Here is a 72089-nt window from a genome sequence, read left to right as displayed (position 1 = left end):
TGCTCATTTTTGTCAGGGTCTAAATAAACCTTTAAGTACCCGACTGGAAGCTATGAGACCCATATCTATTCAAGATGATCTTCTAAGAGCTAAACCACTTGCAGTTGAAGGAAACCCCCCTGCAAGTAGCTATTACAACTACCATAACTTTAGAGGAAGATCAAGGGGAAATTACAACCAAGGAAATCAACAAAGGGCAGTGTCAGCTATAGCCACTATAGAGCATACTTTTCCAAACATCAGATGCTATGGATGCAGCAGAATGGGACACTACAGGAGTCAATGTCCCGAGGGGCAAAATCTCGGAGTTGCTGTCGGAACCATTCCTCAGACTCATATAGGACAAGGAAATAATCAAAGAGGTAGAGGAAATAGAGGGCGAGGCAGAGGAAGAGGTAGAGGAGCTAGAGGTTATGCTGTAGTAGGAGAGCCTACCTTGCTAGATGAGGAAGATAAAAGAGCTACTCTTTTTGCCGCCATTGATAACCCTGGAGCTCGGCAACAATATGCTGTCATCCAAACCACTGCAAGCAGAGAAGGTAAAAAATTTGAACTACTTATAGATTGTGGTAGCAGACACTCTTTTCTCTCCCCTAAATGTTTAAGGAAACTTAAATTGAACCAATATCCCACCAAGAAATTAGTGGTAGAACTAGCAAATGGGAAAGAGGTTCTATCTCAATTTATAGCTGGGGAAGTTGAGTTTGAACTAGGAGGAACCCTTACTTCATCTTACTTTTGGACTCTACCAGTAGGAATCTATGATGGTATTCTAGGAATGGATTGGTTAATCAAAAATCAAGCCCAAATTCACTGTGCTCAAGGGAACTTAACCTTCAAAAATCACTTAGGTGAAGAAACATTAGTACAAGGATCAAATGGGAAGCCTAAGGCTCATTTAGTTAAGGCTAGTCGACTTCTGAAGGGGTTACGCAAGGGGCAAAAGATCTTTGTAGTAAAATTTAATAAGGTAGATGATTCAAGGGACAACAAAACTCCAGAATGGCTTAAGGAAATTTTGGATATATTTCCGGAAGATCTCTCAAATTTACCTCCTCCAAGGGATATAGACCACGAAATAGAAACCTTTCTAGGTAGTGAACCAATTTCAGAAAGACCCTACAAAATGTCCCTGCCTGAAGCTATTGAATTAAAAGAACAGCTTCGCCAGCTTATTGAACAAGGATTCATAAGACCAAGCATTTCACCTTGGGGAGCGCCTGTTCTAGTCCAAAAGAAGAAGGATGGATCTTTACATCTCTGCATTGATTATAGGGGACTTAACCAAGTATCGGTAAAGAATAAGTATCCTATTCCTCGCATCGATGAATTGCTTGATAGATTACATGGAGCCAAGGTATTCACAAAAATTGATCTTAGATCAGGTTACCATCAAATCCAGATTAAGGAGGCAGATATTTACAAAACTGCTTTCAACACCTGGTATGGGCATTATGAGTTCATCATGATGTCTTTTGGTCTTACGAATGCTCCGGCTACTTTTAACCGTCTCATGCAGGATATATTCAGAGAATATCAGGATGATTTTGTATTGGTGTTTTTCGATGATATCTTGGTATATTCCAAGGATGAAAAAGAGCATGAAGGCCATGTACGTAAAGTAGTTCATCTTCTACGCCAACATCAGTTATATGCCAAGATGAGTAAATGTGTGTTTTTCACACCTGAAGTTAGTTATCTTGGTAGACCCCGCTAAGATTAAGGATATACTAGATTGGCCACAACCCAAAACGGTCAGTGAGTTTCAAGGATTTTTGGGTATTACAGGATGGTATAGAATCTTTGTCAAGATTATGCAGTCATTGCTGCACCCTTGATGCAGCTACTTAAAATAATAGCCAAACTTACATGGAAAAAGAACAGGAGGATTGTTTCCTCAAACTAAAACAAAATCTCACATTAGCCCCTGTACTCAAACTTCCTAACTTCACTCAAGAGTTGAAGTAGTAACAGATGCCAGCGGTCTTGCTATAGGAGGAGTCTTAAACCAATAAGGTAGACCAGTCACCTTTAATTCTCAAAAATTAAGAATCCACGAGCTGAATTATCCAACTCATGATCTGGAACTCCTAGCTGTCATTCATGCTCTAAAACTCTGGAGGCACTATCTTCTAGGAGGGAAGTTCCAGTTAATCACCGATCAATTAGATTTTAAAATGGATTTTTTCACAAGCAACACTCAATAAGAGGCAAAGAAGATGGATAGAACTCTTACAAGAATATGAATTTGAAATAAAATATAAACCAGGGAAGGAGAATGTGGTTGCTAACACTCTTAGCCGTAAGGTTTTTCTTGGGGCTATTTCCACAGTCGACAATCCAATCCTAAACAAGGTTAAGGAAGCTTTCCTGGAAGATAAGGATTATCAAAAACTTCTACAGACTATTAATCAATAGGACCTAAAAGAAAAAGAGAAAGACATAATCAAGGATTATTCACTTGAGGATGGGCTTCTTTATTATAAGTATCGGCTTTACATCCCTAAGAATCCAACATTAAAGGAGTTAATCCTTTATGAAGGACACAACGCTCCAGTTGCCGGCCATTCTGGTTATGCAAAGACCCTTAATGCCATAAGGAAAAGCTATTTCTGGCCAAGAATGAAAGGAGATATACTTCGCTACATCAGATAATTTCTTTCATGTCAAAGGATTAAGACTGAACTAGTAATGATGCCAGGAAAACTTCAACCTCTGGACATTCCTCAAATGAAGTGGGAACTCATTAGCATGGACTTTGTAACAGGCCTTCCCACTGTTCAAGGTGGGTACGACTCCATTATGGTGGTAGTGGATATGCTTACTAAAGTATCCCATTCGATGCCTGTAAAAACAACTTACATTGCATCAGACATAAGCCGTCTATTTATCAAAGAGATCTTCAGATTACACGGACTTCCTAAGAGAATAGTTAGTGACAGAGATGCAAAATTCACTTCAAAATTTTGGAAAGCTTTATTTGAATCCTTAGGTATCCAGCTATGTTTCAGTACATCCTATCACCCTCAGACAGACGGCCAGATGAAAAAAGTGAATCAAGTTATTGAAGACATCTTTACAGCCTACTGTAGTAGAGAACCCCGAAAATGGATATAATTTCTTCCTCTGGTGGAATTCGCCTATAACTCATCCTTTCATAAAAGCATTGGGATATCGCCATTTAAAGCTCTTTATGGACATGAATGTATATCACCCCTAAAATTTTCTGACCCTACTACAAGAGTAGAAGCTTCAAAGAAAATGTTGGAGGAGATGGATGCCCAAACTAAAGCCATAAGACAAGACATTCAGGCATCCAAGGACCGCCAAAAACAATATGCTGATAAAAAACGGTATGATCGGTTTTTCAAACAAGGGGATAAAGTCTTCCTTAGGGTACGGCCAAAGAGAAGCACTTTATCCTTGGAAAAATACAAAAAACTAAGCCCCAGATATTGTGGACCTTATGAAGTGATTAAAGTAATCAGTGATCAAGCTTACAAACTAAAACTATTGTGATGCAGATGTAGGGAATTCTTAAACTCCAACCAGATTGTATTCTCGACACTAGGGAAAGGAGTCTAAGAAACAGAGTTATCAGAGAACATGTAGTAAAATGGAAGGACTACCCCACTGAAGACGCCACCTAGGAGGATGAAGTATCATTTCGCAAAGATTTTCCCAATTTCGGTTGAGATGAGGACATCTCAAATCCTTAAGTTGGGGTGATTGTGAGGTTTCCAGTTTCTAAAACCTTAAAAATTGTACAAAGCTTGTAAGATTAACTTGAAAACCAATGTTGAATGATTCAATCATGGTTGATATTGGTATTTTTGGAATCATAATCAGAGCTTTACTATGGTTAGTAATTTTCAAAATCAGAATCCGATAAAATTTGGAAAAGTTACGAGCCTTGAAAGGTTACACTAGGAATTCAATTAGTTAATAAAAATTGGATGGTTTTAGTAATTATTATTAACAAAGACTTTCTTATCCTCAGGTTCTAGAATTAACTGATATTCCAAATTTCATCATTAAAAATTAATAAAATCAATCAAAATTGATTCTGGAAGCTGAAGGGGCAGTGTGGAGCTGTGGGGAACCTGCTAGAGATAAAAATAGCAGCAATTGGCGCTACCTTGATGCTGGGGGCCTGCTTGAGGTGTCAAAACCTGCCAGGATTAGCCCAGGGTCCAGAAAAACTATAAAAAGACCCCCTTTTCTTCATAAAAATTTAGACTTGGAGCCTTGACACACTCTCTCATCTAGAGAGACTGCTACGTAGAAATCACTAGAGATTAAGCTCTAGTTGGTTAAATTAAACGGTATTTAGTTTAATCCTTCTTAATTAACAAAGCTATGTTAACCTATTTTCTTAATAAATTAATGATTAAGCCTATGTATACTAAAAAATCCTCTCTTAATTAAATATTCTCTGATGATTGTTGTAATTAAGCTTAGGGATATTAAGCTAATTAATTATTATATCATATTAGGGCTGAAATTATCCCTATTAACCATAAATTAATGGGAATTATATTAATTAAGTTTAGATTAAGTTGAGATAATTATCAGAGCTGTGTTAGACTGTCATTAAGCTAGGAAAATTATCTTTGAGTTATTTATCAGAGGTTAATTACATCTTAGGGAACCCATGATAATTATGTTAACCTCAGATAATTAATTTACTTAATTATCTTAACAGAATTACATTGTTTTTAGGAAAAATTAAAAGGGGGAAATTAGCAAAAATTACTATAAAAAAATTTAACAAATTACTATTAATTTTTTTTTGCCTAAATTAAACCATAAGTATAGGAGGTAAAGGTTATAAATCAAATTTATGAAAATTCTTAGAAATAGAACATATCAAATTACATTGTAGGGTGAGTAATCCATTAGCCGATAGGAATTATAATTTACTAAGGTTAAAAATAAAATATTCTTGGAATATAGACTAAGGAGAAACCTAGTCAATTGGCTTCCCTAATTAAATGGTAATTATGGGAAATTACTTATAGTACAAGGAAGTTACAGGAGGAATATCTCATCCAATTAACTATCAAGGATACCTACTTCCTCCAAAAATCCTTATTTTTGGGTAAAAAGAAAAAAAAGAGATTATTCAATTAAACTTCTAATCGATTAAGTCTTTTCATAAGGCTGTCGACATGGCTCCAAAGAGAACCAGAGGAAATCCTCTTACCCAGGAAGAGGATATTAGCAACAAAAGAAATAAAGCCACTAATGACCATGAGGCTGGTCCTAGCCATAGGCCAACGAAGGAAAGTCTGCACTCTCCAGCCCATCAGCACATGGACGGCACTCCCAGGTGGATTTCTATTTTGTTCACTTAAAATCTTTTAAAGTTCATTTTTAAGTTAGCATTGCATACGTAAAGTTAGGAAGGGTAAACTCGCTATAAATGGAAGGTAACTTCCGCCATGGATAAGTTGGTTTCCTCAGCGCGCGTGGAGTCTTTACCCTGTGCTTGTTTGTGTTTGTGGATATTACTTAAGATTTCAAGTTTATCCTAGAGGAACCGGCCAGTTGTATGTGCAACCAGTTGGCATATGGGCCCCCGGACTTTGGGTGATAGCTTTTTCCACCCCAGTTTTTATAAATAAGGAGTGTGTGCCGTTTTTTCACGCCTGTATAGGTGGTCTTGAGACAAGCCAATACTGGTTAGAGATACTTCAGAATGACAGTACCTTGTCTTAAGTCTAAAGATATTTGTTTGCTGAAAGAATGTCTTCAATACTGTTTTCAAAGGTTGTCTTAATAAAATTCAGTTGTGAAAGTTAAAAGGAATCAGTGTTTTAATTGTGAAAAGAATGTGGTAGTAATTAAACAACACAGAAATCATGTGTGAGGGCGGGGTGGTAAGTGGGGATTGACTAAAGTTTTCAATCATGGACGGGTGTACCTGATTAGTCAGGTAACTATCCATTCCTGCGCACTAAAACATTTAGAGACTTCTTGAATTGGAAGAGGAATCCACCAACGGCTGTGCCCTCACATAAGTTTGGGGGAAAAAAGCGTTGGCTAAGGAACCATAATTTGATTGATGAAGTTATAGGGCCGGAATAAGAATTTTTTTTTAGTCCCGTTTCCACTGCGAGGCAGGACGAGGTCTCTTTCTAGGGCTATAAACCTAAACCATTGTCAATGGTAAGGGTGAAGTCCCTGGAATTTTTCCTGTTTAAGGACTCTGACTTTAGTAGGCCTAGAGACCTGTCAAGGGTCCCATCCCATTTTTGGTGTCGGCGGTTTGGGAATCTTACATTAGATCTTGGAGGAGGTTTTCCACCGCATGTTTTGCATTTGAAACAAGATGCTCCAGTTATGTTGCTCCGCAATTTGAATCCAAGAAGTGGTCTTTGTAATGGGACATGCTTGATTTGTAAGCAATTCCACGGCAAAGTGATTGAAGCAAAAATCATTACAGGGTCACATGTAGGAAATGCAGTGTTCATCCCAAGGATTGATTTTCTCATGGGAGCTAGAGAAGGCATCCCTTTTGAGTTGAAATGTTGACAATTTCCCCTAAGATGTGCTTTTGGGATGACGATCAACAAGGAGCAAGGCCAAACATTGGGAGTGCTTGGATTATATCTCCCAACACCTGTTTTCACCCATGGCAATGTCTCATGTGAGATCGCCTTCTGCCATCAAGGTTGTGGTTGGTGATGGTCACCCCACAAGTGTGAGGAAAGGGGGAGACCAAAGGACATACACTTTTAACATTGTCTACAAGGAAGTGCTGCAATTGACCTCATTATGAAATGAAATGCAAGTGTAAAGATCCATTCAACCTTGCAAGATTTGAATTATACAGTATTTTGTAGATATAATTCATAAGGTCACCCATGTCATTTATCATTAGGTGAACTTTGCACTCACAAAGGGGCCCTTTCAGGAGTTTGACTTTACCTCTCTCTACCAAAACGGACGCATGGATAAATTTTTGCAAACAAACTCCAAAGTTGGCGGATATTTGACAGTTAGAATGTCCTCTTCAAGCTCTACTGATATATAGCACGCCATGAGATTCCTCATATTTTAGAAGATTATTTTTTTGATTCACCTATGATGTGACAACTTTAGAATAAAAAAAGAATCTTCTAAAATATGAGAAATCTCATGGCGTACTATATATCAGTAGATAGAGTTTGAAGAGAACATTCTAACTGTCAAACCTCTGCCAACTTTGGAGTTTGTTTGCAAAAAATTATCCATGCATCCGTTTTGGTAGGGAGAGGTAAAGTCAAAGTGCTTAAAAGGCCCCTTTGTGAATCCAAATTTCACCTAATGAAGCTTTGTAAGCCTACATTTATGGTCTACCAATTTGCTCATGAATTTCAGAGAGGTGTCTTCTTTGGATATTACATTTTGAGGCCTTATATAATGATATGATAGGGGATCTCCATAATTGTGCTATGTATTTTCTCTCTCTCTCTCTCTCTCTCTCTCTCTGTCTCTCTCTCTCTCTCTCTCTCTCTCTCTCTCTCTCTCTCTCTCCAAAATACATAGCACCAATCTTTGAGCTTCATTTATTTATTTTTTATGAATGAAGATGGATCCTAACGCCTCCGTGACCTACACGCTAGGAAGGCGGCCTCAGCACATCCAAGATAAAAGATTCTACTCTCTCTCTCTCTCTCTCTCTCTCTCAAGAATTTGAAACTCACAATCACCAACTATGTTTTAGATCCACTACTATGGAGGGCCCCTATAAGAGCCATGGAGGTTATTCATCTGCTCGAGGTTTTGGATGTAGTAAGGTAATAATGTTGATGTAGTAAAGTAATCAGGTTTTATTTTGTCTCTATTTTGTTTATACTAATAGATTTTTGATTGAATATAGATTACAAAACTATCCATATTCCTTGCTGGTGGGATTTTTTGAGGCCTCATATGATCCAAGTTTTCTCTGCTACGTCCAAGTTTCTATCCAGAGAGGATTCAGAGCACGTATCACCATTGCAGAGCTAGGAAGAACCTCCCAATGAATGCTATGTTTTCTCAAAGTCTAACCCATGGTAGTTGGTCTTTATGCATTTTTGTTCTAGGGTCTATCCCCCTAGTGATTGATCGATGTATCTTACATCGTGGACCATGGGTGGTTCGATACCGTGGTAGAGCATGTCGTAGGCTGTGCTTTAGGATGTAGAAAGCTTGCATCTCTATGTACTATGCATAAATATTATTTTGGACATTTGGACATTTTGATTGCGTATTTAGAGACCTTCAACAATATCTTGCCATATGCAAACTTTTCAAGGATGCTATAAATAATTTGGTATAGCAACAATTTGCAATATGTCAATGCATACTTAGTGTGTAAATCACATTGTGATTAGCATTGTATGTTTTGCACTTGAAACATAATGCTGCAGTTATATAGCTCTGTAATTTAAACCCAAGAAGTGGTCTTTGTAATGCTATATTTTTGGACATAAGTCATTGCATAAAGGGTTGAACAAAATATTTTCAAATGTTCATTTCCAATTACATGAAAGTTCCTTTGAAAGTTTTTTTACATGGGTCATACCGCCACCGGGGGCGCAATTGTAAAGTCATATACTCTTTAAAATTTTTGTGATGAAGAAAAATAAAATAAAAGTTGAAGAACTATTAGAGTAGCTGGAACTATGTGGGGTAGCTGAAAAATGACTTGAGGGACCAAACCGTTATAAACTGGTGAAATGGAGATATAGATAGAGAGAGAGAGGGGGAGAAATTGACAAATGAGAGCAAAAAGGTAATGAGAGGGAAATACAGAGAAGAGGGGGGATTATATATAAAAGTAGAGAGAGAGAGGGGGGAAGAGAGAGAGATTGAGTGAGAGAGAGACTACACTTTGTACTCACCATCAACTGAAATTGTCAAGATTTGTAGGCTTTTTCACCATCAACTTTATAAGAAAAGGGGATTTAAAGTTATCAAGGTGGGATTACACTAAACCTATGGCAAGGGGGGAGAGAGAGAGAAAGAGAGAGAGAGAGAGAGAGAGAGAGAGAGAGAGAGAGAGAGAGAGAGAGTACTTTTCTTCATCTACTTTTATGAAATTTTTCAAGAGCGAGGGGTTTGAGGGTAAGAGGGGCCATGCCGCTGCCGAAGGCGGCGCCGTTTTACTAGTGAGATCTTATGCTTAATTACTTGTTTCGCTTATTATTATAGCATGTTCTTTATTTTTTCTTGATAAAGAAATTTCTTATCCTTTTTATAATGGTAAGTTTATAATATTTGAATCATTTCTTTTTGAAATAATTTATCCAATGCAACTTACAGCTTTAGATGGAGTGATCAAAGTTGGTGATATTGAGATGACTCTGCCTCTTGAAAGGACGCTCAATAATTTGGGTGAAATCATCTATGTACTGGATGAACAACTTTCACGTAAATACAAAGTCAATGTGTCCCATCAAGCACACTATGCAGGCTCACCTAGCACGACTCCCATTGCCATTGTGGATAGTTCGCCAGAGGTGCACTTCTCTCAGAAGGAGATAGTAGATCTTTGCACCCCGCCTCAAGTTTTTGCTTCCAAATAGCTTCAAAAGAAGTACAAGACAAAAACTTCTACAGGCCGAAAAGATGGTTACATTGGCAAAGCTTTTAATGCAAATACAACAAGTTAGAGAGATTCCAAGGGCTTACAATGGTGATCTTATTTTAGAATTTCTACCTACCATGGGGGGTTGCACCATATGGATGCAATGGAGCATAAGTATGATCCTTTGTGGTCAAAGCCACAAACGTCCAATATAGTTTTCCCGGGTGTAGTGTGTCTTAGTCATTTCCTAGGATCTCTGAAGTGCATGAATGAACAATATACCCGATTGGTTGATTATCATATTCCCAATACAAGTCATTTCAATGGGTACATACAAAAGGCACCTGCACCCGTATAATATTGTAAGATTGAAGATAAGATCCTTACATGTCACTTTTGTAAGGAAATTGCTTTTTGTACTACAACATGTGATTGTGTAGTATACTATGTCATGCCATCAAACTCAGATAGCCATCAAAGTCATGATTCATCATTGCATACATAGACACGATGTGTGCAGCGACACATCCAAAACACTAACGGACAACACCAAGGTGATGGTGCAAAGGATTTTGAACGTTGATCCACATGATGCAGGAGCCAGGAAGGTTCAAATGTGTTTGGCAAAAGAAATTATAAGTACAACACTTCTTCGCAGCAACATCAACGAGGGAATTTTAGGTGAGCAACAACTATTTGCAATCGCTGAGGAGTTGGGACCATTGGTGCAAGATAATTGGTATGTGCATTTCTCAGATTCTTATTTCAATGCAAAACTCTATAGTGAATTATTTTTGCTCTAAACACTAAGAACGTTGCTAGGTTTTGAAGGTCAGTATCTAGTTTATGGAGAGGTGGTGACAAAGAATCTTTTGGTATTGTTGCGATCCTAAAGTTGAAGCGAGACTGCACATATGACTTTTTCCATGGAAGCAGGCTTCTTGGTCAAGGTACGGAGGGAGAGAAATGTTATGTCGTCAAAATGTCTACAATTGGTCTAGCATCCGATGTGGACCTAGTGAACCAAATGAGACAAGACGGGGATGGCGATCTTCGACATGCGTGGATCCAGTTTGAGCACACTAGACGCGTGAACGATTGGGTGACTATGGCATGTCATGTCTATGATCCAAGGTACATTGTGCACCTTGACAACAATGTGGGTTGCCTTTGACTCCCTCTCTAACAATTTGTTTACAGTATGTAGGACATTCTGACTATTGCAACTTGTGAAATGAAAGAGAAAGACACAGAAACGCAATGTCAGTTTTGGGAGTGCCTAAATGATGTAATGCTATCATGTGGGTGTGAAAGAGCTAATTTCTTTGGCTTCATGGTAGACGAAGCTCAAGAAAATTGGAATGCAATTAGAATTGTTTTCAATGGTGGCAACAAGACTAATACAATGAGCGGTCGAGAGCCTTCTTGTCTTTTCAATTGGAAGCAAAGCTTGAACCAACACACAATGAAGTATGTGGCATAAGCTTCTCAACACATACACAAAGAAATGTGTGAGTACAGCCATGGAAAACACATTGGGAAGGGTCCAACAATACAGAAGCTTGCAGAGCACCATGAAAAATGTCCCAGTCAAGTAATAAGAGTAGTGAATGAGGCTACCGAGGGCACTCCAATGTATAAACAACCGACTCCATTGACAGGAGATAAGGAGACATCAAGGCAAAAACACAAGCCAAATGAGGTTATCAATGTGGAAGATGATGCATCACATAGGCTTGAGTATAACTCGGTCACCAAAGGTCGCAAGAAGTGTGGAAGACACCGTAAGATCAACTTTGCACAAGAAGGGATGTCACAAACCCCAAAACAAAGTATAGGTTTGGGTGGGCAGTATGTAGTGGAACGCAAGGTCAATGAGGCAATGTGGGCCATATGACAAACTCCACAAGGTAGTAGAGTCACATGTAGTGGCACTCCAAGAGGAGGACAAAGGGGTGGAAGTAGTATTGCAGGTTCAAGGCTTGGTATACCGGCCCCACCTTTTGAAGGATATTGAAAGCATCTGAATGGTGTGGTGCACCAATGGTTTTGGTTTTGTCCAGATGATGTCTTGCATTGCCACATAGTAGACCAGAACATTGATCCGCAGCCTCAGCAAATACCACACATTTGGCCCGTGCACCAAGGAGTGGTAAGCGAAGCTCCTCCAAATCAGGTTCCTCGCTCACCAAGAAGATAAATGTTGCAAGCCGAGAAAGGTACTCCACCCCCAACTTGCGCTTCTTGAGCGTTGACACCCTTGGGGCTTGCTTGTCCAAGTAATGGCCTGCATCGGTTGCAATTTCTTGGAATCGTTGCAACCGCTTGTAGAATGGGTGATCACCTTTGTGTATATAGCGCAAAAGATCGCAAGGCACCCAGATCCCTACATGTGGGGGGATAGATACAGAATATTTTATGATGTGCTCCTCCATGAATGCAAAAATCTCGGCAAATGCATCCATGTGAAGGGCAACTGTGGCATCAAGGTCAGGGAGACGAGTAAAAAAGGTGTGGAGGTCCAACTTCCCTTTGTATTTGGTGTCCTCGAGGAAGAGGATGAAGCGTGACAAAGGGGTGGATGTGCCTGCAGATGCACAGGCTGTGGAAGCATCCATGTTTAGCCTGGGGTGTAGACAGAGAGTGGAGGAGCTCAAGAGTTGCAAAAGTGAAAATAGTGAATGAGTTAGGTGGCCCCCCTTTTATAATGTACCCTTTTTTTAAGACATTAAAAAAAAAAGGCACTTTCACCAAAAAAATGATTTCTCATCCCAATGCAAAAAATTATATTCAAAGGCATGATTTACCGAAGCAAATCATGTTGATTACAACGGGGATCAGTTTGAAAATTGCAAGAGTACAAAGTTATAAGATCGATAGCATAGTTCCATCCATCCCCCAGCCCTCCTTGACCTTCAATTTGTCTTCCATTCTCTTCCCGATTTGCGGACATTCATTACAATAAGCATCTAATGATCGACAAACCATGATGTATTGAAAATGTGGTGGAAGGATTCTCACCTTGTGACCTTGTAAACAAAATTGTGCTTGTTGAAGGGCCTCAAAACCCATAATAACCAAATGTTCTCGAACATTACTGAGAGTCCAATGCTTGTTCACTTGGAGTGTCTCCAAAGCATTGTTGGGCATCTTCACTGCAATGTCAAAGCTTGCAATAGCGCCGTCTACACTCTGTAAGGGAGTCCACAGTCCAAGCTTGCACATCCAACGATCATAGTGAAATCCTATGTACAAGGAGGTGCGGGATTTCAAATAGCGCATTCCAATACCTGAAGCTCCAACCTTACAACGGTACCGGTCCTCGTTGTGCATGCCCTCCACAAAACCCCAGTCCTCTTTTAAAAGCCTTCCTAATTCCTCGTAATGCGCATCTTTACATACAAGCATTGTGGTAGTCTCCACAAATCCAAACTCTTTAAAAATGTGCACAAAACAATGAATAGGCAAACACCAGCTCAAGCCCACAGACCTAGAAGCTTTAGAGTACTTCAAAGAGTTTTGGACATCCATTATCATCTTTTGCTTGAAAGATGCTACCGACCACAAATCTGGGACCGGCCACTCCATACTTAATAAGGAAGTTACTTTGATGGGTTCAAGCGTTCCAAATGCTTGTGTAGAAGTAGGGACAATATAGGAGTGAGAATAGAAGAAAATCCTTCTTTGAACCAGTTTGGTTGGGCAAAGATGTGGGAACATTATTGCTCCAATATCTGCATGTATAGCATTGAATGTGCCAAAGAGACTATGTAGTGGCTGCTCCTCCACCAACGTGGATGGAAATATGACTATAGATGCATGACAAATGTTAAGTATGAATCCATAATAACATTACACTGTGATTTCACACCTAGCTTTGTATTCTCAAAACATGTACTTACAATGTGGTTGAAATCGAGGTGGTTGTTGCAAATGCATGGTTGACATTGAGAAAACATGTTGCACAATGGCTACGATTCCCTTGTCTTTGCGGTTCTTGAAGCCAAGGAGCTTTCCTTTCCAATGAAGATCCAAGTTTGCACGATTCCGCACACGATGAGGGCCAATAGCAGATGGTTGCATGTATACCCAAGCACCTTTGGTGAACTCTTGTGGCACCCACTCATCATCTACACCTCTAGTGTTGTGGCATGCAAGTGCTGTGACCTCATCCTTTGGCCGCCTTTGCGAAGTAGAGTTGGCCATGGTTGAGCAAAGAAAACTAGGAGGAGGAGAAGGACCTTGCTTGTTGCTACAAAGTACAGAGGATAAAGTGATATGAGAAGGTGGATAACCCTTGCTTGGTGTGGCAATGGGAGGAGAAGGTGGATAACCTTTGCTTGGTGTGGCAATGGAAGGTGGTAGGGGAGGAGAGAGGAGCTTCCTTGCTGCAGCAATGGAGATGGTGTAGAGAGAGAGAGTGTTGGAGTAGAGGATGAGTGTGATGGTTGCAACCAAGGAGGGGTTGGAAAAGGGGGGTTCTAGAGAGAGAAAATCACTTTTTGCCTAAGAACTACTTCTGGGGGAGCTCTGGATAGCAAAAAAGATTTTTCAAAAGTTTTTTTAAAATTTTGAATTTTAGGGTTTTTGGGTGCACGTTTTGACTTTTTGAGGTCAAAAAATTCTTTTTTGACCATAAAATAGATTTAGGGGGGTTTTAAGAAGATGAAATTTGAGTTTTGAAAATTTTGAAAAATTTCAAATTTTTGGGATTTTTTCAGAACCGGATCAAAAAGGAGGGAAGTTGGAGGTTCCATATGCCCCCCCCCCCCCCCCCCCCCCCCCCCCCCCCCCCACCTTCTCACTAGGTAAGAGCCCATTTAAGAAGTGTAAGACTACTTTGTCTCCCTACATTTTTGAGGACATAGAGTGTGTCCACCACCCTCTTCTCATTGACTGGCCTCCAATTAACCTTAATCCCAAAGGGCCCCTAGAGGGTTCATATTTTTCCTAATGGGATGGCCTAAACCAAAGAATCTTCATGAACTAAGAAGCTTTATAGGTATGTGTGCATACTATAGATGCTTCATAGAAAAGTCCTCACAAATTGCCGGACCATTACATGACCTAACAAAGAAAAGCGTTAGGTACACATGGTCTGCTAAGGAGAACAATGCTTTCGAAAAGCTTATCTCTCAACCTGTGCTTACACTACCGGATCTCTCAAAACCATTTGAGGTCCAATGTGATGCTTGTGGTGATTGCCTTGGAGTTGTTTTGCTCCAAGAAGGGCACGCCATAGGCTATGAAAGTCGAAGGCTTGACCCTGTTGAGCAAGCTCTAGGCATATATGAAAAGGAACTCCTCGCAGTTCTACATGCCTTAGACTCATGGAAGCACTATTTATTGGGGACTCCTTTCATTCTGCGAACGGATCACCAAAGTCTTAAGTACTTCATGATGCAGACCAAGCTTTCCGACAAACAAATGAGGTGGGAAAATTTCCTTTCGCAATTTTATTTTCATATTGCTCACATTGCTGGCAAGCATAATCAAGTAGCTGATGCACTCTCAAGACGGCCGAGAGTGAATGCGGTTTCCATAGCAACTCACAATGATCTATCTTCAATGATAGATGAGTACGCTATTGATCCCGATTTTAGAGATGTGATTTCAGCCCTTGCATTAGGGAAGAAAGAAGAACCATTTAGTTTACAAGATGGTTATCTTCTCTATGGCAATAGACTATGTGTTACTAACTCACTACGTGAGAAAGTAATTTATGAATCTCATGCTCCACCTTATGCGGGGCATAGAGGGATTCAGTCTACCTTAAAGGGAATTGAAACATATTTCTATTGGCCTACCATGAAAGTGAACATACAAGAGTATGTTTCTAAATGTGTGGTATGCCAAAAGACAAAATTTGATAGAGGGAAGCAAGTTGGATTGCTTCAACCCTTGTCAATCCCTAATTCACCATGGGAGAGCATATCCATGGATTTTATCGTTGGATTGCCTAAGTCTATCCATGGGAATACGGGAATATGGACGATAGTAGACAGGTTCAGTAAACAAGGTCATTTTATACGGGTTAATTTTATTTGTGAGTTAATCAATTCGTGTTTTTTTGCTACAGGTGATGCTTTTTCGAGTTTATAGAAGCATGGATTCCACTCATATGTATGCTCTCTAAGGTGGCGTTGTGGTATGTTAAATAAGTACCGAGGGAAGGAGAGAGAAGAAGGATTAGACGGAGAGAGAAAAACATACTTGTGAAATAGAGATAGGATCGGGGTGTGAGAGTACCGACAACGAGAGAGAGAGAGAGAGAGAGAGAGAGAGAGAGAGAGAGAGAGAGAGAGAGAGAGTCTGAGAGTGGGAGATGAGGGGGAGAGAGGAAAGATAGGTTCAAAATGAAAAAAGTCCGGCTAAAGTTTGGGCAAGAAGGTTCTCAAGCCGGTTCAAATTATTTCATTTAGTAACTTGGTATAGAATTGTTTATGTGTTGGTTTAATGTATATATTTTAAAAATATCCTACATTTTAATTGAGATGAAAGTGGAGTTTTGTTGTGAAGAAGGAGGTTGTGTGCACGTTTTCTACTCACATGTGTGTGTTTGTGTGTGTGTGTGTGTGTGTGTGAGAGAGAGAGAGAGAGAGAGAGAGTGGGAGATGAGGGGGAGAGAGGAAAGATAGGTTCAAAATGAAAAAAGTCCGGCTCAAGTTTGGGCAAGAAGGTTCTCAAGCCGGTTCAAATTATTTCATTTAGTATCTTGGTATAGAATTGTTTATGTGTTGGTTTAATTTATATATTTTATAAATATCCCACATTTTAATTGAGATGAAAGTGGAGTTTTGTTGTGAAGAAGGAGGTTTTGTGCACGTTTTCTACTCATGTGTGTGTGTGTGTGTGTGTGTGTGTGTGTGTGTGTGTGAGAGAGAGAGAGAGAGAGAGAGAGAGAGAGAGAGAGAGAGAGTTTTCCTGTTCATATGCGTGTGAAAAGGTTCCAAAGCCGGGTCCACAAATAATGTTTTCCGAGCCCTTAGAGAGGCAGTTTGTGGTGGTTACTCATTGCACTATTATATGCCTATAGTATTCATAGAAGAATAATAATCATAGTGTTTCCTGAGCCCTTAGAGAGGCAGTTAGTGTTGTCTACTCATTGCACTTTTAGATGCTTATAAATCTTATAGGGGAATAATAATCGTAGTGACAAATCATGCATATTTTATTGCACACCCCACTTTAAAAGTTAGTGGTGGAGTAGTAGACGATTGTAATATTCATATTGACAAATCATGCATATATTATTGCACGCTCCAATTAAGCAGTTAGCATATGCTGCGTGGGACCCCTCATGTCACTAACACATGCCACTCTTCGATCACTATCAATGCTTTTTGAGAGCATGGTGCTTTAGCCTATATAAATGTTACAAGGCAAGCACCATATGCTACACAAGTGAATCGGAGGTGCTAATCAAGAGAGATTTTTTCATTTTCCTGTTACTTATACAATGCCTATAGGATATGCTAGTACTGGTAATGAGGTAGTTGCAAAAATCCATGAAGAGCTTCACAAACTCCCCCCCAACGCACCCCTTGAAGAAAAGAAGACGTTTACACAAAGAGAGCGTGACACAAACAAGGCAATCCGGATGTTCAACCACCTTAATCGCGCTCGCAACACCGGAGACGAGGAACTCAATGATGGCTTTGAGACAATGCGAGAAGCTCTGGGCAAGTGGGAGACATGGGGGTACATAGATAGCTCTCGAAGGGCCGCTTTACAGGCGGAGATTGACCATTTGCTTGTCTGCAAACGCACAATCAACCTAGTCGACATCTCTGGCTCTAATGTGGTAGAAGATTGAGGCAAGATTTAAATAATGATGCACTAAATAATATAGTTAAATAAATATGCACTAGCACATGATAAATTGTACTAGTGTGATGCAAGTTGTACTGTGTGTGTGTGTGCAGGTTTGATTCCCTACGTAATCATGTAAACAACTTATTTTAATTATATGATGCTTATTTCAACTATATGATGGTGTTCCACTCTTCAGTGCCTTGGCGAGAATAATTCATATGTCTCTGTCTGACTTATTATTATTGAAGTAGCTGTGATACTTTTAATCGGCCTGGTCTACTAACACATCTTCAAGATCTGTCATAATTTAGGGTATTGTTGATATCTTGTAGCTAAACTGAACCGTCAAATGTAACTACAAGCTGTTTGAAAGCCAAAAATGTAAAGAAAATCTATGTGAGTTTTTTATATAATGCAAGAAAAAGATGAGCATGTCTTTAGTATTTACCCTACTTTTAGTCACAATATACTTTCCTGTCCATGTAGGTGTTGTTGCAAACAAGGATGAATGCCTAATAAGCCAATTTGAAACTAGGAATCTAAAAAATATTGATGGTTGTACTTGTTTGGGCGAAGACCTCAAAGTAATGAAACACGCATAGACTCTTGCATATAAAATAGTAATTAAGAACACTTTATTGAGTTGAAGAACTGCATACGTACATAAACACACACGTATAAATAACTATATATATTGTATAAACAAGTACTTAAAAACACTTTACCGAGTTGATGATCTCCTTACGTACATAAACACACACATATAAATAAATAAATAAAAAGATATTATATATATAATATAAATATTATATATAAAACTATATATATTCTTAGACCGACAGTGTAAAGAAATAATGACAAGCAAATGAAATTTTGACAGCATAACAACGTGAAAAATAAAAATAAAACCATTCCATACTTGCTTCTGTGAAAGCTTGCCTAACTTTTGTTAAGCTTTCTTATTCTATACTTGCTTCCGTGAAGCTTGCCTAACTTTTGTGTATACATGAAACCATGATTATGTTTCTAAACATGAACAAAAAGCATGATTATATTCACAAGCAATCAAAATTTCGACAGCATAACGGTACGAAAATACAAACAATTTTATTCCATACTTGCTTCCGTGAAGCTTGACTAACTTTTCTGTATACGTGAAATCATGATTATGTTTTCAAACATGAACAAAAAGCATGATGATATTGATAAGCAATCAAAATTTCGGTAGCATAACGGTATGAAAATTCAAACTAAAAAAATTCCCATTCCATACTTGCTTCCGTGCAGCAGCGAATGCTCACGGGAAGAAGAAATTACATAAGCAAAAAAGCATATGTTGGTATATTACTTTGGTAAATCCAAAGCTCTCAACAAACTTCTATCTAGTATAATAAATATGAAATCATGGCTGAATTGATAAGGACGATCAACACCAACAACATGTCTTCAGTAATACCAAAAAAGTGGCACCCAAACACCATGGTCACACGTCGTTCCATAAAAATCACAAACTAGAAAAAATGATAGATAATACCAATGTTGATGTCAATCAAGGGCAATGTGATCCGGGCTCATATTGTTACCAATCAGTCTCCTCATCGCTATCTGCATCAACTGCTGAAATAGCACGTACACATGGAGCCTTGAAGCGTGAAAGATGTTGATGGAAGATCTCTGGATCACTATCTATGCAGAGACAGTGTCTAGACAACTCAACGCAAACATTGCCCAAGCCACCACATCTAGAAAACATATCAACAATGTAGGTGTGCTCCGTAGTAAATGTCCGCACAAGCCAGCTAAAAAAAGCAAAAAATATGCGTATTTTTACTTTATGTAACATAATCCAATAACGCATAGTAGGAAGCATATATTCTTACCGAAAGAAGTCAAGGCTACGCTCGGCGGCACCTCTAAGAGCGTGTCCTCCAATGTACTCTCCGTCGACGCGCTCCACCAGTATTCCGGACTTGGCATCGAAAGAGTTGTTGTCCACGCTCTCTCCATCTCGTCGATCGTAGATAGGACGTTGATCCTTACGATAAAACAATCCTAGCAATAGTGTTTCCACCTACAAATTACAACTAGAATGTGATCTAATTGAAGAAAACTACAAGCATGCTTTTCAATCAACAAATAAATTGACTTACTCTCTCAATCTCAATGGTCTTTCGCACATAACCATCAGGGATCAAAATAAGGATGGTGTGCATCATTTTGAATCCCATCTCGATGGCATGGCTAGACACAATGCCAAAGTGATCAGTGGAGCTTAGGGTGATGTACCACCCATTGTCTGCCACATACTTTGAAGCTATTACGGCCACTTTCTTACTTAATTTTCGAGAGAATTGATTCCATGGAGGGACCTGCATAATACGCATTGTTAATTTAATTAAAGTTCCAAAACTATCATAGACTGTCCATTGTGGTTTTGAAAAATGCATACCTCGTTCTCTGAAAAATTTTCAACTTTAAAGTTTGTTGGAAAATCCGCAAACAAAAGAGAGGCCACTTCATTGCTCTTTTCCCCATCAACATGGACTGAATGAAGAAAATCCAAGATCCTGCATACGATCAAATAAATGTATTTCAAACATTCACAACACACACCACACATAGTTAGTCTTTCTTTTCACATGTGTTTACCATTTCTCATCATTGAGAGAAATTTTGTAAACATCTAGCATGTTCCCAATAACGTTCACATCACAATCTATGGAAGGCACTGCATAATCAGAAAATAAAATATTTCATCAAGAATTGTTGAGTAGAAAGAAAGTGATAGCTAGATATCTACACAAGCAAGTTTACCTGTGGAGCCTTGAGCACCTTTTTGGTTCTTTTTGGGAGACTTCTTGGGCTTCTTGGATCTAACAAAATCCAATCGTTTCTTTATAGAGGAGATTGTACTATTGTTTACTCTTTTCGAAGAGGTGGCTTTCTTGGAAGCTGAGCCAATCTCCTCAATACCATTTTCATTTCTTTCAAGAACGTGCTCTAAAGCAAACAAAAATATATTTCTCACAAACATAATCTAAATAGTATGAGCACTTTAACAATTTTGTAGTTTTTATAAATGCCAAAAATAACCTTTATATAAGTTCCCTTCATCACATGGGTAGGTGCCTCGAGTGTAATCTAGCAACCAAGGGCAATACTCAATTTCCCAAGCAATCAAACCATAATCTCTCATCCATAGTGGATACATACACTCCTCACAAGAGAGGTCCCTCCAACTTTCAACAGCAATTGGTAACTTCTCCAACAAAGTTTGATCGTAAAGCTGAATTAGCCATCTACATAAAATGCAGTTAACTTTATTTGAGCTCCTTTCCTAAGTGACTTATTTATTATACAAACTCTAAGTAAAAAATAGAATAACAACCATAAAGATATCAATTGTATTACCTGAATAATACTCTCCTTGAAGATTCCATAAGCTCTAGAATTTTTTCATCCGACTCTTTTGTGTTGAGCTTACTCCAAAGCTCCACAAAAGCTTTATCAATGTGGTCCCTCAATTGGTAATGAAACCATGCTTCAAAGCCCTCCGGCATTTCTTCAATCATTTTCCCTTTGATCCTCAAGCATTGCTTCAAGATACTTCCCCAATACCACTCTTTACGCAAGTACATTCTAAATTTCATTGCACTAATATAACGCTCAAAAGTAACATCATCTACATGGCAATGCATCAAAGAGTGCAATATTTCCTTTTTCCTATAGAGCAAACAATAAACAAACCATAAATGCATTGATTCATTTGATGATTTCATGTGTATTTTTTATCCAAAAATTATTACCTCTCTGGTGATATTTTAGAAGTTGCCAAAGAGTGGACTTTGTCTCTTGTAAGGCCCACTTGATCCTTTTCTCTTATCCAATTGAAGTTAAATAATAAAGAGAAGAACCCTTGGCCATTGGCGGGGTTGGCAATGGCCAACATCTATGTTACATTAGCACGAGATCAAATCAAATCAATTTTTCAATCAAATATATCAAATTCAAATGACATGTCAACTTACAATTTTGTAGAAATTCAAACACAAACGGGGAGAAGAGAAAGTGTTTACCTTATAAGCTCTTTCTTTGAATATTTTTTCTACTCTTCCTCGAGCAACCATTTCCTTTTCTGGCAGTGAAATCGAGGGATCATTGATCTCTTGCATCTCTTTGATAAGAGACAAGTCAAAGTCTTCCTTTTGTAAAGCAAATGAAAAAAAAAGTAAGATTTTACAAAATAATGTCAAGCTTTATAAATTACATAAAAAGTGTACTTTAAGGCAAAAAAATATACCTTCCATATGAGCATTGCTAATAAAAGAGCAGGAGCGTTGTACCAACTCCCTTTAGATGCCTTCTTCTCACAAGCAAGCTCTACCTCTATCCATCGAATCCAATCTTGGGGAAAGTCTTTCATTAAAGAATCTTTGCTTGCCACAGCCAGTTTTTGGAACAAGAAGATCTCCTGCCCAAAATTTATGCTCACAGTGGTTCTACCAATCCTAAACCACAATATCTTAAATTAAATGGCAGTAGAATGACATCGATAAAGTAATAGCAATAACGTTCAAAACAACAAATGTGCTTACTCATTTTGAGAGCACAAAGCTAGCATAAGCTCCCCCTCTGCACTTCTATCAACAAAGACAAATTGACATTTCACAGAACAATGTCTCCACTTTATCATTGAAAATTCTACAACAACAAAAAAGAAAATTAGAAAGCATAGAGTAATACAAGTCAACTTTACATTAAACAAAAAAAGAAATCACTTACGTGTTTTTATTAAGCGCATCCAAGTTTTCAAATGGTGATTACCATCCCAAACGATAAATTTTTTTCCCCTTAAGTCTTCCCACTCAAGGGGAAGGGAATTATCAAAATCATCGCTTATTTCTTGCCAAATAGGCCCCCATTCATGTTTGTCTAAGTCGGAAACATAATGTTGATCATGGCCTGGCTTCTTAAATGACACAAGAAATGGAGCTCCAAGCACACTGTATCCAGACATCTCAAACCTTTTCACCAAGCCCTCAGTGCCTGGGCCCACCGCTCTAATGGCTTCATTTTCCATCAATCTACAAAGAGGAATTCGAAGAGGTTCCCCACCTCTCTTTACAATAAAACCCTCTACAATCTCCTCTAATATTCGACCATGAACATCCTTTCCAAATACTGTTGGATGATCGGGAGGTTTAGCAACAATTTTTGTTGCTTCAGACACGCTGTGAGCCACCAATTCACCTTGTAAAGCATGAATATCTAGGAACACCTCTTCTTCATGCACATCACTCAATATATCCTCTTCTTCATGCACATCACCCAAAATATCCTCCTTTCGATGGACATTGGAAGAAGCAATGGAAGATCGTGCATTGGCCCTATGCCCTGTAGTGCCAGACCTTAATGTGTATCCTACTCCTACAAACAAAAAACAATAAGAACACAAATAGTTTAGTGAGTATGATGAGACAAAAGAAAAGAAAACAAATAGCTTAATGTATTTGAACTTACTTTGAGAGATACCTGTCCTGCCACGTTTAGATGGTGTACGAGCCATAATCTATTAACCACAAACAACAAAAATATTCTTAGCAATGACAATACAAATATAAAATTTTAAATTTCGGCAGCATAACGGCGTAAAATGCAAACTAAAAAAAAAAACCATTCTCAACTTGCTCATGGCAAGGAAAAATACAAATCCACTTTGACATTTGTATACCTCTTCTCTACAACGACCTGTTCTTACATCATTGTAATTGTTACTCTAAGTGTGTTTAATATGTGTGTATGCAAGTGTGTTGATGTGTGTGAATGCAAGTGTTTATATGTGTGTGTGTGTGGATGTATGCATGATTGTGTGTGTGTGTGAATGTAAGTGTAATATGTGTGTGTCTGTATGCATGATTGTGTGTGTGTTTGTGCTATGTATGCAAGTGTGTTGATGTTGTGAATGCAAGTGTTTATATGTGTATGTGTGTATGTATGCAAGTGTGTTGATGTTGTGAATGCAAGTGTTTATATATGTGGGTGTATGCATGTATGTATGTGTGTGTATGCAAGTGTAATGTGTGTGCGTATACATGACTGTGTGTGTGTTTGTGCTATGTGTGCAAGTGTTTTGATGTGTGTATCACTGTGTGTGTGTGAGTGTGTGTGTGTGCTTACCTGGACACGCTCGCCTGATCCACCGGAGGAGGTCCAATGGAGCTCCTCTGGTGGATCGAGCGAGCGTGCGTAGGTAAGCACACACACACACACACACACACACACACACACACACTCACACCCACACACACACACACACGTGAGTAGAAAATCTACACACACACACACACACACACAGTACCTTGTCTTCTCTTACTCCTTCTTCTTCACAGCAAAACTCCACTTTCTCTTCACTCCACTTTCATCTCCTTCTTCACAGAAAAACTTCACTTTCACTTCACTCCACTTTAATCTCAATTAAAACTCCATTTAAACTTCACTCCACTTTCATCTCAACTACTACTTTTTTCACACACACCATATATTACAAAAATGATATTGTGGTATAAACACTCACACACACATATTCATTTATATATATATATATATATATATATATATATATATATATATATATATATGTATATACACACACAAAGATATACACAAAATGGATTCATATATATAGTTTTACTAAAAAAATACTATGTTTTTTACACACACACAACCATATATTTAAAAAAATGATTGTATGTGTTTGTGTGTATAAAAAATGTAGCATTCTTAAAGTTAAGTCATGCACACACACACACACACACACACACACACACACACACACACACAAAATGTAAAAACTATGTGCACAGTTAAATATCTTATGTGCACATACACTCAACTTAAAAAAATGCACATACACTCAACTTAAAAATATCTTAACTTGAACTATGTGCACATACACTTAACTTAAATATCTTAACTTAATAAAATGCTATGTTGTTTACACACACCCACAAAATCATTTATACACACACACACAATAATGTATATAACTTAACTAAAATAATTATATATACACACTACGAAAAACACACACACATATATATAAAACGGCAAGATGGAATCATATATATAACTTAACTAAAAAAATTGCTACGTTTTTAATACAAAGTCAGTCATATAGAATGTTACATTTTTTATACACACACTCACACAATCATATATATATATATATATATATATATATATATATATATATATATATATATATATACACACACACACACACACACACACACACACACACACACACACATACACAAAAGATGAAGACACTATTAGACTGCATTAAATGCAGTCCTTGAACCACCATTTAGAAATTAAATGGCCCCTCAAATTTGATGACATATTCCACTGCACATACATTCAGAACCGTCATATATTAAATGCACTTCTTCAATTATGATTTTCATTATTCTTTGAGCCGTCACAAGATCTTATGCAACTGTCTTTTCGTCTACCTACCAATCTTTCACTTTCATTAACCTTCACATCTTTCATTAACTTTCACCAATTTCATTAACCTTCACTTTATCTTTAACTTTCATTAACCTTCACCACCTTCACTTAATCCACCACAGTTTTCTCGCATCTCCACCCTGTAATCTGTTGCTTGAGAGAATATGTCCAACATGAAAGTAACAATAACTTGGAAGGTTGGTGGTCAGATAGTCAACCGCGACATTCAGTTGAAGGGAAACTCATTGTTGCTTAGTGCTTACTATTTGCAGATTTTGCTGCCTCCATCTTGCCATTTTCAGTCACTATCTGCTCTTATTGAAAGTGATTGTGGCCTAACAAAAGTCTTGCTGCAACCACAGTGGGATATAGAAGGTCATCAGCATTTCTTAATAGATGGTTCTTTTTCGAGCTTGTTTGAGATGCTTCATTCAGACACATTTATACAGGTATCTGACAATGAGAAAGGAAATGACAAAGAGATATCTGAAGATGTTTTAAGCATTGTGCATCTTGAAAGTAGTGGTGATGATATAGGACAACTCAAAACTCAGTCAATCGTCATTTGGATTCAACAAAATCCAGGGGCAAAAAAGTTAAATGATCTGTTAACATTATGTGGAGCTCCTTTGCAAGTTGCTGAACTTCCACAACATTATGATGGAAATTTGTGTTTTGAGTTACCTGCGACTCAGGATAAAACAAAACGAATGACAGGGATGGAACAACGCTTTGATGGTCACTTGTGGACTCGCCCATCTGTGACAACCATGGCAATAGCATGCACAATTCGTCTAAGCCACTGTTTTGGATTCATGCAGTGTAATTATTCAACGTGTCCTCATTATATTAAGGAACAAGAATTCAATAGTAGAGATTTTCATGGATATTTGGACAGACAGGTGAAAAAGGACTACCTTGCAATGGAAGAGAATACAACAATAACTTGTCATTATTGTCAGAAGGTTGTTACTTGTGTTGCTGCTTGTCCCTGCAAAATCTATTATGTTTTGCCTAGAGATGGTACAATGTCGCGACTGGCAATACATGTTGGTAAACATTGTCATAATGTTAAGGCAGGAACCTCTAGGGCTGCTATTTCAAGAGTGCGGAAACTGTAGGTGCAATACTAAAAATAGAAAAGGGTGGCCCAAGAAAAATTCAAATGTTGGTGGCTCAACAACTTGTTCTTCACTCCTTGATTGGTGAGGAAGCTGAAGCTACATCTGATGTACAATTCAATGATTTTTTGGAAGAAATGATGCCACTGGTTCAAACCAAAGGGTAAGAAAACTCAATTTGGTTCCTTGAATTTGTTAATTTTTTAACTATTATAAATTTAGCCTTCTTGTGATGCATCATGTAGGTTTTCTTCAATTGTTTCAAAGGAGAGAAAGAGTCAAGGTGCTGTTATTGGGGATGGATATGATAATATTTTATTGCTTCAAAAAAAGTGCATGTTTCCTTTTTTTCATGGGAGTAGATTTCCTGGACAGGGTGAAGAGAATGACAAGTGCTTCCTATTTAAAATGTCCACTAAAGGACCAGGTTCTGGGATTGATCTAGTAAATCGGATGAAAAGAACTGAAACTGGTAACTTGAGAAATGCGTGGGTACATTTTGATTTTACCCATAGAATAGATGGATGGGCAACAATGTCATGCTCAGTTTATGATCCAAGGTAATCTTTAAGTATTTAAATATCTCGTATTTTTTTATCATTAAATAAAAGAAGATGTGTGAAAATGTTTATGTTGAATATCTTGCAGCATACGATCACTACAAATAATTGCTATATGTGAAACTAAAGAGGAGGATGCAAAGACTCAAGTTATTTTTTGGGAGAGCCTTAATTCAACAATGGAAAAGTATGGACATGGTGCAACTGACTTTGCAGGTTTTATGTCTGATGAAGCTGGTGCAAATTGGAATGCTATTCGAACAGTCTTCAATGGCGGGCCAGATAATATCATGGAGGGACGTGAACGATCATGCCTATTTCATTGGGAGCAGAGTCTCCACAAATATGCTAAAAAGTGGATACCTCAACATCTAACAAATCAACACATTGATATGTGTGAGGACTGGAGAGCTTGTAAGACCATTGTGCTTGCATCTCAAAAGGCGCTTTCAATTCAAAAGTGGTGGAGACAACATCTATCTACAGAGAGCATCACAAGAGTGATCAGATGGTTTAAATGGTGGGAGCAACGAATTTCTCACTGGGGAGGAATTGGAACAGATGTAAGTACCTTTATGAAAATCTATATTTTTAAAAAAATTTCTTTTCATACATGAAATTTATAAATTTTAATTCATGTTTTTTTGCATTTCATAGGGTGGTCTAAGTCCGTGGGAGCGGGCACAAATTCCCAATGTTAATTTATCAGAAAGTGTACATGCCAGTTGGTTAGCAGGTGAAGGTGGAAAGGGAAAAATATCCTTGTATGATGCATGTGTAACAGATGTTATAAACTCATATATTCAATGTGCAAAGCGTTTGGGATATACTACTGGGCGTTATATAGGAATGGGTCCCACAATGGAGACCTTGCTTTCTCGAGTTGAATCTCAGCAAACTCCAACTCCAACCAACGTGGCCCATCTATTACATGAGGCTGTTGCAGGGACTCCCATGTATGCACAGCCAATTTTGCATGGAGACAAAGAAACAGTACAACGCAAAAAGAGGGGCAGAACAGGAACAAGTAGCTCCCATCGGCCAGAATATGTCATGGAATCTAAGCAACGAAAACATCGCGGTCGACCAAAAAAAATCAAGTTTGATACCCAAGGACCAGGTATTTCTAACATTCCGCTGCAAATTAGTGACAGTGATGATGATATTGAATCTCAAAAAGAAACAAACTCACCTTTGTCATCTAAAACAAACAATGTGTTTGAGAGTGATGTGCCACGCACTCAGTGGGCCCTCAGGAGAATGCCCATTCAAAGTCAAAGAAAATGTTTTGGAACAGTAGGGAGAAAAAATTGTGACAATATCTTGCATAGTCGCTCAATTGGTCTTGTTGCTCCATGTATATGGTCTGAAAGAATGTTCAAGGGTAAAACAATCGAGCAATGGTTATGGTTTTGTAATCATGATATTTTGCATACCCAATCAATCAAAAGACAAGTCAACGATTTACCTCCTTCTCCAAATGTTTGGCCAGTAGCAAGAGAGACAGATATCTCCACACAGGAACTTGCTGCGCTGCATCAGAGTGGATTTCGGACAGAGAATTCAATGGTAAATCCACAACCTCTTGCTGGCGACTGCAAAGAAGGTGGTGGCAGCTCCAGGAAGAAAAAGTGGAGGCATGGAATCTCTAAAGAGGCCATGAAGAAATTGGAAGCATGTAATAGTATGACAATTATATTTTTGGATGAAGTGAAAAGGTCTCAAGAGCATGTAATTTTTCGAGTTCTCACTGAAAATAGTTATGAGATTCATATAAAACAGAGTCCAGCATGCACGTGTCCGGATTTTCAGAAGCGAGAGAATACCAACAAATCCTTTTTGGTATGCAAACATATGTACTATGTGTACACAAAAGTGCTCGGACTTGAACCTAAGGAGCACATGATTATTCATCAGCCAACCCTCTCACCAATGGACATCGCTTTTATTCTTGGACAACCAAGGATGATTTCTCCCTCCATTTAATTACAACTGGTTTGGTATGCTTCTTTCACTCAACTAGAATATTGATCTATGATATGAAAGTGTTTTTCTGTATTTATTTTGGTTTATTATACTTGTGATTATTTATCTTGCAAAAACATTGTTTATGCAGCAAAGGATTTCAAATTTCAAGCAAAAGATATGAAGCATCTTGCAAGCTATTTGGGAGAAAATTACTTGCCTTTTAGAGTGACCATTACATTTATCGAGACTATCCTTTTTTGTACTCTAATTTTGATCTTATCCTGTGGTAGTTTTGCGAATGTACTTACATCCTCAAACTTATGTTGTTTCAAAAAGCAATTGCTTGGGAAAAATAGTATTGTCTCTATCTGGCATTATTTTTGACTTCATCACATTTATATATGCTGTGGATTATATTTAACTCTGAAATTAGTGTTGTCTCTATTCTGCATGATTTTTTACTTTATCGCATGTTTATATGCTGTGGATTATTTGACTCTGATCGCATGCGTTGCGAGCATATTTGACTCTAATGGAATGAGTTGTGAAATGGTGATTTTATTTGTTTACATTTTTTCCGTTGTTATGCCCTCTCGGTCTCTCTCTCTCTCTCTCTCTCTCTCTCTCTCTCTGCGTAGTGATATACAACTCTATGATTTTACTTTCTCTCTCTAGAAGAGAGTCACTCCCTCTCTCTCTCTCTCAAGGATTTATGATCTCTTCTTCCAATGGTAACTCGCATAAATACTATCTCTCTAGAATTTATACTTTCTCTCTCCGTCAACCACACATATATGGAGTCTTATGACGATTGAAAATTGCATTAAATAGATACTTTATGCTATGACACATATTTGGTTAAAAAAACTCTAAAGATTGCTAAAATTGTCAAAAAAACTTGAAATGAAAAACTCGCAAATGTTAAATCCCCATTTTATACTTGTCAAAAAGACTATCAAAGCCCATCAAATGGCAACCCTCTTCATTTCACAAATTTTCAAGTGCCATGGCTTGCCAATGTCCAGAGTGTCGGATAGAGATCCTAGAATGACCAGTAATTTTTGGAAGGGTCTCTTTGAGAATTTAGGGACAAGGCTAAACTTCTCTTCGGCCTATCATCCACAAATGGATGGCCAAAGTGAAATAGCTAACCTAACAATTCTCGATCTACTAAAAGCTTATGTAACGGAAGTAGATCAAAGATCCCAATGGGAGAAGTACTTACCCTTAGTGGAGTATGCTTACAATAACACTGTACATACTTCCACGGGAAAAGCACCTTTCGAGGTAATTGATGGAAGATAAAAAAGTCCCTTGCTACTTAAGGTACATGGGAAGATCTTCGCTGCAGATGAGTATAGGCGGGACCTACAAGAATATTTTCAAAAGATTAAGGATGCTATCTCTATCTCACAGCAAAGGCAAAAGGCTACTGCTGACAAGCACAGAAGAGCCCAAACCTTTAAAGAAAATGATTGGGTCTTATTAAACTTTCCCAAGGCTCGATTAAGGCACACGACGAGCAAGAATCCTATGTGACACCAAAAGTACTATGCTACACTAGCAAAAAGGTATTATGGTCCCTTCCAGATTCTTAGGCCAATCAATGAGATGGCCTATCAACTCAAGTTTCCCAATCATTGGCTCATACACAATGCTTTCCATGTGAGCCTATTAAAGCCTTACAAAGGAGAGCCACCTCAAGAACCAACTATTGAAGACCCACCGGAGATCGAGGACCAAGAGGAGGTGCTACAGCCCGAGTCCATTCTCCGACATGAAGACAAGGTACTAAGAGGCGGTAAGACTATCCGACGATATCTTATTAAGTTTAATAATTATCCTTTTGAAGATGCTAGATGGATGCAAGGCATACAATTAAAGGATAACCTAAACCTTGTCAATGCTTACAATGCCTCCCAAGAGTAAGCAAATGTAAAAAATGTTAAAAATGAACAAAGTTTTGTCTTATAAGACTCTCTTTTTCTTTATTGTGCACAAAAATGAACTAGTATGCATGCTTAGATAAAGTTTGCGGAAACGACGTCTCCCAAACACCAAGTAGAGCTTGTCACTCTACTATGGAAGATTGATAGGACTAATGTGCAGACATGCTTGCGGCAGCCTCAGGCTCTCAAGTGCCAAATGGACTAGTCATCCATTATGGAATGATGTTGTAGGGTAACATAGGGATCCTCTACCCGCTAAGAAAAGGACTCATGAATATTCTTTATCTTCTCTACATCATATTCGAGGACGACTATGATTTCAAGAGAGAGGTAATGTCATAATAATCAATATCTAATTCTCCTAAATGATTTTCTCATGTTAAACTGATCATTTAATATGGGGAAGTGCCAGGGGAGAAAAAGGTAGAATATTGGTTAAGCTAACAGACCGGCCACAATAGGGATCCAAAGGAGGGAAAATAGGGATCCAAAAGGGGGGCCATCTGCAAAAGAGCCATGTGCAACAATGGGCTAAAAAGACACTAAGGTTCAGCCCATTAAGACTTCCAAAATGCTAAGGTTCCAAAATTCAAAGGTCGTGTCCAAAGGTCAACCATAGGGGAATTGGATGCTTTGTGTGTGTACAAAAAAGTCTTTGCAATCCCTACTTAGGAGGAGGCGAGCCTTGCATGTAAGGGATGAGAGAGAAAGCCACACACACACACACACACACACACACACACACACACACACACACAAGCTCCCTTTACACAAAGGGAATGAGGGACACGTGTCAGCTCCCTAGGCCAGATGCCCACAAGGTGTACCCAATTCCTATTGGATGACCTTGGAGGTGGACATTCCAATATTAGTATCTATGAATGCATGGCACAAAACCAAGCATTGTTGAACTTAGAGACAATGCTTCAACAATATGGAAAGAGGCTCTCAGATTACTCTGGAGTGCCCCAGGTGGATCACACATTGCAAACAATGAGTGATCATGGAGTGCTTACTGAAGAATTAATGTATAATGTAGAGGAACAAAGAGGCATGTCTGCTCGAATGGAATCATCTTTGAATGTTGGACAAAGGGAAGCTTACACTCGGGTTTTACAAGCCATTGACATGAATAGTGGGACTGTGTTCTTCTTGGATGGGCCAGGTGGAACAGGAAAGACCTATCTTTATAATGCCTTGCTCTCTCGCATACGTGGAGAGAGCAAAGTTGCTTTGGCATGCACATCATCTGGTATTGCGGCACAACTTCTCGGCAATGGAAGGACCACACACCTTAGATTTAAGATCCCTATTGATATAACTTTTGACTTGACATGCAGTATTAAAGTAAATAGCCAGCTTGCTGAGCTGTTGCGAATGGATTCATTGATCATATGGCATGAAGCTCCCATGACTCATAGACATGATTTTGAGGCTCTTGACAAGACACTAAGAGATGTCATGCATAATAATAACATGTTGTTTGGCAGAAAGGTTTTCCTCCTTGGTGGTGATTTTAGATAGATCTTGCTTGTTGTACGTAGAGGAGGAAGGGCACACATTGTTGATGCATCTTTGTGACGCTCATACATTTGGTGTTGTACAGAAATTTTGCATCTAACAAAGAACATGCGAGTGGTCAATTGTTGCAATAATGTTAGAGAAAGAGAATTTGTTCAATGGACACTTGATATTGGCAATGGAAATGTTTGTGATGGGGAGCTACATGATACTATAGCTTTGCCAACCTGCATGATGCTACCACAAAATAGTTTGCAAGGAATTATTGATTGCATATATGGAAACCTTGAACACTCTCTTGCCATGCAACCTTTTTCAAAGATAGGGAAATCTTAGCAGATCGCAACAAGGATGTGGATGCTATAAACAATTTGGTAGTGCAAAAATTTCATGGTACTTATAAGGAATATGTCAGTGCAGACTTAGTGTGTGAATCAGATTGTGATAGCATTTTATTCACAACTGAGTTCTTAAATAGTTTAGATGTGAGGTTTCCAGTTTTTGAAACCTTAAAAATTGTACAAAGCTTGTAAGATTAAGTTGAAAACCACTGTTGAATGATTCAATCATGGCTGATATTGGTATTTTTGGAATCATAACCAGAGCTTTACTATGGTCAATAATTTTCAGATCTGGAAAAGTTACGGGCCCTGAAAGGTTACACTAGGAATTCAATTAGTTAATGAAAATTGGATGGTTTCAATAATTATTATTAACACAGACTTTCTTATCCTAAGGTTCTAGTATTAAATGATATTCCAAATTTCATAATTAAAAATCAGTAAAATCAACCAAAATCGATTCTGGAAGCTGAGGGGGCACTGTGGAGCTGTGGGGAACCTGCCAAAGACACAAATAGCAGCAGTTGGCGCTACCTTGAAGTTGGGGTCCTGCTTGAGGTGTCAAAACCTGCCAAGAATAGCCCCGGGCCCAGAAAAACTATAAAAAGACCCCCTTTCCTTCATAAAATGGGAATTATATTAATTAAGTTTAGATTAAGTTGAGATAATTATCAGAGCTGTGTTAGACTGTCATTAAGCTAGAAAAATTATCTTATAATTTTTTGAGTAAGTTTCATAATTAATTAAGCAAAATTACATCATTTTTGAGAGAAACATAAAGCGGAAATAATCAAATTGATTCAAAATGCTTTACATTATATATTAGAGGTTAATCACATCTTAGGGAATCCGTGATAATTATGTTAACCTCAGATAATTAATTTACCTAATTATCTTAGCAGAATTACACTGTTCTTGGGACAAATTAAAAGGGGGAAATTAGCAAATTGATTCAAAATGCTTTGAGGTATTTATTAGAGGTTAATCACATTTTAAGGAACCCGTGATAATTATGTTAACCTCAGATAGTTAATTTACCTAATTATCTTAGCAGATTATACTATTTTTTGGACAAATTTAAAGGGGGAAATAAGAAAATTGATTAAAAATGCTTTGAAGTATTTATCAGAGGTTAATCACATCTTAGGGAACCCATGATAATTATGTTTACCTCAGATAATTAATTTATCTAATTATCTTAGGAGAATTACAATGTTTTTGGGACAAATTAAAAGGGGGAAATTAGCAAATTGATTCAAAATGCTTTGAGTTATTTATCAAAAATTAATCACATATTATAGAACTCATGATAATTATTTTCATCTCAGATAATTAATTTACCTAATTATCTTAGCAGAATTACACTGTTTTTAGGACAAATTAAAAGGGGGAAATTAGCAAACTGATTTTAAATGCTTTATGTTATTTATAGAGGAGCTTCTCTTACCACACCTTCGCTTATCAAGGACACCAAGGAGCAGCAGGTTATCCCCATGAACCCTGCAGAGCGGAAGGAAAGGCACACCGGCTCGAGTACCCTAGGGGTCTTGAGGAACTGGTTGAGAAATCCATAGTTGCGGCTGGCCCTAGTGACACTCCAGTGCCACTACCACTGACGGATGTGGCTATCCCAGAGGTAGAAATTAGCCGCTTCTCCTCAGTGTTAGTGGATGGGGAGGAGTATGTGTTCCTGCATGATTTGGAGAAAGCATTTGGCATGCGCATGGATGAATGATTGAGCGTGCTATGCAACAACACCAAATGTCCCTTAGACAATACACCAGATGCCCTAGAAAGCAAGCTCTTGCCAAATGGGGACTCTATTTGCTGAAACTATTGCAGTTGTATGTGCGGAGGTCCTCGCAGCAGAGCAGTTGCACGTGGCTGATGAAGAATTCCAAGCCACGCAAGCCAAGGTTGAGGCTGCTAGGATGCTTATGCCATTATGGAACCTCTCATCTGATGATCCAAAGGTCGTATCTGTGGTGCATGGGAGCATTGACTTGGATGCAAAGGGCAACAGGGAGGAGGATGACAAGGAGCAGGAGGTAAACTGTATCCTAAATTTCATGTTACTATTTTATCCTTCATTGTCTTTTTTCTCAACCTTCATCGGTTTATGACAGGATGTCGTGGAGGTTGATGATTTTGCTGCAAGGACGGGTGGCAAGCGGACGGGCTTTGGACCTCAAGCTTCCCTTGCGCATTACCTAGGACAACTCCCCCTTGGCGATGTGGCCATTATCCATAATGAATTTACTCCCCAAGCCCATTTTATGACTTGGTCGTTAAAAGCTTTGAGCAAGTTTTTGTGTTTGAGCACCATTGCTCAAACTGCGCATCAAGTGTTCCTAGTGCGTAGATCCCTTGTATGCATAGCGTTTGGCACTGGCTTTTGTGGTAAAGTACTTGCAGATAGGGATACATGCTTCCATTGGCTCAACTCACCCAAAGGCCATAGCGCACTCCCTCTTGACTGGGGAGTTGCCTAGGACAACTCCCCTTGCGCATTACCTAGGACAACTCCCCCCTGGTGATGTGGCCATTATCCATAATGAATTTACTACCCAAGCCCATTTTATGACTTGGTCGTTAAAAGCTTTGAGCAAGTTTTTGTGTTTGAGCACCATTGCTCAAATTGCGCATCAAGTGTTCCTAGTGCGTAGGTCCCTTGTATGCACAGTGGCACTGGCTTTCGTGGTAAAGTGCTTGCCCAGATAGGGATACATGCTTCCATTGGCTCAACTCACCCAAAGGCCATAGCGCACTCCCTCTTGACTGGGGAGTTGCCTTATGCGCAAAATAGGCGCCAGGAAATGGTCAAAAAAATTATGAACTCCTCAGATACATGATGTAAAATCACCGTTTTGGAAGCAATAAAAAATATTTGAAATTGTCTCTCTATCTTGCAAATTCTTTTGAATGTGATTTGTCAATCTTGAAAATTGTTTCAATTGGTGATATGAAAATTGTTTTGATAAGTGACTTTGTAATTTCAAGTTCTGTATGTAGTTTCAGTCAATTTTAGTAAATTTAGGTATTTTATGTTCCCTAGGGGGTAGATAAGCCTACCAAGGGCCAAAAAAAGCATGGCCACAAGGGCACACAAATGGCCCATCCATCAGTTTTGGATGGGCCATTTGCGCGCCCTTGTGGCCAGGCTTTATTTTGCCCCTTTTAGGCTTATCTACCCCCTATGATACTTACAAAGCACAAATTTATTGAAATGAATTGGTTTTGCATCATTAATTTAGATGCGCCCTTTCTATGGAAATTCCAGCATATGTTCACACTCAAGGACACTAGAAAAGGTGAAATCAATTATGAAATGAAGTTTCCAGCACACTATCACCTGCTTTAGCTCTACCTAGTACACCCCTGCACCAAAAAGTCCAATTACATTGGACATTTGAAAAATCCAAATTAATGTTGCATAGACACTTGGTTTCACAATATGTTATTTTTTTTGATATCCTATAGGGAATTCAAAGCTTGAAATGGCCAAAAAAGGGTGTCCACAAGGATCCATGTAAAATAATGTTGCAAAACCAATAGGTTTTAGTAAAGTTGTGCTTTTTAAATATCCTTGGGGGTAGATAAGCCTACAAGGGGCAAAAAAAAGAATGGCCACAAGGGCGCGCAAATGGCCCATCCAAAACTGATGGATGGGCCATTTGCGCGTTCTTGTGGCCAGACTTTTTATTGCCCCTTATAGGCTTATCTACCCCCAAGGGTACTTAAAAAGCACAAATTTACTGAAATTGACTGAAATTACATACAGAACTTGAAATTACAAAGTCACTTCATTACAAAGATAGTAGACACAGTAGACACAACTGTTGATCATATTGTCATTGGAAAGTCAAATCATTACAAAGATAAAGGTGTGCAATACAAAAAGAGGGGTAACTTTGGCTAATGCTCGAAGTCTCGTTGCAATCGACGTGCAAGCTGCATATCTTTTGGTTGTATTGTCACTCGCTTTGCATGTATGGCGCATAGGTTGGCATCTTCCAACACCGAAATGATGTGGGCCTCTGCAACTTCTTGAATAGCCTCTAGCGCTATTGCTTGCATTCTATACTGATTTCCATAGCTTTGAAGCACCTCCTTCACAGTGCGAGCAAAGGGGGCACGTCGAATCAAAAGCTCCGTCGTCTTCTGGTAGTGGCGGATTTCTGCAAATGCCCTTGCTATTTTTTGGCGCCGCTGCGGTTGTCTTGAGGGCACTTGCACATTTCCTGGCGGGCAGCATTTAGGCTTCTTGAAAAACTTAGACTTGCGCCTATTTCCATGCTTAGGGGCTGGTTCTGGAGCCTCTTCTGATTCTTCATCTTCCCTTGGCTGCCGATCTTGTTGTGTGGGGAGAGCTCCCTGGCCTCCAGGCAATGTCTTCCCCCCAACGGCCACCCGGTGTGTGCGCGGTATTTTTTCTCGCAGCCATGGTGGCTCACTCTCTGATTCAGTGTCTGTATGGACCACCCGAGTCCTGGATGGTCCTGCTTGTGATTGGTGGCGTGACGGCTGCTCCCTATCGGACTCTGTTGTTTTCTGGCCCTCTTCCTCTCTCCAGTGCTGGGCACGTTGCTTCATTCTCCTTCTAGGTGTTATATCTTGAGGAGGTGGAGATTCAACAGTCCTCGATGACTCTTGTGCCCTACCACCATGCCCACTACCAGATGATTTCCTGGAACGGCCAGGCGTTCGTGGCCGTTTTCTTGTGCCTTTAAGCCATGACGGCTTCTCACATCCTTGGAGGGTGTTTTTGTTGGCAGGTGGATGCTCTTTCGCGGTTTTTTTGGTACGCGCCATTTCGTTGGTAAGAGCTCACTTGTTCTTAAGAAATGAGTGGTTTATGAGAGCATGCAATATTTATAAGGGCCCATTTAAAAAGGGCCCTGTTCACACTATTTTTTTTTTAAAAGTATTATTTTTTAAATAAACATGTCGCTAAGAGTTGGACCCTGCGTTCACGTTTAGTGACTCGCGCAGTATCCACTTTGATCCTTGTCGCACTCTGCATTGCCGCCATGCAGCATGCTTGGTGGGACCTTGCGACATTTGCTACTTGTTGCTATGCTCTTGACGACTCCATTTCTGCACTTCAATAGCAATCTTGGATTGTCGAGCACGCTCCATTGTGAGCTTACGAGTAAATGTTGTGCGAAAAAACCAATTGAACATCTCCTCCAAATAATTGGATTGCACCATTCCACCACCATGTCGAGTATTTTTGAAGTACACTCCCCTTGCTCGATAATGGGACTTCTCCATGCCTGGAGTGCTAAAAATTTCAAGCGATCCATACTTGTGCATAAAAAATGCACCATGCGCAAACAAGATATGCTGTTCACATGAGTAAATGATCCACATTATTAAATAAAAACAATCCCTTATAATGAATACACCATGTAAAATGACTTACCATGTAATGTGTGATGTTATTTTCACCCCAAGAAAGGGTGAAGACCTTGGTAAAATCCGCCAAGGCTTCTTGAAATGATTGGCGTTGTTCTTCTGTTGTGCTGTTAAGGCCCATAAGCTTGACCATTTTATCAAAATGTGCCCAAACTTGCTTGCACTTGTTTGCAAGCTCGCCATTTGAATCATTGTCGGTAGTAGCTTTGCATAACTCCTTCCAAAGCTCCCAAAGGTTACCTGCCTGCTGGTTGGAGCTGTTTTGAACATCATATCGACTTGGCTTTCCTTGGGAAACTTTCTTCAAAAAGTGTCTAGCTTTTTGTCCACTCATTGACACTTGTTGAGCAATTTCATGGGCCTCCCCTGTGTTCTTTGCAACAACGATAGACACATTTCCACCGTGACAGCCAATGGAATTCAAGAGTACCTCCACTCTTTCGATCGCTTCCTGGGAATTTTCCAACGGTTTCATCGTGAAAGCATAGTCAATGTGGAGCTTCAATAGCCTATCAAAAATGCGGATGAATGCGTGTAATGTACAAAAATGTACATTCAATAGAGGAAATCGAAAGATTGGATTCCAAGCATGGTCCTTTTGATCACGGTCTGGGGCATTGAGCATGGGACATCTGAGAATAGACGCTTCCCATTCTCTACCTTCATCTCCGACATCACGACAATCTAACCCTTGTTCTCCATGCCCTTGCCATGGAAGCATGGATCCGGCCTTTGCAGTGCTCTTATGTGATTTTTTTCCATTAGGTTTGTACCCTCGAGTGCAAAATGGACAAGGCATGAGAGAAGAAGCCCCTTGTTTGCAGCCAAGCAAACACTTTATGGTCTTCAAATCCCCACCTAAGTGCCACTCCACATCATAACTAACAAAACCCTCAATCTCCAACTTCTGACCTGCAATTTGGGAGTGTATTACTTCTGTGATCCATGGAGTTCTCTCAAAAATCCATGAAAGTACTCCATTGGTCTCTTTGGGCACCTCAATAGCACCCAACCACCAAATGCCTTTCTCTGATTGCACGCTAAAACATGGGGTGGGAGATGGCTCGACTGAATCCCTTCGCTTGGTTTGCAGAAGAGCCTCGTTCATTAGAGTGACACTTAGCCTCTCTAACCTTCAGCCTTTCACTATTTGACACTCATCGAGTTTCAACACAAAAGCGACTTTTGTGCCAAGCACTACAAAATAAATAGTGCTCAGACCTTAAACTTCAGAGTCTATGATAAGAATAATACCAAAGAAAAAAGTAAAGTGTGTCACCTTTTTCAGGTAACTCGTAAAATCTAAGCATGGCTTCTTGAAGCCTTCTAAGATCCACGAAAATATTGCTCCACATTGTGTAAGGAAAGCCCTTCTCCGAAGGTCTTATGGATTGTTTCTTACCTTTTCCCCTTGTCTTTGTTGCGCACGAAGCATAAAGGGAAGTTGGCATTGTGTCCTCAATGTGTAGGTATGTCCCAATGAGGGAGAACACATCTTCATTTGTGGCCTTCTTTGCAAGCTTGACCTTGTGAGGAATGGGAAATAGGTTTTCCACAATGCCATGTTCTTTGAGGGAATCCTTTAGGAGTTGGAAAATAGCCTGATAGGCTTTGGTGCTGATTCCAGCCTCATCACAAGCTTGTTCAACGTCATCATCACTAACCACATTTCTTAATTTACGCATAAGGTCCTTGGTGACTGCATCCTTAATGTGCTTACCTCCAGGTGATTGTAAGATAGAAATCACGTCCTCGGTATTGAGACAACTAGTGAGAAGGTTGACTCGATCATCTTGGCTTGTTCCACCGCATGCCTCCTAGATGAAGTTTCTAGCAACAAATAAACATAAATGTTAGAAAATAGTGTGAAGTAAGAATGCATCATGCAAGTAAAGACCAAATCACCTTGTGGCTGTAACTCGTCGTTTGTGTGCTCCTCCCGAATGTGCAAGAGTTTCAATGGATGAATATGTGCGTTTGCGTTCCCTTGCACCAAGGGGTGTTTCTTTCAAGTATGTGATGGTGTTGGTAAGCTTCTGGATGTGGGACTCCTTTTCTTGCATTTGTTGTTCAAGAGTTTTAACTACCCTCTTCGAAGAGGCAACACTCTCTTGTAATGCCGTCGTCTTGAGGTGAAGAGCTTGACATTCGTGCATCCACATATGCAAAGAAGCACCTGCACCCATACACAACCGCTTGCAATAGCCTAACAAACCTGCTTCTCCCCTCCCAAGAAATTGAAGGAATGTGGAAAGGCTATTAAACGGTGGATGGAAGCAACTTATAGGATCGTAAGGGTACAAATGGCCATCCACCCAAATGTCAACATTTGTCTCACAAGCGGTGCAACGTTCCCGTGATGACCTTTGATCACCTTCACTAGTGGTCTTCGGTGCAAATGCCGTGGGTAAGCGAATATGTATGCTTTTGGTGTGTGGAGTATGTGGTGGTGGAAGCAAACCATTTGTGATGTCCATGAGCACCATGGAAGCTGTTGCGTGAGGAAGCAAATGATGAAAAGATAGAGGGGGAAGGGTAGAGAGGTTGAGGAAGATGGGAGGAGAGAAGGAGGGAGGGGGGGGGAGGGAGAGATTGGGGAGGAGGAGGAAGGTAGGGGCAGGGAGGGAGAGGAGAGGGAGAGAGAGAGGAGGGAGGAGGAGGAGAGAACAAAATGTTTATTACTTTTTGGGGGAAAAGAGTTTTGAATAAATGGACTTTTTAAGCTTATGGGTTAAAAAATGGGTCAAAAAATGATTTTTGGATATGTATATATGTTGGGAGGGAGTTTTAAGTTAGAAACAAGTAAAAATGATTTTTTTTTAAAAGTCAAATTTTGTCTCTTTGTGACCCACGTTTTTGCTGATGTGGACACACCCCTATGCTTCCTTCGCTTTAAAAAAAGCTAGAGAGAGAAAGTAACCCTTTAGGTCCACATCCTACATTTGTCTAAAAAAAAGGCTAGAAAAGCCTACTCAAAACTACCTTCTTCAATGCCCTTGCCCCCTAAACCCCACACAACATTAGCCTTAATCCCTCAAAATTAGGATTCCTTACAAGGCCCATGCAAGGTTCATATTTCTCCTAATGCTTTTATTACCTCTAATTTTGATGGATCCATTTGGATGCCATCTTGAGAGATAATGTGACCTAAATTCTGAATCTCTTGCAAGAAAAATTCACTTTTCTTTCGATTAACATAAAGTTTATTCTCTCTTAAAACTTGAAATATTACCTGGAGGTGTTGCTTGTGTTCGTCTAATGAATTAGAGTAGATAATAATATCATCAAAGAACACTCTAGTGAAGGTTCGATGAGGCCTGAATAGCTTCTCCATCAAGCGGTTGAATGTGGCTGGTGCATTGGTCAAGCCAAAAGGCATGACAATGTATTCGTAAAGACCAAATGTAGTGCGAAATGCGATCTTTACAATGTCTTGATCAACTATCCTTATTTATTGATAGCCACTTTTTAGATCAATCCTACTGAAGTAGGTCGATCCTTGTAGCTTATCAAATAGGTCTTCTACCCGTGGAACGGGAAACCTATTCTTGATAGTGATCCTATTTAGTGCTCTATAGTCGACACACATATGATGTGTGCCGTCTTTCTTTTGCAGAGGTGAGAAAAACGGAGATGAGCTAGGCCTAACCATGCCCTTCTCAACTAACTCATGCACTTGCCGCATAATCTCCTCTTGTTGAGCTTGAGAAACTCTATAAGGAGGTTTGTTAGGCGGTGAACTTCCTGGAAGAAGTTCAATTGTATGGTCATCATTACCTCATTTAGGAGGTAGCTCACAAGGGATGTCATCAATAAAAACATCTTGAAACCCCTTGAGAAAATTGGATAACTCTAATTCCTTTTGGTTGCTTTTATTTTCTTTTGCTAAAGCATTAGGTTCATTTTGAGAATCTTTAACAAAAATCATGTACACGGAAATAGAGCTCTTTATTGACTTGTTGAAAGCTGGTGTATGTACAATGGGGATAGTGTTACCCATTTCCTTAGCATCTATATACATGTCTTTTTCCCTGAACTTAAAGGAGATTCTCCTTTTAGGAAATTTAACATTGGCAGCCAGGCGGTCAAACCATGGTGCCCCTAGGATTACATCCTCATGCTTGAGAGGAGAGATAAAGAAGTCCTCTTTGTCCACATAGCTTTGGAGATGACGCCTCAATTTCTCGATTAAGGGAGTGACTGAAGCTTCTTGCCCCTTGAAAGCACTGTTTGCGGGGGAGGAGATCTCCCATCTTGTAAGCTTGTATGCCTAGCTTGGTGGCCAACTCTATAGATATAAAATTGTGAGTAGAACCAGGGTCAAAGAGAATAAAAGCATCATGTTCTCTTACCTTTCCCCAAGCATGGCATAGAGGATATCCTTTGTGGTCAGTTTGGTGAGTCGCCTCCTCTTGGATTTCAACCAAGGTAGCTCTAGGAGGATCTTGGTGGTTATTCTTTTGGGGACAAGCGCGGTATGCATGCCCTTGTTCGCCGCACTTGAAACACCGGTTATCCTTGCGATAACGCTCAATCTCTTCAAGAGAGAGTTTGTTTTTACCTTTGTAAACTCCCTTCTCTTTAGCTTTGTTGGAGTTGCCCTTAGGAGACTTTTGGACATTGTCCTTCCGCTTAGGCTCGTTGGAACCCTTGTTTTTCGTGGGCTTATTATTTCTTTTAGCCCCCGTTTGGAAATTGATTCGAGAGGCCACCACAATATGGTGTATTGCCGCCGATATGGTACGTGGCCATTGGGAGTTGACATACTCCGCCATTTCTTCGGTTAAGCCTACACAAAATTGTTGCTTTTGCTCTCCAAAATCCAGCTTTTTGAAGACAGTGGATTTGAGTTGTAGGTCCCAAAACTTGTCTACATATTTGTGGATGGATTCATAGGGAGAGAGCTTTAAGCTTTGCCATTCGGTAAGTACTTTTTCTTTGGCATCGATGGCCAAAAACTGCTTCATATGGAAGCTCTTAAAGCTTTCCATGTTTGTGGATCTTCACCGTTGGCTCGTACGCTAGACCACCATTGCCTGGCGGACTTTTGAAAGTGCATAGCTACATGGCGTAGCTTAGAGGACTCCATGAAGCCCTCATCTCCAAACGCCGCATCAAACTATTGGATAAAGGCCAAGACTTTGTCCGTAGCACCAAAGGTACCATCATAGGTAAGGAAAGAGATGCTCTTCCCTCCCTCTTTGAATTTCTTCAGCTTGGACGACCTCTTCCATGCGGCATAGGATTTCCTATGGCCTCTTCTTTTTGATGGTTCAAAGGTTGCACCATCACTTTCTTCAGAAGGTAAAGAATTTGAAGAAGGTGGAGAAGAGGGTGACCTCTTTCTTGCCTTTTTATTGTCTTGATCTTCGTCGTCTTCACCATCACTTTCATAAGAGGAAGAGGATGAAGAAGATGGAGAAGAGGGTGTCCTCTTTCTCGCCTTTTTCTTCTCTTGCGTTTTATCATCCCTCTTTGAATTATGGTGTGGAGAAGAGTGCGATGGTCTTCTCCGCTTTGGTGGTGATGGAGAGCGTTTAGCTCGCCGTCTTTGTGGAGCCATTTTCGCCGAGGTGGCGGGAGACTCACTTCTTTCTCATTCCTTCGGTGGAGGCTCTTGAGTTCTCCTTTGAGAAGGAGATGCATCATCAAGAAGTAAATTCTTGAGCCCTTCGTATGGATTCTCCTCTTCTTCCCGAATCGGAGAGAGACCTCTTTTAGAAGTCTCACAAGGAGGCTTCCTAGGTGTTCTCTCGTCATGGTGGTGAGCTTGCAGAATCCCATGAGCACGGAGCTGCCGTTGCACTTCACTTTGGAGAAATGGATTGCCCATGGCTTGTTGAAGCCTAGAAACAAGATAGTTAACAAGAATCGGAGCATCATTAGTAGCTTGCTCATTAGCAAAATCAAAGTTATCAACATTAATTTCACTCTCTTTACTATTGTCATCCATTCTAAAAACTTTTAGGTGTAAACTTTTTAGGTGTACTTTCGCACTTCAAGCCCTAGTTTCCACTCCTCTTCACCCCTTTAGAAAAAGCACTCAAGGTACTGTACTGGTGCCTCTAATACCATTAATTGCAAAGAATAGAAGAGAGGGTCGTTCAACACCAAAATAGCACCGGCTCTTGTCAAGATTCTAATAGCTCAATAGCGGTAGGCAAGCCCCGTAGGACTCCACTATTAAGACCATAGGTCTCGACAGTGATGCCCCGTTAACTGCACGAAGGCAGGCGCACTGCAAGGCTGAAAAATCCCTATTCTACCTACTCACATGAAATTAATAATACCAACCATTTATAGCTAGCTTGAGGACCTCCCTTCTTGAGCAAGAAAAGAGAAACCTTGTGCTCTGATACCAATGTAACATTTAATGGCATAAAAACTTGTGTGTAGCGGAATTAGATGAACATAGTGGGCATTTCATTAGAATAGATTCCTAATGAGAATTACAAGAGTGCTTGGTTGGAGAGAGCAACAAAAAGCATAACACCTAGTTAGATAGCATGAACAATACTTTCAAAAGAGAGAGAAATTAAGCTATTGACAACAATTGAGGACCGGATTTGCATGGAGCCGGTCCCCCCTCCAAAAGGCTTTGTATTATGGTTTCTCCCATCAAGAGAGACATTGTACAATACAATTCTTTGTGTTCCTTCAAGACTAGCTAGTGCAATGAAGATGAAAGCTTCATGCACTAAGCAAAACACTTAGCAAACACAACATCAATTATCCCCGGTCTCAGACCCAAGACCTCACACACCTTCAAAGATGGTGAGAGCTAGCAGGGTATGAGAGTAGATTGAGAGGAAGAAGGAGTATCTTACGAGAAAGATGTACATCTCCTCACATAATCACTCATATTAGCATATCTTAGCTTAGTAATTAGCATGGTAGAGGATATGAGCATGCATTGACGCTTGGCTCTTGGTTGGATTTGCATCACAAAGCCAAGAGTTGTTGGTGCAGGCCTCCCTTCTCACAAGCTTGGAGTAGGTGGTAAGCTTTCCATTAAAGCTTGAGAAGGAGAGAGAGTATTCTTTACTTCACACATGAGATTGTGTGAGTGTGTGTGTGTGATAATGCCTTGCAAAAATCAGCCCCCTCTCTCTCTTGGGCGACCCCTCTTGCTATTTGCTCTTGCTGACCTCTCATTGGATCTCCCTAGGGCTAGCGAATGACAATTAAGCAGCATAAGTGATAGCCTTCTGACATGTGTCCCCCTTTCCCCTTTTGTGAGCGATTTAGGTAATTTAATAATTCAACTATACTCTCATTGGACCCCTTTGCCTCCTGGCCAATAGGAATCAGGCAAGCCATTGGGATGCTGAATACTCATTGGACCCCTTGGGAGACTGTCCAATAGTCTTCTAGAGGACTTAATTCTCATTGGTTCTTATATTAAGTGTTTTTAAATTAATTAAACTAGATTTAATCTAGCCTAATTCTCATTGGTCCACCTCCAAGGTCATCCAATAGGAATTGGGTACACCTTGTGGGCATCTGGCCTAGGGAGCTGACATGTGTCCCTCATTCCCTTTGTGTAAAGGGAGCTTGTGTGTGTATGTGTGTGTGTGGCTTTCTCTCTCATCCCCTACATGCAAGGCTCGCCCCCTCCTAAGTAGGGATTGCAAAGACTTTTTTGTACACACACAAAGCATCCAATTCCCCTATGGTTGACCTTTGGACACAACCTTTGAATTTTGGAACCTTAGCATTTTGGAAGATTTAATGGGATGAACCTTAGGGTCTTTTTAGCCCATTGTTGTACATGGATCTTTTGCAGATGGCCCCCATTTTGGATCCCTATTTTCCCTCCTTTGGATCCCTACTGTGGCCGGTCTGCTAGCTTAACCAATATTCTAGCTTTTTCTCCCCTGGCACTTCCCCATATTAAATGATCAGTTTAACATGAGAAAATCATTTAGGAGAATTAGATATTGATTATTATGACAACACGTTTATCCATCAACCAATTTTGACAGATGTTGATATATTCAGGGCACTGAGCTGAGACAGGACCTATCCAGGCATGGATGCATAGCATTTTTCATTTCCAATTTTTTATATGTCTATTCACAAAATGGACAATACTACCAGGCTCTAATTTTATCTTATGATGGTCACATTTTGGTGCATTGTTTTGTAGTTTTTTTCAAATAATTTTCAAATTTGAAAGGTAGTTGTTTATGTGTCACATCCGGAATAAGGCAATAAGTTAAAATTTCCACGATTTCTATAAATTGGTATTGCTTGTATTATTTTTGTGAAACCATTCACTAGCTGCCATAGCACACTTCTCTTTCTTTTCACGATGACCCCCGATCTTGAGAATAGAATCAAGTCTGCATGGGATGCCATGGAAGCCATTCCCAACGGAGAGGCATTGTATGGAGCCGAATGGTTTAAGGAGGCTATGAAGACAACAATCAATGTGTATCATCTCTATCATTGTTGCATAGACCTCAATATGCGGTCCTTGCACAACTTGAACGAGAAGGGACAATTCGCTTTCTCTTGTTGGAAGAAGATTGGGCTTATCACAGAGGAGGATGAGGAGCGAATGATGCAGCAACTAGGGAACATGGTGAATCTTCTTTTTCCACTTGAGGGAAGGACTACTGCGACTCCCGAGCCTTCCAGAAGATGAACGCTTTTTGCCTATGTAATGAAAATGTAATAAAATGTAACCTTTCTATGATTAATGGATATTCTTCTTTCAAGTACCCTTGTCTCTGTTGTTTTTGAAACAATTTGAAAGGTGTCATATCTTTGTCTATGTATCAACCTCCCTATTACCTCATCGTGCCTCTCTCTCTCTCTCTCTCTCTCTCTCTCTCTCAAACATAGAGAGATAGAGAGAAGAAAAAGAAGGAGTGGAGACTAGTAAAATTGCACAAGAGGGATAGAAGAGGAAGAGAGAATCTTTTTAGGAATCTGCTCGCCTGATTCCTAAAAAGCGCTCACCAAAAATTGCTCACCTAGAAATATCCCCCGTGCAATATGACCCCCCAAAGTTACAAAATTAAAAGGCAATGAAAAACAAACAACAAACAAAAGTGCCAACAATGTAAAAATCTTAATTTGGTACTTCACTCACATGTATTGCTTGTGGTAGTAGAGCCCTAGAGGTTCCTAGTGTGGGCGCTTTTCCTTGAAAAGGAAAAAGTCCAAGGCATACAAAATAAGCACACACATCAAAAATTGAATCAGTGTGAAAAACTTTGGGGGGTCAAACAAAGAGAATAATTCAGGTGATGATTTCATAAGCAGTTCCTTTTATCGTAGCTTAACTATAAGGTCTTCTAGGTATAGCCTCTAGTCAGCCCTCGGACATGAAATACTTTGCTCTCGCGATTAAACAACTTAATTGACCAGAGAATTGAGAAGCTTGCCCATGGTATTAATAGTTGACCTCTAGTGCTTCTCGATCGTTAAATTAGCAACCCCAAACTTGTTTAATTTTTGACCTTTACAATTGCTTATGCATTTAATTATATTACAGTTTAATCTTTACTGCTGACAAATTGATGAATATTTTGTTACCAATCAATCTGTGTGCCTATTCACTACATAATATTTTTAATTGTATATGAGAATGCAATTATTGTGCCAATTTTGGATGATTTTTTAGTGTTTGAAGAAGGCTAGGGACAATCAATCTTAGATGCTCTTCCACCTCGACGAACGGGATTCATCTCAATAGCGTCTGAGGATGGAATCTACATCAGGAAGGGAAGCATGTTAACCCTCATGGAAAACCTATTACCTTCGATGGACGCCTTATCATTTATTTGAGTCATGGACCGGGCTTGTCGGTCCAATAGTAGGTGATCTCCGATGAGAGGTGCACCACTTATCTTATTTTTATAGTATTTTTGCAACGATCAAACAAATGTGGTGCCCATGTGTGAATGGGTTAGATTGTTATAAAAGGTCCACTTTGACCTAAAATCCTCATTCTTTGAGTTGCATGCTAAGAAGTTCTCTTGCTCTACCTCTATGTCCTTCTCCTTCGTGTGCTCATGGGTATGTGTGTGTGTGTGTGTATGCTTGAGAGAGTGCTTGAGAGAGAGAGAGAGAGAGAGAGAGAGAGAGAGAGAGAGAGAGAGAGAGAGAGAGAGAGAGAGAGAGAGTTATTGAGAATTACAAATGCATCAACGGCGGCGAGGCAGTTGAGGGCGGAGGTCCTTCTTTTTTGTGACACATGATCCTCCACGACGGACGCATTGAGCGGTGAGTGACATACCATTGCCCCTTTGAGCTTGCTAGGGTTGTCCTAGTTGTGTGATTGTAGCCATTTGTGGCTCGCACACGGTGTTTTGGCAAGTTTCTAGCCTCCAACACGTGCGGCAAAGCACACAAAATCCCAAAACTTGTCCATGTAGTTGTGGATAGACTAATGAGAGAGAAGCTTCAAACTCCGCCATTTGGTAATCACTTTGTCCTTTGCATTGCTTGCAAGGAATTGCTTCATGATGGAAAATCATAGAGTTTTTCATTCTTTGGGGCTTCGCCCGTTGCCACGAAGGCAAGCCCACCATTGATGAGCCAATTTCTGGAAGTGCATAGCTACATGGCGTAGCTTGGAGGACTCCATGAAGCCCTCATCTCAAAAGGCCGCATCAAGTTGCTAGATGAAGGCCAATACCTTGTCGGTAGCACCAAAGGTGCCATCATAGGTGAGAAAAGAGATACTCTTTCCTCCTTCTTTGAACTTCTTGAGACTTTGGGACCTTTGCCATGGAGGGTAAGATTAGCAATGTCCTCCCCTCTTGTATTCTCTAGGAGAATAGCCATAGCTTTCATCGAAAGAGGAGGAAGGTGAAGAAGAAGGAGAAGAGGGTGGCCTCTTTCTTGCCCTTTTCTTCCTTTGTTTCCTCTCTTCCTTTGCGGAGTGACGAGGAGAAGGGTTTAACCGTTTCCTCTTGGGAGGAGTTGGACACCGTCTAGACCACCATCTTCATGGATCCACATCTTCAAAGGAACTTAGGGATTCAATACTTTCTTGTTGTTTGGATTCCTCCTCACGTATGGGAGAGAGTCTTCTTGTAGGGGTCTCATCAAGAGGCCTCATAAGATCTCTCTCCTCTTGGAGACTCACCACATGGCCTTCACTTTTCAACATGCCTTGAATGTCCTAAAAGGCTTTATACATGAAAACACTTTTTCAAAGCATCAAATCCCTCCTCTTGGCTCGCATATCCACATAGGTCATACACATCACAAAGTACTTTGTTTGTGCTGGGTCTTCACACATGCTTTGACATCTTGGCACACATTTGTAAGCAACTCTGACACTACTTTCCACACTTTCTGTCATCAACACTTTTTGGATGCACCAATGTAGATGAGATGGATCCTATGATAGCGGAAGCATTGTTGGTGGGATAGAAGCCAACCATAGTAGAGTAAGGACTGCCAACCCATGCCTTAGAGTAGGAATATCTACTTCAACCTAGCAATATGCACAGTGTGAACTTTTTGTAACCCAATGTGAACATAAACATTTTTATTTTGATGTAATGGAAGTATATTTTTGTCAGATTGTCTATGCTTACAATTATATGAATTTATTGTCTTCATATGAACTATTGAAAATTGTAAGAAAGAGAGGGTGGGAAAGAGAGAGAGAGAGAGAGAGAGAGAGAGAGAGAGAGAGAGAGAGAGTGAAAGAGAGAAAAGGGGGAATGAGATAGTGATGTGGGTGAAAAAAAAAGTGGGTGAGTGACCTTTTTTCTTGCATGAGGAGGGTGGAAAATTCCTATTCTATAAACTTTTTGCAAAATCCGTAAAAAAAAGGCCAATTTGGTGAAGAAAAAGGCAGTTCTGAACATTTTTGCATATCACGCATGTAGGCTAATTCTGCACCATTTGGAAGATATTTTGGTTTTTGTAATTTGCTTTTATGGAGGCAGCAAGAAGGACAAAGAATGAGATAGAGCTATGAGAGAGCCTTTTTGTGTATGCTCCACCATAGCCAATCACTTGGAAAAAAAGAAAGCTTCAATTGCATCGTCTTTGGTGTTGTCTCCCCCATCCCTTCTTCTCTTCTCTTCTTTGGTGTAAAGGCATCGGTGTGTGTAGGCTGTGTGTGAGCCCCTCAAACCAATTGGTGTTTGCACAAAGAGAGAGAGAGAGAGGTGTTGTGTGTGGTTGAGAATCAAGAAACAATTCTGATGCAATAAGGTGTGCTTTTGTGTGTGATTGTGACCTTGGGTGCGTGCAGACAAGTATTTGAAGTGAAGTTTTTCTGTTTGATGTGTTTTTTCAAAAGGATCGAGGTGCTATGATTCTACCTGAGCTATAGAGGCGCGTGTGTGTTGTTGGGTGTGTTTTCCCTTTCCCCACTTCCAATGTGCAACTTTCCATGCTCCTGCATCTCTCTGAGGCAGAGGGCTTGTAAATTCAAAATGGAACAAAGTTGGTGGAAAATTCCTCGTCCTTAAATACTATAACCATTTGACCCATGTGGCTCCCTAGCAATGTTAGTGTCCTAGAGTCTCCTTCATACTACACCACAATGTCATGCTTGTTTGTGTACTATGCAAGCAATTTCCAAAACAAAGCCATGCCCGTGTTCCATACCTCCTATAGAACCAAACATGTAGTTGTGAAACCATTTTCTCAGTTTCAAAATGTCACATTATACCTCGTAATGGTGTTCCATCTTCTTGTTTTGTCAAGTCACCCTCTTCCAACGTATCAAACTAGGTGTCATCTTGTGGCAACTCTATGGCTTGGGTTAGTGAAGGATGCTCTTTCCTCATTACAAAGACTAACAATGAGCACAAAGTCCTAGTCTGCTTCTTGCAGATTGGTTTCTTGCAGACCAATATGTTTGTGTGGTCCTCATTCCATCCAATAGCACCCGAGATTTCACAAACCATGGCATAATTATCAGCTTTACAAACAACCACAAATATGCCTTTGTCTTTGGCCGTTGCATACGCAAGTCGAGCGAGTTGATTGAACTGGCATACTTCCATTTTGTTACACTATGGTATCTTAGATTCTAAAAGTCTATGCACAAGAGTATTGGTAGGCAAAAATAATTTTGAAGCATTCACCAGAGACTCAACAACCACCACATCACAAAATGGACAAAGGCATTTCTCAACTATGTTTGGCTTGACAATGCTCAATAAGGCCATCCTTCGTGTGTTCCTCTATCTTATCTCAACTAAAATGTGAGATATGAATATGACCACCATTACTATATGCAATAATCTTCAAGACCACACTTTGTCAGTATTTTGAGAATTCTTGGATGTAAAATTATGAAACACGTTATGAAGTTCAAGCCTCACTCTATTCCACATGATAGTCTAAAACTACTTTTTAGGATACATGCACCAGATGATGAGTACGAAACTATTCTCAAGTCTGACACATCTAATATTTTTGTTTCAAGACTTGTAGCAAAGTCAATTATGTCCTTCACACACATTCCAAACCTTTTTCTTGAACAACATTAGAAAGATAGCAATTACACATAGTGAAAAGTCTTGTCAAATGTTCTATGAATGTCTACACCACAATACAGGTCCCACAACCTATTTTTTTTCCTTGGTGCGAATAGGTTTCTTGAGCCTCTAGTCTCTTCAAAATGCTCCACCTACATAACCAATATTGCTGTGATGTCAAGGAAACCTTTCATAATCAAATTGGAAATCTAGTTTTTATATAGTAGCCACTAATCTCACACCTAAGACGTAGTAGTTGCCTCTTCTCTTTGCGACACCTACACAATAGACTCTGTAGTTGTTGGTATTGAGGGGTATGTTGTGACACATGTTTTTGTGTTTGACAAGCTCGATCCTCCCTATCCTTCACTTTGTCATTGTGTGCCTTTTCTTCGTTTGGAGGGAAGTACCCCTTGCCAACATGGACACATGTCAAGTTCCTCTCCATGTTGCCCTCATAAGGTGCCTAAAACCTATTGGTTGGCCTCTCAAGGCATCCAATGATAATTTAGCTAATTTATTTAATTGTGTATGCATTTATCAAGTCCTCTCTCTCAAAGGGGAAAGGGGGACACTTGTCCCAAGGCTAGCATGGTTGCTTGATATGCACTCTGTATGTGATTGGCTAGGTTTGAAGGGGTCCAATGAGCTTCCATCATGAGCTAGAAGAGGGGGTTGACCCAAGCAAGGAGGGCGCGTGCTTGCAAGGTATACTCTCTCTCTCTCTCTCTCTCTCTCTCTCTCTCTCTCTCTCACACACACACACACACACACACTCTCTCTCTCTCTCTCATGGTGTGAGGTGCAAAGTGTAAGAGATCCATCTCCTTCTCCAAGATTGTTGAGAACCAAGATCCATGATCCAATGCTTAAGCTTTCCATATTCTTCATCATTATTATGCTATTATGCTATGCTATGAAAGAAGAGTGATGATGATAAGTGAGGAACTATCTTTTCTTGTATGTTACTTCTTCTTCCTCTTCCCTACCCTCATTCCTTGATAGCTCTCTCAACCTTTGAAGGTGTTTGAGGCCTTGGGGCTGAGGCCGGGGATGGTTAATTATTTTAAAATTTTTATGTTATGCTTGTGATGCGTGAAGATTTCCAGCTTCATTGCATCACCTAGGTCACAAGGAACACAAAGATTGTATTGTACCAAGTCTCTCTTGATTGGGAGAATATATACTACAAAAGCCTATTGGAGGGGGGACCGCCGGCTCTACATAAATCTGATCCTCAATCGTTCTCAAGTTCTCTAACTCTCTCTCTTGCAAAAGTATTGTTCATGCCAAGTTAATTAAGTATAATGCTTATGTTGCTACCGCTAAATAAGTTCACCCTCTATGTTCTCAAAGTAATCTCATGAAAATGCTCACTCTAATCCCCTTAATTCCACTATTCTCAAAGTTCATAGGCCATTTCTATTACATTGAGTGTGTCTAAGTGCTTAATTATTCTAAATGCTTTATAGTTATTCTAAGTGATTATAAGTGCTTCTAAAAGCTTTTAGGTTCTTCTAGGTGATTTTGAGTGATTCATAGAACTTCCTAGTGGTCTCTAGTGCTTCCAAGTCATTCCATGTCATTCCAAGCGCATTTAAATTCTTCCTAGTGCATCTAAGTGCTTCCAAGTGCCTGAGAGTGCTTTATAGTGCTTAATCACGCTCTAAAGAGCTTGGTAGAGCTTTACAATCATTTCCAAGTGTTGCAGAGTGCTCTAAAGTGCATCCAAGATCTTTACAAGTAATTCTAAGTTTTCCAAATTGTGCTTGTCAGTGGGACCCAATGCTTTATACTACTTGAGAGTGCATCATAATGCTTAACAATTGTATAGATTACCTGCAATTGATTGATAATGCTTGATAGTGTTCCTAAATGTGTCTTCTATTTCATAGAGAGACTTCTACATGCGGTTTCTGGAGGCCATCGAGGCATAAGCATCTCCCTCAGATGTTTTGAGGGTCTAAATCCATATTTTGTATGCAAGTTGAAGGATCACAACACTTGTTGTTGTGAATAGAATATGAAACTTGTATACTTCAAGGAAGCTCTTAATCAATTACGCCATGGAAGATATGGGCTACATGGCGAGTCATGAAGTTGCAGGTGCCTTGTTTGCAGTCCCCATGATGATGAAATGGAATAGTGCATAGCATCCAACTCCACATTTACAAGCTTAACAGACCTGTGGGATTTTGTTTTCCCAAAAACCATTGACTCTTCTTATCACCATGCAAAAAATGTCTTTTGGAAACATGCAAACATTGTAGCATTAAAAAACTCTCATTGTGTCCACACAAAAAACGATGGCATCTCTATGATTACTGTCAAGTAGGAAGTGTATGAGAAAATTAAAACAAAAACCCAAAAAGATATTGTAGTTGCCAAGTCATCTAGAGGAGTTCCACTTCCTTGCTTGAAGTCAAATTGGGAAACTTCATCCAACACAATTACAAGTATGGATGGAAAGCTCAATAATTCAAAGAGTGTTTGGGTCACTTTCCAGATAATGTAGTGGTAATGTTTGAGGATTTTGCAGAGAATTACTCCTTTAATGTGAAAAATGAGATTCAATTAATACATTGGTAGTTAATGCAAGTGACAATCTAGGTTCACATTTTTTACTTACATGATGTGCTTGGTGCCATTCAAAAGACAACCCACTTCTACATCTCTAATGGAAAAATCCATGACACTTTATTTGTGCAACACTGCTTTCTTCTGCACAATGAGTGGTTGAAAGTTCAAGGATGCATTGTCAAACGACACCGGGTGTGTTCTGATGGTGCTACTTCACAATTCAAAGCAAGTCACCCATTATATTTTGTAGCTAGATACTTCAATATGATAGGTATTGAGATGATGCAGGGTTTCTTTGCATCTACCATGGGAATGGCGAGCACAATGGGGCTAGTGTGGTGCTAAAAAGAGATCTGACATAGGAGCAATTGAAATGTGATAGATGGGTGTCACATAATGCTTCAAGTGTAGTCATATTCCTCAACACAACCCTTTAGAAACAATGTCCATTAACAGGGAAGAGGGTCGATCGTATGTTTTGGGAGGTCAAGCTTGGCGATGAAAATAGAGACAAAGAGTGGGATTGCACAAGGATCAAAGGGTCTTGCTCCTTCCATTGTGTCAATGGCTACAATCAATCAGATATGCATGGGATAAGGTGTAGACCACTATCTTGCTTGTGCCATGCATGCTTGAAAGTCCAATGGAGGAGATGTGTAAAAAAAAACCACATTGAGGGGTGGGAGTACTTTTGGATACAACCCACTATCAATGATCAAAGCGATAGAGAAGCATCCAGTGATAAGGAGTCACCAGGAGCACCCATGTACGTTGGCCACCATAATGATATGAGCAATACCTTGATGGTTGGCCAGAACTTTGCAGTGAATGCAAAAGAGCTAGGTGAAGACTTCTACACCTTGAAGTGCACTAACACCAAGCGCTTGACCATAAAATCAAAAAGGGATGAATGGAATTATCATATTAAAAAAAAACTCATTTGTCATTGAGGGACTGAAAACCACTTGGAGAGCACTATGAACCACTTGGAAGCACCTTTAACCCACTTAACAACCACTTGGTGATAACTTTTAGACCACTTGACAAACACTTTTGGGTCACTTGACAGGCACTTTTAGACCACTTGACGAGCACTTTTTGAGCACTTGACAAGCACTTTTAGGTCATTGAACAAGCACTTTTTGACCACTTGGTAAGCACTTGAGAAGCACTTTTAGGCCACTAGACAAGCACTTTAGGAACAACTGCAAAGTACTCTAGGACCACTTGCAAAGCACTTTAAGACCACTTGTCAAGCACTTTAAGACCACTTGACACGTACTCACAAGCTACTTGATAGACACTAACAATCCCAAAGAAAGCATTTACAAACCACTTGACAAGCACTTTTTAGTGCTTTGAGGGTAAATCTATCACCTGCATAGTAAGAACAATGTTTGAACCCCTTGATAGAACCATATATAAAAATGATGCTATATCGACACAAGAACTATCAAAAACCACATTCCCTTACTTTTGTATGTATTACAGGGAGTATTGGCAATTAGATACACAATAAATGGGACCATGATGTCATGGCAATTAGCTACACAAGGAGTGTAGGGGCTACATGCAATCCTCAGTAGTTATCTTCGGCAAGATGGGAGCTTGAATATTTCTCCTTTTGCCAACATTGTCTCACACAATAGTGCAGTTCCACTATTGCAAAGACTCATCTTTGGAATCAAAAGGGCACTCTTTGATAGTTTTTGCTCTGTCAACACGTTCTACCCACTGCACCACAAACTTGGCCACATTCTCTTTTAGGAAATTTTGCCATTTCCCCTCATTCTACCTTTCTAGCTCAAGAAGAATTACTTAGCATGCAAAATCAATGAAGTACATTTTATACAAGGATTCATCTAGCACAAGTGTGTTTGAATTATTGAACTTTGGGAAGAGATGCCAGAAGGTATCCAGGTTTTTAAAGAACATTAGTCTAGGAGGATTATCAAAGAACCAACTACTAACATGGAAGGAATTTTGTGTGAGCCATCCACTCAATCATTTTTTGGCTTGAGGCAGGCACTTATCCATGGGGAAAAGTCCAATTTCCATCCTACATGTGAGGTCCAAAAAAACATCTATGCGGCGAGAGAGCGCACGCGTGCGAGAGAGAGAGAGAGAGAGAGAGAGAGAGAGAGAGAGAGAGAGAGAGAGAGAGAGAGAGAGAGAGAGAGAGAGAGAGAGAGAGAGAGAGAGAGAGAGAGAGAGAGAGAGAGAGAGAGAGAGAGAGAGAGAGAGAGAGAGAGAGAGAGAGAGAGAGAGAGAGAGATTTTATTTACGATCCTTGGAGGTTAAATATGACATATGGGACCAAAGTTACATGGGATGTAGTATGTGTGTGGGTGATAAGTGATTCTCGGTGCTCCAAAATTTTGGTGATGAGAATCACATTAGAGAGCCCACAATGTGGCTGGGAGAGAAAACTGTGTAGGTCTAATTCATATGTGAAAATGTGAGGGAAGCAAGCTTGGATGTGACCAAAAGTTGAGAACTCTAGTAGTGTGTGGTCCTTAGACTCTCAAACTTGTAGTGAGCATAATGTGCAACTTGATTAGACTCTTCTCCATTGCCCCAACACCGTGTCTCGCATAAAAGGGAGTGGGAAATAATCCAAATGGTCGTGATAGTATGTATCAATGACAAGGGGATAGGCTCAAGCATGTACGGTGAGTATGGTTTCCTCTTTCAGCAAAGAACATGGTTTTGTAGTTTGGGGCAATATGGACGTTTTAATGAAGCGTGACCCCCTGGATTTCTCTTAATATATAATACATTAGCGTTGTAGAAAAGCTTCATTCACTTGGGAGTCTATTGAGGCATCATGTAGCAAGTGTAATTCATCCTACCTTCCAAGCCACTTTTCTATATCTTGCATCCATCTCGTGCTTGAGGTCTTGCTTTTATGTGTCTTTTGAACTTTTTTCTTGCTTCCCATGCAATTGTAGGAAGTTGACTTGAGGGGTTTTGACACATCTTTATCGTGTACCCCACAACCCTTTCCACGTCCATAACATCAATTGGAAGAGATCCTGACTCAAGAAGTAGGAGCATATATGATGTTTGTGTCTTAACTTGGAGAAATTTTTTAAGAAAACGCTTTTGGACATCCTCTAACTCTTTCCAAGTAGACTTTGAGATGCTCCCATCCCACACTTCAACTCCATAAAGAGAACATATGTCATCAATGTGTCAAAAAGGTACTTCTTGAGAACCCTACACTTGATGTTTCCCGCATTACACATGTTCTCAAATGCATAATATTCTCTCTTTCCAGCTTCCAAACAATGTATAGCACATTCATGCTACTTGTGATTGGCCGGAACCTCAAGGTCAAGGGACTTAAAGCTCTCAAAAACTTTAAGTGTCTCATTGTTGTATACAATGCACAAGTTCTCCTTATGGTTGGTATTCACAAGCATAACCTTTGTTTTGGATTCATTCACAATCAGCCCACTATGCAAGAAAAAGTTCTCAAGGACAACCATAAGCTTTTGTGCATCCTCTAAAGTGTGTGCTAGAAGCACTACATCATCTGCATACAACAAAAGCATGATAACCGCATTACAAATTGTGACCTCTTCAATGGCTTCTTCTTGAATAAAGTCAAGTACCATTTGTTACAATTGATTGATGCATAGACCAAAGAGAGTTGGTGATAACGGACATCCTTGGTTAACCCCAATAGTGCCTGCAATTTGTTTTGAAATTCCTCTTTCCATGTGCAATTGACACATCACCTTCTCAAGATTTGAGAAACCACAAGCATAAACTCACTTGGCACTTGGAGTTCTTCCATCCTTCTCTACAAATAATCACATAAAAGGCTTTCTTAAAGTCCACAAAGCAACAATACAATTGCTTGAATTTCAACCAACTTTTCTCCATGAGAACATGAAGAGTAACAAGATGATCAATGGTGCTATGTCGTCCACAAAAATCCGCTTGTCCTTTTGCATGCTTGCCATTCTCTTCAGCCCCATTACTCAATTTTATCTCTATTATGCACCCAAATAACTTTTCCATAAGACACCCAATCATTATAGTATGGTAGTTATTTACATTCTTTAGATCCACTCCTTTATGCAAAGGCTTGACCCAATTAGTACTCCAATCACAAGGCATACCATGTTGAAGTGCAAGGTTGAACATATCACACATCCACTCATATGTAAAATATCCCGTCCATTTAATCCTTTTCGACTTGATACCTTGAAGATCTCCCGCTTTGCAAGTGGCCAACTTTTCAAGCCCAGTGCACACATCCTCAATAATAAAGAAAGAGGGCATACATGGGACCGAACCATAAAGTGACATTTTTCTAGCATTTGGTTTCTCATATAGTTGCCTACATTGTGTGTACATATCCACAAGGCTCAAGTTACCAAAACTCTCAACCCGCTTGTCCCTCAAGTTTCTTCAAAATCTTCCACATGCACGTGACTTTTCTTGAACTTGAAAAAAATGATGCTTTACTTCCCATATTCTTCTCTTCTTTTGAATTAATTCCTTGTATGTATGCAAATGACTTTGATAGTTTTCTTTGTCCATAGTTGCATCAAGCTTTATCAAGGACTTTTGAGCATCTTGACATTCTTATTAAACCACCTTTTGCATGATCTATCTTTGTTGATACCATGGAAATGCTTTATGGAAAAGCATTCTTTGGCACAAAAACAAATAAATTTCTTGAAAGCTTCCCATTTAGTTTCCCATGATGCATCATGTTGAAGCTTTGTCATCCATAACTTTTGCTTAACCATTTCAATGCACATTAGTGCACGTTTGGAATCCATATACACAACAATAACTTCTTTTCCCTTTGGCTGATTCTATCATGCTTAGTTCCTTCTCCACATGCAAGTTAAATACATAAGGTCCACCCAGTCTGATTCTAGGGTCCACTGGCCAAGCATAAAACTCTTCATGCAATACATGATGGCCTTGGAGAGTAGCATATAGTCAATCACACTATTCCCATTATGTTTTCTACATGTAAATCCAATGGTTCCACTCCACAAAGATAAACCATTGGCAATGAGCATACCGGTGCTATTGCACATGTGTAAAAGTAACTTTTCATAGTGATCCGGCTCTTTCTCATCCATTGAAGTACGATCATACAAGTGAGCATACCAAATTGTTGAGTATTATGTTGCAATGTTTTTGTGAGAGCATTCATATCTCCAAAGATAATAACATCACCTTTTCCTTTAAGATAAGCAATGTGCTCTTTAAATAAAAAAAATGGTCGAATTCTATCCATGAAAGCATAAAAGCAGGAATCATGATGAGGAATGTAGAAACTAGCTTACAAAAATGGATGGGGTGCTCTTTTTACAGTGTCATACTTTTCAACTATACATAATGTTTGTGCTTGTCATTTTTCACAATTGATACAAAATCTTTCAATCCTTTCTTAACCATACATGCTACCCCCTCCTTGTCCTCTTTGTTGCTTGAGATTATTTGACCATATCAATGAATGTACATTGTAATACTCCACCCATTAATCCTTTGTGTATCATGCTCCCAAGTTTCAACAAGAAGTATAACATTGTCTTTGCTTGTTAGTTCATCTATGCCAACTCCTGGGTATTCATTGAAATTCTAAAAGCATACTTTCCATTGTAACTCATTCTCATAGGTTGCACATTCCTATTTTCTCAATGGTCTTGCCTCCTCCTTGAATTGCGTGTGTGTGTGTGTGTGTGTGTGTGTGAGAGAGAGAGAGAGAGAGAGAGAGAGAGAGAGAGAGAGAGAGAGAGAGAGAGAGAGAGAGAGAGAGAGTTATATTATCATCCTCGAAGGTCAAATATGACCTATGGGATCAAATGAACATGTCATATGGTGTGAGTGGAGGTCATAAGTGACTCTCGTTGCTCAAAAATGACTGAAATGAGCATCACAATAGAGAGTCTACATCGTAGTTGGGAGAGGAAGGTATGTAGGGAGAGCTCATGGTTGAATATCTGTAGTTTGGAGCAATGTGTGTGGTGTAATGGCTGAAGCAAGAACCTCCGGATTTCTCCCAATCCATGATACATTGGCGTTGTAAGAAGGCCTTATTAACTTGGGAGTCGATCGACACATCCTTGACCAAGTGATATGCATCCCATCTTCCAAACCATTTCTTGATGTCAAGCATTCACCCCGAACTTAGTATTTTGCTCTTGCATGTCTTTTAGACCTTTTGAGTTGCTTCATATGTGATTCTAGGAAGTCGATACAAAGGGCTACGTTGTGTCTTAAGCATGTACTCCGCAACCCTTTGCATGTCCAAGACCTCAATGGGAAGCGATTCGGACTAAGAATTAAGAGCATGTAGGGTGTTTGTGTCTTGACTTGGAGAAAAATTGGTGAGAAAACGCTTTGGACATTCTCAAACTCTTTCCAAGTAGACTTCCCGATGTTACCATCCCACACCTCCACTCCATAAAGAAGCACCGGTGTCACCAATGTGTCAAAGAGGTACTTTTTGAGAGCCCAATACTTGATCTCTCCAGCATTGCACATGTTCTCAAATGCATAATAAGCCCTCTTTCCGGCTTCCAAGCGACCCATTGCGCAATCGTTGCATTTATGATTGGATGGAACTTCAAGGCCAAAGTACTTGAAACTATCTACCACTTCAAGTTGCTCATGTTGTATACAATGCATGGATTTTCTTCATTGAGGGTCTTTACAAGAATAACCTTGGTTTTGGATCCATTCACGATCAGCCTGCTATATAGGCAAAAGCATTCCAAGACACTCATAAGCTTTTGTGCATCTTCTAAGGTATGTGCCAAGAGCACTACATCATCGGCATAAAGCAAAAGCATGATCACCACATGTCCAATCTTAACCCCTTCTATGCATTCTTGTTGCATAAAATCAAGAACCATGCATTCGAATTCATCAATGAGTAGCCCAAAGAGGGTTGGGTAAGTGGGCATCCTTGTTTGACACCAATGGTGCTTGCAAAAAATTCTGAAATTCCATCTTCCGTACGTAGTCGACATATCCCTTTTTGGTAGATGCAAAAGACTGCATGCATAAATTCTCTCGGCTTTTGAAGGCTTTGCATACGTCTCCAAAGATTTCCTCGCGGTACCATGTCAAAAGATTTCTTGAAATCCACAAAGAAACAATACAACTTTTTTCCTTTCAATCAAAATGCTTCCATAAGAACTCGAAGAGTGACAAGGTGATCAATAGTGCTATGACTCTTTTGAAAACCTGCTTGGCCAAGTGCACGTTTGCCGTTCTTTTCAACCCATTCACTTATCTTCATCTCCATGATACTGTTGGAATTAGGGTTGCAGAGAAACGCACACAGCTTGGAGAAGATGAAGGAAGCTCAAGGCACACAATAGAGAGTGTGTTACTTAGTGTGCAATTGAAAGATAGATAGCCCTAGAGTGATGGGCGTATATACAATGCTCTGGGGAAAAAACCTCTTAAAGAGGGAAAAAATGCACCAACGGTCCTAGTGTGTTCACACACATCACTACCTCGTGTATATGGTAACAAATCCCCCCTGGAGTGATGCGGTGAACGAGAGCTGGCACATGAGTAAAGGGAAGTGCCATGCCCTGAGGACATGATCAGTCCACAAAGGGGAGTAAGCCAAAAGCTTTGCGGAAAGCTTCAAGCTTCTCATGAGACAATGCCTTTGTGAAAAGATCTGCAAGGTTGTCCTGTGATGGCACATAAGACAAGTTGATCTCTCCTGTTGAGAGCCTCTCCCTAACATAGTGGTTATGCACCTCAATGTGCTTTGTGCGAGCATGAAAAACTGGGTTCCTCACAACTGCCAAAGCACTTTGATTGTCATTGTAGATATAGTTGGTAGTGTCCTATCCCACACCCAAATCAACCATAAGGCGTCTGAGCCATACACACTCAACCGTAGCTATGAAGACTGCCCTGTACTCAGCCTCACAACTCAAAGTGGCCACACTAGGTTGCTTCTTGCTCAACCATGATATACATGAACTGCCAAGCATGAAACAAAAACCACTTGTGGACACTTGCGTGTCAAAACAACCAGCCCAATCTGAGTTCGAAAAAGCATGTAAGCCTGGGGGCAATGATCCCCCCTTGGGATAAAACAAGCCAAGATGTAAAGTGCCACTAAGGTAGTGGAAAATCCTCTTGACAGCTTGCCAATGCTTAGACCCTAGGCTATGCATAAATCTACTGACCTATGAGACTGCAAACTGAATATCCGGCCTCATGTTGCATACATGAATGAGGTAGCCAACAGTAGTTTGATAAAGAGTGACATCAGCAAGATAGATAGCATCATGTAGACTCAACTTCAAACCTATTTCCATGGGAGTGGCAATAGGTTTGCAATCCTCAAGTCCAAACTTACGTAGCAATGTCTCTATGTAACTTTTCTGACACAAGGCAATACCACCATCACACTGCTTAAGCTGTATACCCAAGTAATGATGCAACAACCCCAAATATTTCATCTTGAAATTAGCATTCAAATCAGCCTTAAACTCAACAATATGTCTCTCATTTGGTCCAGTGATCAACAAATCATCGACATAAAGAACCACAATGAGAAGTACATCACCCTCACACTTTATATACAATGTGCTTTCTGTTGGACTGTTACGAAAGCCTCATTTGACCAAATGAGTGTTAGCTTTCTGATACCAAGCACGAGGAGATAGATTCAACCCATACAAAGCCTCCTTACATCTGCACACTTTTTCCTCTTGTCCTTCTATGACAAAACCGCGAGGCTGCTCAAATATGTCACCATTCAAGAAAGCAGTAACAATGTCTGATTGATGTACATCCCAACCAAAATGAGCTGCCAATACACATAGAAAACACACAATAGTCATACGAGAAGTGGGAGCAAAAGTCTCTTTATAATCAATGCCTTTTTGATGTGCATAACCCTTTGCAACAAGTCAAGCCTTATGGCGATCAATCTCACCATCCGACTTGCGTTTCAACTTGTAAACCACTTTGTACCAATGGCCCTTTTGCCAGGAGGAAAATCACATAAAGTCCATGTGTCATTTTCTATAAGTGCACCATACTCTGATTGCACGGCAGCCATACAATTTTTTGAATTCTGTGCTTCATCAAAAGATAGAGGCTCCTCAACATCATGTAAGCTAGACACAGCCAAAGCATAACAATCTGATGCATAAGATGCATGGAGAGAGCCTGAACGAGTATGACTAGAAAAAGGTGCATCCAATTTACTCTCACGCAAAGTGTGCACCATCCATTTTTGCATACCTCTAGCCTGCTCATTTTCAGCCCTTTCCTCATTAAGTACATCATGTACATCTGCATCAGTAATAGGCTAATCTGTAAAATTTTTAGAAACCCCCATAGGCTGTACATTTGCCTCATTGGAGCTTACATTCGTAGTTCGACCACTGAAAAGAGGCAACAAAGTGTCATAAATGTCCTGTGAGCTTACATTACTATCTCTAGTACATGACAACAAGGGCTGAACAGAATCTTCCACAAACACTACATCCTGTGAAACCAGAATTCGTTTTGTTTGCAGATGACACAACCTGTAACCTTTGCTTTCAGCACTATAACCAACAAAATAACATTTGACAGTCTTATGATCCAATTTTCTACGCTGTGTTTGTGGCACCAAAACATATGCCAAACAACCAAAAACACGGATGTGCTCAATAGGAGGCTTTCTATCATCCCATGCTTCATATGGAGTATTAGACTGCAAAGATTTCGTAGGACACTTGTTTAGTACATCAGTGGCACACATGATGGCCTCAAGCCAAAAAGAATGCGGAAAATCTTTACTTTTGACCATACATCGTGCCAGTGTCGTAAGTGACCTATTTTTTCCTCTCAGCAACACCATTTTGCTGAGGTGTATAAGGCACTGTACATTGGTGTTTTATCCAATGACTAGCTAGAAATGCATTGAACTCATGAGACATATACTCCCCCCCTCGATCAGAACGGAGGGTGCCCATAGTACATTTTGAGACATTTTCAACCATAGCCAGAAATTGTTTGAAGCACTTAAAAACTTCGGACTTTGCTTTAAGCAGAAATACCCATGCACGCTTCGAGTAATCATCAATGAAAGTCACGAAGTAAAGGTAATTGCCCAAGAATGGAGTTTGCATGGGCCCACAAACATCACTATGCACAAGCTGCAAATTGCATGTGGCCCGAATTGAAACCATCCTTTGGAAACTTAGAACGCTGCATCTTACCCAAATACAACCTTCACAAAAATGTTTGACAGGTGCTTCAAGAGGCGGCAAAGAAGCAACCATATCAGATTTCTGCAAACACAACAAACTGGCAAAATTCAGATGACCAAAACGTGCATGCCAAAGTTTTGCATCTGAAATAGCCCTTGAATCTGCATCAACATTTGCAAAATTTTTTCCACACTTCTCATACAAAGTGAGCTTATCTAGCCCACGTCACAAAAGGCTAGATGCAACAATTTCATCACCAAAACTGAGATCATGAATTGTACATCTGTCATCCACAAATTTGACTACAAGTCCAAGTCTAGCAAGTGTGGATACAGATAAAAGATTCTTCTTGATCCCATGTACATAAAGTGCATCAACAAGTGTGAAGGAGCTGCCATTTGCAGCAGTAAGCACAATATTTCCAACTCCCCGAACCGGATAAGAGGCATTGTTGGCACAAGTGACTGAATTCCCACGAGGGACAGACTCAAGAGAGGTGAACAATTCACGATGTGAGGTAATGTGCTTCGTAGCACCATTGTCAAAATACCACACATGTGAATCTGAAGTACAACTGAGAAGCATGCATCATGGATAGCAGGATTGTAAGTGCACTCTGCGCTAAAATCCCATTCTGTATCAACATCAGCAACATAGTCTCCTTTCACAGAAGACTCAACAATGGCTGCATTTGTAGTGGAACCAACATTTGCAGTGGAACCACCCTCTTTGTTCTTAGCCTCTTTGGCCTTCAACTTTGGACACAACTTGATCAAGTGATCATTAGCTTTACAATAATGGCAAAACATTTTCTTTTTGCCCTTATCACCATAATTTCCAGATAAAGCTGCCAACAGAAGCATTAGGAACAAAAGTTTTGCCACTCGCAGCAGAACCATAAGAAGTGGCTGCATTGCTGTTACCACCCTTTCTTTGAGAAGCAATAAAAGCCTGTTCAACTGCACGCTGCCTAGTCCTATTTTTTCTGGAAAGTGACTCTTGCAACAGCAATGTGAATAATATATCAAACTTGACAACTTCAGGATTTCCTTGGTCAACAGTCTCCAAGTACTAGCAAAAGTCTGGTAGGAATCTAGTAAGGCATCAAGAATAGTCTGCACAAGGGAACTGTCTGAAATGACTTCACCTGCAGAAATAAGTTGCTCATTGATATCCTTGACACCAGCAAGGAAACGTCCATGTCATATTCCTCATGCATAATCTTCGACTCCAACTCTTTATGCAGCAAAGCAATTTTAGCCTCATTAGAGCTTGCATAAAGACCATCCAATATATCCCAAGCCTGTTTTGCAGATTTTGCTGAACAGATGTGAGGAACAATAGTGCGCTTCACAGACAATGCAATCATATGCATGAGCCTGCGCATCCTTTACATCCCAATGAGCTTGTTCTACCATAGGCAAAACAACTCTAATAGCAGCAATCCTTGCAGCAAGACCTGCAACATCCTCAACATCGCCTACATCCTCAGAACCATGATGTACATCAATGCCCTGCACAATATTCAAGATGCCCTTTGACACAAGAACGTGTTTCATCATATAAGCCCACATAGGGTAATTGTCCCCATCCAACCTGTTCTCACCAGCAAACACCTTGAAGACATCTGTGTTGTTGTGAGCCATGGTAAATGCTGCACCTGATGTGAAAGCTGCCTGAAAATAGGAGAAACAGATCAGGAACAACACGTGCTTTATAGCACAAAGTGTAGAAGGATGTAAGGCACCTGTTATGCAAAAAATGTCACTGACAAAAATTCTGCACAAAATGACAAAATTGCCTGTGCAGACCTGTTGTAGTGGAAACGGAGGCCAAAATGAGCCTGAAATATTTGTCGACGTACGAATGCTCGCCAAACCCCACTGTAATTGGAGAAAGTGAGCAAGCGTTTGCTGGAGCAGCTGGTGACTAAGCCCGAGAGGACATAGCATGCTCTGATACCAATTGTTGGAATTAGGGTTGCAAAGAAACGCACATAGCTTGGAGAAGATGAAGGAAGCTCAAGGCACACAATAGAGAGTGTGTTACTTAGTGTGCAATGGAAAGATAGATAGCCCTAGAGTGATGGGTGTATATACAATGCTCAGGGGAAAAAACCTCCTAAAGAGGGAAAAAATGCCCCGACGGTCCTAGTGTGTTCACACACATCACTACCACATGTATATGGTAACAGATACACCCAAATAACTTTGCCATCAAAGAGCCAACCATTATAATGCAATAGTTGTTCACATTGTTTACATCTCCTCCATTGTGCAAAGGTTTGATCCAATTAGAACTCTAATCATGAGGCATGCCATGCTGAAGTGCAAGGTTAAACATACCGCGTATCCAATATTGTGTTTTCTTGCTTGTCCATTTAATCATTTTAGCCTTGACACCTTGAAGGTCCCCTGTCTTGCGAGTAGCAAGTTTCTCAAGCACGCGGCATACATCTTCAACGGTAAAGAAGGGAGGCATAAACGGAACGGAGCTACAACACTCCATCTTATCAACATTTGGTTGCTCATAGAGGTTCTTTCAATGCGTATACATATCCTCAAGATTCAAGTCACCAAAGCTCTCAACATGCTTGCCTTCTAGATTTTGCCAAAGCTTGCCACATGCATGTGCTTTCTCTTGTGCTAAAAGAAGTTGTTTTTTGACTTCCCACCTTCTCCTCTATTTTTCAACAAGTGCTTTGTATGTGTGTGAACATTCCAAGTAGACTTCCTTGTCTTTGCTTGCATCCAACCTTAGCAAGTGTTTTAGGGCTTGACTACATTCCATGTAAAACCATTTCTTCTTGGTGCTACCCTTCTTAGACCCTTTGCAAGACACGTGTTTCACCGAAAAGCATTCCTTCACACAAGAGAAAATTACTTCTTTGAAAACTTTCCACTTGCATTCTAATGTTAGGCTCTCTTGATGCTCTGTCATGCTCAACATTTGGTCCACCATATCAGCATATACAAGTGCTCGTTTGAAGTCTAGTCGTAGGTACGAATGATTCACATCATGATTGGAGGCTACATGCTTGGGTCTTTTACCACACTTGAGGTCAATACATAACATCCTATGATCTAGTTCCGGATTCCATTCACCAAGTGTAAAGCTTTGTATGAATTCTAGAGTGGATTCTGAAAACAATATATAGTCAATCACGCTATCACCATTGTGGTTTCTACATGTAAAGTCATTGGTGCCTTGCCATAGAGATACACCATTTGCAATGAGCATTCCGGTACTATTGCATATATGTAGAAGTGACTCTCCATAGTGATGCAGTTCTTTTGCATCATTAGAACTTTGATTATACATGTATGAGTCATCCATTATTCTTGAGACATGCGGCATGTCGACTTGTTGTGTGTCGTGTTGTAACATATTTGTTCGAGCATTCATGTCTCCAAAGACAATGACTTCACCCTGGTCCTTGTAATGAGCAATGTCTTCCTCTATTTGAACAAAGGGCTGATCTCTATCCATATCCAAGCGAGCATAAAAGTTGGAGTCATAGTGAGGAATGTAGCAACTAGCCACAAACATGACTTGACCATTTGGTGGGCTGATTTTCAGCCATAAGTAGTGTTTATACTTATCTTCTTTGACAATGGAACCATCTTTCAAACCCTTTTTGGTCATACATGCTACACCTCCTTGGCCTCTTATACATTGCTTTGCATTTTTGACCCACATCAAAGAATGTATATTGTATTTGTCAAATCCAAGAACTCGTTGTGCATCATGCTCCCATGTTTCGACAAGAAGTATCACATCAAAGTCATTGATAAGCTCATCAATGCCAATTCTCGCTTTCCATGGATACCTGTTACAATTTCAAAAGCTTATTTGCAAGTGTGAGTTGGTCTCACATATCATGTATCCCTATTTGTTGGGTGGACTTCATCCTCCTCAAGTGACTTCTCTTCTTGAGATGACACCTTAACCTTCTTGCTTCTTTTCTCGTATGCTTTGTGACGTACATTTTGTTGCATAAGAGTGCGATTCTCATATACATTACAACCCGTTCCTTTGAGGTAGATCCAACTATTGTGGGACGGGTGTCTAAAATTGTTAGGTCTCTGACCCGACCCAAAAAGAGCACCATTGTACCATGAAATGAGCATAATGGAAAAAGTTACTATTTTTTAGCAGTTTTCCAAATTCTGTCAGTGCCATGATGTTTAGAATGTTTTAAAGCTTCGAAATGTGAATTAAAATAATTTTTGTAAAAAAATTCCAAAAATAAAAAGTTTTTGGTCACTCAACCCTTCCAGTTTTGACCGTCTCGAAAAACTGCACCCGTATCCCAAATTTGAAAAAATGCATTTTCGGACCCCGGGGGTTGCTAAATATGGCAGGTACTCGGACCAGTATGCCTTAGTTAGAGCTAAGTATAGCAATTTTTGGCATCAAGTTCCGCCTCGTATGACCCATTTTAGCCTAAAACCAAATTTTCCAAAAACTGTCCTGGGAGACACCGGGGCTCGAGGCTGTGTGGGAGCAAGTTCCAGGACACTCTGAGCCAGCTTTAGCAGCTAGGGGGTGCCCTCCTGCCTTGTGGGAGTTGTAGGAGAGTTTCCATGCTAGAGAGTGGGTGTGAGAGCCAGTTAAACTAGCCAACTGGACACTTGGTGGATAGGTAACTAGACTTGCCAATGCAAGGAGGGAGTGCTCACTCAGATGCTTATAGCAACCCAGATCGATTTTCAGCCTTGAGGAGCCTATTTAAAGGTGTGTTCACACACACACACACACATGCTCACACACACACCCAATACACACACACACACATACACCTACACACACCTTGGGGAGGTGATGCCGGCACACACACACTTTTTGAAGGAGAAGCAAGGAGGGAGGTGCTGCCAAAATTCTCATCTTGAGGATTCATTTGGATCAAAAAAATCAAGAGGATTCTCAGCCTTAATCACGGTAATCATGGTTTAATTCCTGCTCTTCTTAATTCTCTTCATTATTCTCCAAATTCCTCGTCTACTATGCTTAATTCTAGCTATAATTCCTAATAGTTTCTCTCTAATTTACATAATTATATTCCATTACATAATCATCATCCAATTAGCTAATTTATGCAACCATTCATCATTCTTAATCAATGATTAATACATGATTAGGAGAGATTCTCTCTAGGCAGCATAGTTAATTAATCGTCAGCCACCGGTAATAATGTAGATTTGATGAAATTCATTCTTTTACCACTCAATAGTGTTGTAATTAAATTAGATTCAATTTTTTAGCACATTAAGATGTGATTAAGGTAAAATTAATCCTTCATTAGGCCACTAAGAAGAAAATTTCCTAACACTTATGCATGCGGTAACTCTGCATCTTTCTTCTTACACTAGTAAAGTGATTGAGCTTGTTTAATTCATCTCTCTTGTAAATTAAGTAGTAAAAATTTGAAATTCCTTAATCATCTGGGCCAAGTAATTAACTTTAGAGTCGGTTCCCATAGGATAAGTAAAGTATTACCCATAAAAATTACTAGGTCTCGAAGGAAAAATCTAACCCTCTTGCATAAGGAGGATTGATCAATGATTCTAATCTGCCATTTGGATTGTTATGATGGTCTCAGACTTTAGTTCTTTTCTTCAAGTTTAAGTAGTGAGTATAAAATGGCCCCGGTTAAGAGAACTCGCTTCGGTGGTGCCCATGACTGCGAGGCGGGAACAAGCAATGTGAATGAAAAGGGAAAATCTCCCATGGACGAACAAGCACCGGCCATCTCACGAGCCATTGACGAAGAAATGGAAGAGGTAGGTCACAATTTTATTCAGTTGTTTAATTAACATTGCACACGTTTAGCTAGGAAAGAACATATCCCCAAACATGTTGGAGAAATCTGATGGAAATCTCGGCACTTGAATTCATTGTACATTTAAGTCTAAGGTAGGAAAGAAATGATTGATGGATATACTGTTTGCAATAGGAAAGAATGTCTGCTAGGGAAAATTTAGCTCGACATGTTCATTCTATTTCCAATGTTGAATTTAGTCATGATCCCCCTACTGATCACAGGGGGCAGATTCTCTAAGGCCCAACCTTCTGTTGGCTTCTTTTGTGTCTGTTTGCCACGACATCATAGATCTCTTTAGGTAGCAGCTGCAACTCTACTTGGTGTCCTTCTTCACTTTTAAACCTGCCTGTGAAAACCATGGTGTTGTCCTCTTCAAGGTGTTCTCTGGATAGATATGTTGCCTTGGCCATCTTTACTGAACTTGGGTCCAGTTGGTAGGGTGGCAGCTATTGTAGCCTTTCTTTTTGGGATACCCTTTTCTTGGCTTTCTCCGCAGCTTGCATTGCTCCCGTTAGGGAAAGTGAGTGCCAAAGTTAGAAAATTCTACGAAATCATCTCTGAAATGCCCTTGAGCTTGAATTGCTGACAAATTGAGTCCAATTTGCTTCAAATCAATTTTGGAACATGCACAGATGCATAAAAACATGTAAAGGTCAAATTCATAAAGTCTAAGCAAAAATTTGCAACAAAAGTAAATAATCGTGATTATTTACAGACAACTGAGGAATTTTTTCAATTTTTTGTATTGTTATAATTTATAGCAATCAACTTTTTTTGCTAAAATTGACAAATTTTGAGCTAAACATATTCAATACACCTAAAACAAGTCCTAGATTGAATTTGGTAGAGTTTTGTTCCGTCGGCATTACTTCGTGCTTTGTCGACTTTGAATTCACCGATTCTTGTGACTACATGGCCTGTGGAGTTGGTTAGTCACTTTTGAGGCTTTAGAATTGTCCGCTACATAGTCCGGAATCTTCCCATCCAATTTTGGCCCATTTGGAGTCAATTTGACTTCATATGTCAAATTTGACACTTTGTAGCCTTCGAGATGTGTAAGTCCGTGGTCCTGTCCGTGGTCCTTCTTTTGCTACCATATCTAGAATTATGGTATTTAATTCTAAATCCCATTTGTCTATCACGTCAGGCTTTTTGACATGTAAATACTGAGTTTCGTATGTCAAATTTGACGCTTTGTAGCCTTCGAGCTGTGTAAGTCCGTGGTCCTTCTTTTGCTCCCATATTTAGAATTATGGTATTTAATTCTAAATCCCATTTGTCTATCATGACAGGGTTTTTGACATGTAAATACTGAGTTTCGTTTCTATCCATGTACATTTTTTCTTGTTTGTTTGCCATGATTTCCTCTTCAAACTCTATGCCATGGTCATCAATGCGAATAGCATACTCTTCATTAGGATCCACGTAAACCTGAGCTCCATGGCGATTAGTCTTATAAAACGAGAGTATATGCTTATAATTATTGTTCCGGTTTTTGAATGAGTTAAATAGGAAGACATTACAGATGTTGATTCTGAAAAGTGTTTGAGACTTCTTCCAAGATAGTGTGCAAGTGCTCGCCTTGATTGTTGGGGGTTCCATCATTGCATAGCTCTAATGACCAACAAAATTATCAATCTTGAGGGATGAGCTACATGGCAAGGGTATGGAAACACTCACACAATGAGTGAGCTAATCATGGCAACACGAATGGTTGAATCTAGAGGTGAGCTTCTCGGCCTATGGAGGAGCTAAGCCACAATGAAGGGCAATCTCCACATTCACTTCTCTTCACCTCCAATCAATTCAATCACACACACTAACGATTGCAAGTTGCACACAACACTAATCCTATCATGTAACACACTAATCACAAGCACACACACATAGATCTATCGAGCACCACACTCCAATCAAATCTACATGCACACACAAGCAAGAGAGGGCAATCACACAAGATTAGAGAGGCATTAACCACTAATTAGTTAAGATCTAGCTAATCAAAGCATCATAGACAATCATAAGAAGCATGAGAGGCATAGTGAAAGAGAATTAAGCATTGATTAGTGTTAACCAAGTCACATGAGCAAGGAGAATCTCAAGGACTCCATAGACACACACCTCAAGAGCTCTCACCAAAGAGTGCTCTCAACAAATGAGCTTGAGAACCCCAATTTCTTTTACACACTGCCTTATATACCTAGGGTAAATCTAAGCAATGTCCGGATGCCCAAAGCCTTT

General features: G+C 39.8%; 1 protein-coding gene across 1 annotated transcript; it reads left to right on the top strand.

Annotated features, from left to right (window-relative positions):
• Positions 1-31369: 31369 nt before the first annotated feature.
• On the top strand, positions 31370-32008 carry LOC147429414 (uncharacterized). The gene has a single exon (XM_086495014.1). The coding sequence runs from the start codon at positions 31370-31372 to the stop codon at positions 32006-32008; it is 639 nt and encodes a 212-aa protein (XP_086351140.1).
• The last annotated feature ends 40081 nt before the right edge of the window (positions 32009-72089 follow it).

The sequence above is a fragment of the Adiantum capillus-veneris genome, chromosome 22 (genome assembly GCF_014529385.1).
Source record: "Adiantum capillus-veneris isolate H3 chromosome 22, ASM1452938v2, whole genome shotgun sequence".
NCBI classification, from domain to species: Eukaryota; Viridiplantae; Streptophyta; class Polypodiopsida; order Polypodiales; family Pteridaceae; genus Adiantum; species Adiantum capillus-veneris.
This window is presented reverse-complemented; position numbering and strand designations above follow the sequence as displayed.

Bases quoted from the DNA above. Each gene is read 5' to 3' on its own strand.
- LOC147429414 (XM_086495014.1), top strand. From the start codon at position 31,370: ATGGCACAAAACCAAGCATTGTTGAACTTAGAGACAATGCTTCAACAA.